The 72,089-nt window shown below is 40.3% G+C and overlaps 2 protein-coding genes across 2 annotated transcripts; both read right to left on the bottom strand.

The window, feature by feature from the left end:
* Nucleotides 1-31,966: 31,966 nt before the first annotated feature.
* Nucleotides 31,967-34,615, bottom strand: LOC135480374 (toll-like receptor 4). The gene has a single exon (XM_064760204.1). It carries the CDS (start codon nucleotides 34,613-34,615, stop codon nucleotides 31,967-31,969), a length of 2,649 nt encoding a protein of 882 aa, XP_064616274.1.
* Nucleotides 34,616-43,390: 8,775 nt separating this feature from the next.
* LOC135480245 (toll-like receptor 4) lies at nucleotides 43,391-61,993 on the bottom strand. The gene is made up of 2 exons (XM_064760026.1): nucleotides 61,579-61,993; nucleotides 43,391-47,597 (listed from the first exon to the last, which is right to left on the bottom strand). Exon 2 carries the CDS (start codon nucleotides 47,548-47,550, stop codon nucleotides 44,839-44,841), a length of 2,712 nt encoding a protein of 903 aa, XP_064616096.1. The 5' UTR covers nucleotides 47,551-47,597; nucleotides 61,579-61,993; the 3' UTR covers nucleotides 43,391-44,838.
* Between the last annotated feature and the right edge of the window lie 10,096 nt (nucleotides 61,994-72,089).

Genomic DNA, 72,089 nt, shown 5'->3' with positions numbered 1-72,089 from the left:
GTATGCACCTTATTCAAAGTATAAAGGTCAAAGATGCCTGGACTTCATGGAAATGCGTACACAGGGGACATTTAGCTACCTTATGCACCAGGAATGATGTGATAACCAAGATCGGAAATGATCACAGCTCCCCCCCCCCCCCCATCGTGCTGTCCACCCTGTCGCTGTAGGCAAGGTTATACAGAATATCAAGAAGCGAGCTTTAGAAGAAATCACATCAATACCATCCATCTATAATGACGAGGTTGTGAATCTACGTACAGATGAATACCTTGACGATGTTGAATATGTTACTCGTCATATGCCCACATTCCAGCTAATGAAAGATTCCTTGTACCGTCAGAGGCGTGAGCAGTGACTAGCCTTACCAAAGAGCAGATCCTCAACCCACCTAGAACAAGGATGGACAAGGACTCTGGTATTTCCCTTTGTCTATAATTTCCTTCCAGACAAGTCTAAAGCCACTTTTCAACGTCTCTTTCGTCTACTTCGTGTCACCCAGGCCGGTTTCAGATGGACTTGTAAAAGCCGTCCACAATGCGGTCTAAGAGGTATTTCCAAATACAGAGGTCAGAGGATGCTTCTTTCATTTTACTGTATTTGGAGACAGGTGCAGAATTTAGGACTCCAAAGCATCTACCAGACAGATACAGAGCTACACAATTTCGTATACGGCGAATCTGCGCACTGCCACTGGTACCAGAGAATCTTCTTGACGAAATTTGGATTGAGATTGCCAACCAACAACCAAATTCAGAAGCACCAATCAAGCTGGCCGACTATGTCACAGAAACCTGGATGGAAGGCCAGTTTCCACCATCTGTGTGGAACCATCATGACAACGACGGTGAAAGGACAAAAAAAAAAACCATTTGAAAGGATGGCATTCGAAGCTGGCCAGTAAGATGAAATCACCTGTGGAATACACAGATTCTGCTTCTTTTTTGTTACATTTGGAATTTTCATAGGGCTGTTAAATAAATTAAATAAAGTTAGAAATCTCAATATGTTTGTCCACTCTTATTTCTCTACACGTTTATCGAGCCTCCTATGGGCTAATCCCCTTAGGTGACCCAGGGAGGTAACTTAGGCATTTGCATTTCGGCTCACCAATTTTGCTAAGGAGAGGACACCCGCCACGCTCCCCACTTCCCCCACTCCCCTCGACCCCCACACCCCAATGAACCTGGTTGCCGTAATGTGACTGAAATATTCTTGAGTATGACGTAAAACTCCAGTCAAATAAATAAATATTTCTTGCCCTTATTGCTCAGAACTAAAAGTTATTCTTGTTACGTGTGCCCATTGTGTATCTCCACGATCACTGTTCGATTTGGTAAGCCTTATCAGTAGTTTTTTAGTCTTATTTAAATTTCATTTTTAAAAATAGCGATTCTGTTTTTTAAATTTCATTTTTACAAATAGCGATTCTGTTTCAAGCCTATAACCACATAAGTTAAATGAAGAGTATCGTCGAGAGGCATTAAAGCCCGTGTCGTGCACGCGGCCGTCGGTTATGCACGTTCCGACATGCATTATTTTATAAGACATTCAAGACGGGTCCGGGTTTGTAAGATGGCATTAAGACTCGATCTGTCATGTCGCACACATCACAGCGGCACAATTTGTATGAGGTGATTTCCATGTAGGTCAACAACTCTAAAGTCCGTGTCAAGACAACACACTGGCGCGTATCAATCACTCGCCTGATTTAGGCCTCTTAGCGCTCGTATACACAGGTATGTTTGCATTCTTCCCGAGGGCTAGCGTTTCTCTCCGACAATAACGGAATATGTTGATTTTACGACACTTAGGGTTAAGATTCATGTGACTCCATGTCGGGCTACTAAACCTGACGTTAAGCTGATGTGATTGGCAGAGCGGCCTCGTCCAGCTAAAACAAAATGACCAAATATTACACCTTTCTGTTAATCGTATCCTCAAAATATTATTCTGTTAATTTTAACAGAAAGTCTGTTGTCTGAGTGAAGCTAGACTGTATTGCAACAGATTATTCTGTTAAAAGTATCACACGTATAAAGATTCTAACAGACTAACAAGATATTATGTTATAATAACAGAATACATTCTAACATCTCTCAGATTGTTTGTTACAATTAACATTAACTCTTTGAGTTCATGAAATACCTCCACCCCCAAATGACCATCGCATTTATGTGAGCAGAAGGATTCCTAGCCGGTTCCATGTAGCAAGAATGACCGTGAATATAGTGAAATGATATGGCGTTAAACCATAATCATTTGTTTATTCATATGTAAATTCCACAATGAAATGTTACCGTTCGGTGCATGGTGAGACAATTACAATTAGTCTGGGTTAATGTAAACTTGATTCAAACTAGGTCATATTTACCAGCTTTGTGAAAACCGGTTAAACTGGAGAAACTGTTGGTTATAACCTGGATTATAGCCTAGGCTCTACATTCTCAGGTTTCTCCAATCGGAACATCTGCTGTATTAGCACTTTTAAGTGTGTGGCGGGACAAAAATGTATGGGTGTGTATGCAAACACACGTCTGTATCTGTTAGTACATATGTATATAGTGTCAGAGCAGCGTGTATGCAGATATGTGTGTATGGACATAGCCCCCAGGGAATGAATGTTTCTCTCCCACCATACCAACATGATATTGATTTATCAGCACTTATGCGTTAAGAGGGTTAAGATTCACATTGTATTAATATCACGCGAAAAAGTTGGTCACCGCATGCAGACTCTTGGTGAATTTTTTACTGGCAGAACAATCGCGTCTGTGGCACAGTTTATTGACTTTCTCTATCACCCTCGTCAAACTGCCCGGTAAACGTCTGGACAGACTTCATTGCTCCTGTATATTTCTCTAACCTTTCTGTTGCGATGGCATATACATATATATGCCTATACTTTGCTCATATGTGTCATATAGGTTTTAACTATGCCAACACGGGATGCTTACTTCGTATTTTCCCTTCCCATAAGTTCCTTAAAGGATAAGACAGCAACTGGCTATAACATATTTCAGTGGAAAGCAGGATTCTCAAGCTTTCTAAAAGTATCAAACTTTATATTTTTAATGAGATTTCAAAGAATAACATATAGAACAAAACGTCAGTACTGCACAAATGCCTGGTGTGATTCGAAGCAGACATCTTGCCAATTTTATCCAGTCAAACACGTTGATATCAGATTATGCGGCCTAAGCACTGACGTAGCCTATACCCATCCTTCCAAGAAGTGGCATATGATAACACAGATCTACTGTATACGACATCATGTTGAGATCGTTTACAACGACTTGGTTACGGATAGCAGAGGGGCCATTTCACACAGCGACGTGGGACAGGTCTGTATCATTTACCGGGCACCACAGACGTAAAATTAGTTGATTTACAAGCCGTGTAATATTTAAGGACGGTATAACAAATTATGTCAGAGAGGAGCATACCGTCTGGGCCCAAACCGCATTCATCTCCTCAGTAGACCCTAGACCTACTTAGACACGCTATTCAAATTATACAAATACAATTCTTGTCGTGCATTTTACCGTTTAGTCAGCGGTTTCTAAATAACAAATATCAGAGTCGGTGCAAAATTCATTAAGGATGCCGACGGTTTATGGGAGTGAGAAGACGGCATCTCACCGGATAATGCTTAAAATTAATTAAATCTAATGATACGTTTATTTTTCTGTAACTTCATGAGAATTGAAGAATTTAAATGTTGCTCCTTTGTCTAACTAGCATACAAGGGATGATTTTTTCCCCCTGTTTTCTGTGATAAAATACAGTAAAATTATTGAAACGCCGTGTTCAAGCCAGGTGCTTTCTCTGACGTCCGTGGTAACTAATCAGCTCTCGTCTTAGAAGCCACCATCCCAAAACTGAAGCATACAATCTAGCAACAGTGGAATGTCTAGATCAGCCTGTGGTGTTTAGATATATTTCCATTTGTTTCAGAATTGAGCATGAATCTACTTGTACAACAATCCCATTGTAATTTTGTAAATAATTAATAGGAGTTAAAATCACCAGGATAACCCTTCTGGAGGCTACGACCTGACCCAGGAATATCAGGGCCGTGCATCTGCAGCAAGGTTATTTAAACAGGGTCGCTGGAGTTCCATGTAAATGATATAGCAGGCTAACTGTATCAAGAGTTTAAACAGTGGAAGTATGCCCAATTTCCAAGAAAGCTATTTATCACTGGGACCTTCATGGCAGAACTCTACAAAGTTTATCTGCTATAGCCCACTGCTTTGACTATAATATGGAAAATAACTTTGACGTAAAAGAGCTAAAGAGTAGAGTCACCTTATTGTCGAGAATGGCGACGTGCTAAAGCTATATCCTACGAAGTTTCACTTTCTCTGTTGAAACAATCTAAAAAATATGTTTTATGCCGATTTAAGATACTTTGAATGAGTAGTCTTTCAGTGGACATTAACATTAGTCAGGTGTTGCCTTTCTCTTAAATTAGTGTAAGCACATAAAGCCAATAGCATAAATCAGCAGATCTGTGGCATAACATCAAAATTTAGTGGTAGCAGCAGAGTATCTCACAGTGATTTTACTGAATCGTAACAGTGCACTACAAAAGCGACTGATGTCTCTATAAAATGTGCCTGACGAACATCGCCACATGTGACGTAGATATCGGCACACCTCACTGAAGTGGCGGACGTAGCGACGGACGAACATAGCCACACGTGACGTAGAGATCGGCACACCCTACCGGAGTGCATGGCTGACATAAACCAAGGACGAACATCTCCACATTTGACGTAGACATCGGTACATGCGATGTAGACATCGGTAGACCGTACTGGATTGACCGACGTAAACCAAGGACTAACATCGCCACATGTGACGTAGAGATCGGCACACCTTACCAGAGTGGCCGACGTATAGCACGGGCGAACATTGCCACATGCGACCTAGAGATCGGCACACCTTACCGGAGTGGCCGACGTATAGCACGGCCGAACATTGCCACATGTGACGTAGAGATCGGCACACCTTACCGGAGTGGCCGACGTATAGCACGGGCGAACATTGCCATATGTGACGTAGAGATCGGCACACCTTACCAGAGTGGCCGACGTATAGCACGGGCGAACATTGCCACATGTGACGTAGAGATCGGCACACCTTACCGGAGTGGCCGACGTATAGCACGGGCCAGCATTAAATCAGCTAGATGAATGATTCTCTCTCCATGACAGACCGTTCGACCATAAAAACCTATCAAACCACTGCTCTGTGAAAAGGCAGCTAGTTTTCTGATACGGGTGAAAAGTGACGCAATCCGCTTTGGCCAACGAAAAATAATTATAAGAGAATAAATAGAATAAAAAAATAATTCGTACGAGTTAAATTTTCAACGAAATAAAAACTACTTCAGCATTACCTGGAGTCACTGATCGTCAACAAGTGAACCATAAATAGTCTTCGTACTGTTTCAGCAACAACGTGTTACTTACGATGGCACAGTCGTTTTTAATCTACGATCAGGATTATGTGAATTAGCCATCTGTGTCAAATTTTTCAGCTCTTCCAGTAGAAGTACATTTATTGTAGATGGAAGGTTAAACGCCTCTGCATGACTACAGCAAGTGAGTACTTAACAAGCTGGAGTCTGAGAATTTATTCGAATGACCTTCTTTAAGGGACGATGAACGCCGGCCTTAAACAAGCAGCCACCATTCGTGTATTGTTATTTATACCTGTGAGGGCAGCTGAATTTGGCAAGTCTAATTAAAACCGTTCACAGACAGGTGGATAGTATTTCAGGTCTAACATTCGGACACAGTGTCTATTTATATTTCGCCCAAGTACAGAACTCGATGCAATGTTACACGTTGGGACGCTGGGGCTACCGTGGCACACTGCTTAGCGTCCAAGCGCAGCGCAATAACCAGGAAGCCTTACGAAAATGCGGTCGCTGTGAGTTCAAGTCCAGCTCATGCTGGCTTTCTCTCCGGCTGTACGTGGGAAGATCGGTTAGCTATTTTCGGATGGTCGTTGGTTTCCCCAGGGCTCCTCGTGTTTCTTTCCCCCATAATGCTAGCCGCTGTTGTGTAAGTGAAATGTTCTTAACTGAAAACGGTGCAAAATGAAATTTTAAGTAAATGCCACCATAATGCTGGCCGATGTCGGACTTCTTTATGTCATAAATCGCAGAGGAATGTTTTCATTCTGTCGTTAAGTTGGTAGATAAATCTGGGGGTATTCTGTAAAACTCAAAGTCCAATTATAAAATGTCTGACATCTACATGTACGTTCGCGGAACTCGCCTAAAAGGACTGGGTTTGGTTAATTTGTTGTTGTTTTTTTATGAGAAATTTGCTGTAGTTGAATGCAGTTCGCCGAATGCCTGCGTTCGATGAAAATAGAACGCCGCCAGAAGGAAATAGGCATTCTCTTCACACCCGTAAAACTTTTGGGTGAGTTCATCCAAATCAACTTATATGAGGGCACAGGCTTAACTGATCCTTGCATTAAATGTGGCGCTCTCTAAACTAGCTATATATCACGGCGACAACTATAAGACAATCTTGAGCTTTGCCTCATGTAGGTTTGTTTGGGCTTGATGACTTGCGCGAACATGTACTTATAATGAGCATTAATCGATAAAATTGTTTCAGGTGTTCATTGGAATAATGTTCTGTATACTTTTAATTAAGAAAAGCGCATATATATCCAGTGTACAAATAATAACAAAGGCTGAGAAAGAGTATATAATGGGTTTTTTTTTCTGACATCACTTCCTGTCTCATCACCGTGAACCCATTGACCTTAACATTGTTCAACATTACTGTGAAAAATTTGATAGTGGTAATAGTGTTATAGAGATATAAAGCAAGCGTACAGAACGGCCCATGCGTTGTGAAATGTTTCAGAACCTGACAATTCTTCTATGAATCCCATACTTCTCTAAGCGCATGCTCCGCTCTCTGACATCTCTCACTTCACAGCAGTAACACCATTGGCAAGCTGTGTACCAAAACGCCACCAAGGTCACTGGGTCACGGTGATGAGGAAGGAAGTGATGTCAGAAAAAAGCAAAAACTCTATTTATCTCACATTTTGTTTTGACTAATACTTGACACATGCACCTTGATTTATCCTAAGGGTACATATGCAAACGTGATTCTAAGGGACATCACTTGTGGTTGTGATACATTAGTTCTGCAGCACTTTTTATTGTGTTGTATAATAAAATACTTTTGCGGCACTTATTTAACGAAAGTTTTTAGTGTGCAACATTGGTTTTATGGCAGTGTTGGTTGTGTTGCACTGGTATGATCATAATTTGGGGTTTTGCTACATATATGTTTGTTTTACGGAAGATTGAGTTCGTTCAAATTGGTTTTACCGCAATTTTGGTGTGTTACATTGTTTTATTTTCTTCTTCTTCTTCTTTTACGGCAGTTTATTCATTTATTTGATTGTTGTTTTACGCCACACTGAAGAATATTTCACTTATATGACGGCGGCCAACATTGGGAGATAAGCCGACAAAGTCCGGGGGAAACCCATGACCTCCCGCAGATCGCTGAGAGACCTTCCGCCGTACGGCCGGAGAGGAAGCCAACATGAGCTGGACTTGAACTCACAGTTTAAGATGTACTACACTGGTTTTACGGTAGGTTTGGTTGTGCTATGTTAGCACCTAAAAGAACAGAGAATGCAATGGTATTTAGTGGGTATACCAGATTTTTTTGCCATGTCACTTTGACATGTTTGACAGGTTTGTGGTGTTTTGATAGGATACAAAACAAAATTATCAAGGTCCTATGACACACAGTTAATTTATCGCTTGTTAATACAAATACAAATTCACAAGATAAATAGTGAGGAAAGCCAACGTCTGAACGTGCATCTCGCAACAGACATATTCACTTGTGTAGGCCCTCGCTTTGCAAAGGGCTTGGCAGCTCGCCAATATTGAACGAAACAAACTTGACAGGAAGAATATACAAGTCACATATACGAGAAACATGGTCGTTGGTACTGGGTGTGCCATTGCTGACAACGTGATCAAATGGTGTAAAAATATAACCTTTGCGACTTTCTTGAGATAAGGGATGCGAAGCAGACCAAAGACTTGTTGGTCCAAGGTCACTTTAGGAGAACGCTATATACTAGTGTGCATGCAACCACAGGTGTCATGTTTAGTGTCTGGCACATGATTAAACGGTCAGAAAGCAATATAATGTATCATGGTAGTTCTATTGCCAGGCCAAAAATGTGCGCAATATTGCAGCTTTGTTTACAATTCTGGCTGCCTTTTCTTTTAAACTGATATTCTTTAGGAAACGTGTGCACCTCTAGGCTGGTGTACCATTAGACGGAAATCTTCTGGGATAGCTCATCATTAACAGCATGGGACTGATGATGATGTATTTCAGTTACAAAGGATCTGAATGATGTATGTCGAAAAGCGTGGAAAGGTAAGCTGATGTTTATCAGCGATGTAGGTGAGTGTGAAGAACACGATAGACTGTAGGTGAGTGTAAAAATACGGCATATAACTGTACTGAGGAACACGACAGGCTGTAGGTGAGTGTAAAAATACGGCATATAACTGTACTGAGGAACAAGATAGGCTGTAGGTGAGTGTAAAAATACGGCATATAACTGTACTGAGGAACACGACAGGCTGTAGGTGAGTGTAAAAATACGGCATATAACTGTACTGAGGAACACGACAGGCTGTAGGTGAGTGTAAAAATACGGCATATAACTGTACTGAGGAACACGACAGGCTGTAGGTGAGTGTAAAAATACGGCATATAACTGTACTGAGGAACACGACAGGCTGTAGGTGAATGTAAAAATACGGCATATAACTGTACTGAAGAACAAGATAGGCTGTAGGTAAGTGTAAAAATACGGAATATAGCTGTACTGAAGAACACTACAGGCTGTAGGTGAGTGTAAAAATACGGCATATAACTGTACTGAAGAACACGATAGGCTGTAGGTGAGTGTAAAAATACGGCATATAGCTGTACTGAAGAGCACGATAGGCTGTAGGTGAGTGTAAAAGTACGGCATATAACTGTACTGAGGAAAACGATAGACTGTTCGAGACCGCGGACATCTGGGCACCGCACTCGTACACAGTAGATGCAAGCAGAAGACGAGGTGAAAGATAACATGGGATGGTACAGTAAAATGATTGGTTTATTTATTTAGTGTGTATTTACACCGTAGGCCTGCTCAAGAATATTTCACTTATACGATGGTGGTCAGCATTATGGTGGCAGGTAAACGAGGCAGAGCTTTGGAAAAACCCACGACCATCTGCAGTTTGTTAGCAGACCTTCCCATGTATGGTCGAGTGATCGTTAGAGGCAAATATTAAAATGTCATACGATGGTGGTCAGCATTATGGTGGGACGAAATCATTCAGAGTACAGTAAATGGGTTTAAATGACGGTGGTTGACACTATAAATGCGTGAGTGTGTGCTTCGGATTTAACGTCGTACTTAACAATTTTTCAGTCCTATGACGACGAAGGAATCCTTATAATGTATGAAATGTGCCTCCGTGTTGCAGGACGGATTCCCACCGCTCTTTTATCTAGTGCTGCTTCACTGAGACGGAGGCAAGTAAGCCGCCCCCCACGAGCCATTATACTGATACGGGTCAGCCAGTCGTTGCACCATCCCCTTCATGCTGAACGCCAAGCGAGGAAGCTACAATCTCCTCCTTTAGAGTCTTAAGTGTGACTCGACCCAGGATTGACCTTAGATCTACAGCTCCGGGTTTAATGACGGTTGTTGAGTTTATAACATAACGACACTTAGCCTACACGAAGCATGCAGCCATCAATGATCAAGGACCTCAGATACTTCCGATCGCAAAGTGCTGCAGACGAGCCTCTGTGGAACTTGATTTAAGCACGAGACCTCGTTGATGACTGATCAGTGTACACTTAATAATAAACAAATACACCCAGTACGAGATTTGAAGGAGAAGTTATTAATCATTAATAAACATCCAGATAAATACACATCTCACATCATAACCACAATGTGGACGGAGTTAAAATACTGACAGACTGAAGCAAAATCGAGTAATCTGGTAAAATTGCGTATGTCAAAATAACAGTAAATGTGTAAAGAAAAACCTAAATTCACAAGGGAAAAGGCGTGTGCTACAAATTACATACGAACATTTTCCTGGACTGACGTAACCAAGGCACGTTTGTAAAAATGACTAGTGGACGGAAAAAGAAAATTAAATGAAACAGCGTGTAAGACAACAAATACATTTTTCAGATATGGTTGAACATAACATACCTCTTCACAGATTTTCAGATATTTCAGACTTGGGCAATCGATCCATTATGCACATCGCTTTGTTCTGCAGAGAAAACATTTGTTTTACCAAATCGCAAGCATTATTAGAATGATCCAGAGAAACGATTTTGCTCTACGCACACGCAATACATTTATGTGCTTACAAAATTTCGCGTCGAATTATACACATAGTTAAGTACTTTCCACGCATATGCCGATAATGATACGTCAGAAAACGACCAAAATTTGATTCAAAAATAGACTTGCTCACAGAAAAACTACATATATGTTTTGATGTATTAGTCTGTGAAAGAAAACTGCGCAGGCTGTTTTGTGAACAGCCCACGGTATTGTCTATATCCTCTACAGTCTTATGAGACATTAAATGCCGCAACGGCCTTTTAAAATCAAAATATGTATACAAGGAAAATACCAAATTAAAGCACGTACTACCAATACTATATCAGCTTTAGATTTCCTCAATACAGATTAATCCACCAAGACTGGTTTCCTCACTGCAGAATATTCCGTTCAAACTGGTTTCCTTAATGTTAATTTTAAAGAACTTCAATTTATCACCCATAATAAGTGTCACTGATCCCACCAATTTCCATCTGATCACATACAGTAGGTGCAACTAATCCCATCGATGTCCAACTGATCACATACAGCAGGGACAACTGATCCCATCGATGTCCAACTGATCACATACAGCAGGGACAACTAATCCCATCGATGTCCAACTGATCACATACAGTAGGTGCAACTGATCCCATCGATGTCCAACTGATCACATACAGTAGGTGCAACTGATCCCACCGATGTCCAACTGATCACATACAGTAGGTGCAACTGATCCCACTGATGTCCAACTGATCATATACAGAAGGTTCAACTGATCGGACTCACTGTGGTCTCTTACAAAGTGATACAAAGTAAGACATTTTCGTGAATTAGAAAGTGAACTGACAACATTTCACTTATCACACAAAAGTATGGATTCCTTACAAGATTTCTGAGAACTTCCTCAATTGAGTGTTAAATGACAACATTTCACTTAATAACACTGAAAACCGTGGGAAATAATGAGATAGTTTCTGAGAATCTTTCAAGTCTTTTTTAGGTAAACATCAAATGCTAACTAAAAACAGTGGACTTATCATTCAAAACAATGGATCACCTGGTAGATTTGGGGGAATTTCTTGTTCCGGCCTACGAGCACAATTTACAAAGTAACACGGGAGTTCTTTGGTATCACAAAAGAGAATAACATCTTGGAAGTTGTTTCAAGGAAGTTTCACGCTATGCCTGTTCAGTTTGACAAAATCACTGTGCATTATTTTCTTCAGCTGTTCAACCGCTGCCTGATGGTTTTTCTGGGACATCATTTTTATCGAACACTTCTTGAATGCTAAGCTCTTTGTCCAGATCTGACCGCTCTTTCGAGCGAATATATCGGGCCTTTCTTGCTTGTTCATACGACTCTTCGAAAGAGGGTACCTGGTGTTTAGTTCGCAATGAACCGTCCGGGTTGTATTTATCAGCGTCAAATTTCGATCCTTTTAGAATTTCGTCCACCGCTTCACTTTTGGAGCTCCGTCGCGTCTTTGCGTTGCTTTGTTCCTTGTCCATTTTTGGGGCCGCGGGGTCCGTTACGATGGTGTCAGTCTCACCTACCACTCCGTCTGTCTGACTCGCGTCTTTGTTCAGATCCCCTTGTTCCACAAATTCTTTACTCTCTGTTCCAGTTTTCGTCAACGAACTAGTACCGGTTTCTCCAAGCCGACGGGCGACGTTTTCCTTAGCTGTGTTTACGTTCAGTCCGTTTAAAGCCGTCCTCTGATTCACACTCCCCGCTTTGTACTGCCTGCTCCAGTCAACGCCGCTCTGTTCACCTGGACCGCTAGGCTGATAGCTGACGCTCCCGGGGCCGAATTTACCGTTTTTACCTTTATTGTGGGTCAGGTACTCTTCTTCGACGAACTGCACCATATGACGACGATGATATATGACGGGGTCCGTTAAGGGAGTGTCTACAACCCCTTTCGAGGACTCTTCTCCTATTTCCTCAGTTTGGAGAACCTTAGGCGATTTTCCCTCGCGAGGATCAAATTTGATTAAAATCGGCTCGCCAGATTTCTTTGTTGGCTGTCCTACATACTCTGTAGGCGGAGCTATTTTACTTTCAGTTCTCGCTGAGGATCGCTGGAGCCCCGGAATGTCATAATAGCCCGTAAGCGTCGCCCGCCGACCGAGAATGCCCACAGCGGGCCGCCGCTCGACCGACTCCGCTTTTGTCAAGGGTGGGTTTAGCGACGTCGTAATTATCTCAGGCTTTGAGCAGCGTCGAACACCTTTTCTACGGCCGTGACTACGGATCAGATCCAACTCTTCCTGAATTCGTCGTCGTTCCTTGTCCATTGTTCTCAGGTGGAACGCTCGCTCGTACTCGATTCCACCTTTACCATCTATTTCGTTTGCCAGGCGGTTGTTCTCTATTTTGTTTTTCCACCGGGCACTTTCCTGAGACTGGAATTGGTGAACCAGGTACTTGTAATCCCCCATGTTGGCGACCTACGCCTCTATCATTCACTCAACACCTGCAGGAGATCGCAGAAAGACTTCGATATATAAACGTATTGAAAAATCGATACAGTTTCAAAGGCTTTAAGAAAAACTGCCGCACTCAAAAATATAATTTAAGTTTAACAGAAAGTCTGTTGTCTGAATGATGCTAGAATGTGTTCTGTAATCAGAGCTTAATATATTTTGTCATATTGTCTGTTGTCTGAGTGATGCTAGAATGTATTCTGTAATCAGAGCTTAACATATATTGTCATATTGTCTGTTGTCTGAATGATGCTAGCATGTTTTCTGTAATCAGAGCTTAACATATATTGTCATATTGTCTGTTGTCTGAATGATGCTAGAATGTATTCTGTAATCAGAGCTTAACATATATTGTCATATTGTCTGTTGTCTGAATGATGCTAGAATGTTTTCTGTAATCAGAGCTTAACATATATTGTCATATTGTCTGTTGTCTGAGTGATGCTAGAATGTTTTCTGTAATCAGAGCTTAACATATATTGTCGTATTGTCTGTTGTCTGAATGATGCTAGAATGTTATTTGTAATCAGAGCTTAACATATATTGTCATATTGTCTGTTGTCCGAATGATGCTACAATGTATTCTGTAATCAGAGCTTAACATATATTGTCATATTGTCTGTTGTCTGAATGATGCTAGAATGTTTTCTGTAATCAGAGCTTAACATATATTGTCATATTGTCTGTTGTCCGAATGATGCTAGAATGTTTTTTGTAATCAGAGCTTAACATATATTGTCATATTGTCTGTTGTCTGAATGATGCTAGAATGTATTCTGTAATCAGGGCTTAACATATATTGTCATATTGTCTGTTGTCTGAATGATGCTAGAATGTATTCTGTAATCAGAGCTTAACATATATTGTCATATTGTCTATTGTCTGAATGATGCTAGAATGTTTTTTGTAATCAGAGCTTAACATATATTGTCATATTGTCTGTTGTCTGAATGATGCTAGAATGTATTCTGTAATCAGAGCTTAACATATATTGTCATATTGTCTGTTGTCTGAATGATGCTAGAATGTATTCTGTAATCAGGGCTTAACATATATTGTCATATTGTCTGTTGTCTGAATGATGCTAGAATGTTTTCTGTAATCAGAGCTTAACATATATTGTCATATTCATCGTAATATCCTGTTAGTCTAACACATTATTTATCTTCAATTCTGAACACAACATGTATGCAGTTTTTAACAGAATAATCTGCTGCAATGGATTTTTTAATTTATTTATTTGACTGGTATTACGCCCTATTCAGGAATACTTCACCGATACGACAGCGGCCAGCAAAATGGTGGGAGGAAACCAGGCAGAGCCCGGGGGAAACCCACGACCATCCGCAGGTAGCTGGGAAACCTTTCCACGCACTGCCGAAAAGGAAGCCAGTCTGAGCTGGACTCAAAACGACTGCGTTGATGAGAGGCTCCTGGGTCAGTAAGCTAACCAACTGAGCCACGTAGCCCCCACTGCTGCAATGGTAGAGTAATCTTCTGGACAAACAGAATACATTCTAGAATCACTCAGGCAATTAATAGACTTTGTGATAAATTTCGCAGATTATTTGTGTGAGAGCACGTCTTCATTTGTTCTAATGGTTCGAACCAACCTGTCGCCAGCAAGGGGGTAACTTCAACAAAGTCGACTTGTAATCGTCCCTTTGGTATGCGTTATAATTAAAATGTAACCATATCTGTCTGCAACCAGCTAATTAAAGGCCATTTTATATCTTGAAACAGGGCAAGCAGAATTTCTGAGGATCGATGTTGAACACAAAACAATTAGACAGGTTATAATAAGTAAGGCCACATAATCTATTACAAAGTCTACGAAATGTAGATTTACGAAGTTTTGTGAAAACCATGTGAGCTCAAGTTTAAAGCGTTGTAACTCCGTTATCAGAAACCCGCAGGGAATCACCGTCCTTTGCCCAGTGGCTGAAACACCTTCAAACTAAACCTCAGTGGAACCAGCGAGGTTTTGAATCGAACCTGTGACCTTTTCTTATCAATGTAAAACCCAAATCAACTGGGTCAGTCAAGCTTATCAATATAGCCATGCTAGCATAAATGTTGGTCCGTCTCCTGGCTGAGGTCTGGTTTGACACCAGTGATATTTGCTGTAGGAGTTATTTCCCCTGTCTTTAAAACCCTGAAATTGGTGATTTCATCTTTTTGATATCGGATCTGTGGCAGTATTTTGTTAGAAACTCTCAAAGACAAACAGGAACGTTATGACTTTCTGATGTTGTTCTTTGGTTTGAAGATAACCGTTGGTTACAGTATGTTAAATCGATGAGAATATTCTATTTTGTTATTCAGGCATAAAATGTCAACCTGACACAGAATTTAGAGAAAACTGATGCAGGGCGCCACACGCAAAGGTTTAACTGGGGCAGACTCAGGCAAAAACTTGGCGTTTCCTTGAGTGTTTCCTCTTGCTTATCGTTAGGAAACAGGAAACAGGAAACAGGAAACTTATCTAACGAATATCTTAGAAACTTCCTTGTCAAGTACTGGCATATGATCGAAGTAAATAAATACTCTAAAGAAATACTTCCTCTTCGTCCTCAAATCGGCTACCCCAGAGGCAAAAACCTACGCGAAATCTTGTCAAATTCCAAATTATACCATTTGCTATCTTAATCTTTGTCATGGATTCCTGATGAGGCTAGGCGAGAGCATAACATGCCAAACATAGCCGAACAACTGACTCTATAGTCATCTACAGATGGAATCTCTCTCCTGTTCTATGACAAATACTCGTTTATATGTATAGCCGGTAAATTTAGTTTTATTAACTATTTATACAGTTTGTACATATGGACAGTGTCTAGTCGGAGTTTACCCCACTTGAACTTTGACTATCCTGCGGATGGTCGTATGTTTCCCACGGGCTCTGCCCGGCTTCCAGCTACAATAATGCTGGCCGCCGTAGTATAAGGGATATACTTTTAAATAGCCTACGACATACATGCCAATCAAATAGATAAATAAATAAATAAATAAATAAATAAATAAATAAATAAATTTTGGCTGTGACTAACTGGAACAATTTTCTCTGAATTGGGTACGGTATGTTAAACCGAAGAGAATATTCTATTTTTTTAAAAATCTGGCATAAAATGTTACATAATATATCATAACAATCTGTCAGTGTAAGCAACAGATTAACCTACAGTAAAGTCCGATGATGTTCAACGGAGGGCTTTCCATGACTCAAGCGTGTATAGCTGACGTACTTCATGTCCACAGCGGTTAGAATTACGTGTCATTCACAGTGTAAGAGATACTTTGATTTACGTTTAGTACCCCTGGCTATTTCCTGTAAATATACCGGTGAAACTTTTACAAAGAAAACATTTTAAATTATATTTCAACACATTACTAGTTTAAAGGATATCAGTTCATTTTAACACACATGACACATGAATGGGCAGGTTGCTTTGTTGGCTTATGATTAGTGTGTCCGCGTGGAAGTCGGGAGACTCGGGATCCAGCCCGGGTCGGATCAAACCAAAGGCTTCATAAATGGTACATGCTGCTGCCTCGCTTAACATATGTAGCACTGAGAGGATAGAGCAGGAAAGAAAACTGGATGGCCCGGTGTCAGTATAATGTGACTGGATGGGGTGTCAAGTCTGGTGTCTTCGGCACGATGCTTCTGTGGCGGCAGCACTTTGGCAGCATGAACTCACCCTGCCACAAGAAGATACAACATATGTACACACACCTAATAATTTATCGTCGTCATATGAATGAAAAATTATTATGTACAACGTTAAACCCCAAGCTTTCATTCATGAATTCATTCGTAGTTGGACAGTGGGTTATTACTGATAACCAGTCAGGAGTTTAGCAAATGAACAGTGTACCAATGTACGCATAAAATCTCACCGCAAAAGTGTACCAAATGAAACGTCATCCTCATCAAACAGCCTGTACGACACAAAACCTCGCCGTATATGCGTACCAAACAAAACGTCATCCTCATCATATAGCCTGTACAGCACAAAATATCACCGTTTAAGTGTACCAAATAAAACGTCATCCTCATCAAATAGCCTGCACGGCACAAAATATCACCATTTAAGTGTACCAAATGAAACGTCATCCTCATCAACAGCCTGTACGACACAAAACCTCGCCGTATATGCGTACCAAACAAAACGTCATCCTCATCATATAGCCTGTACAGCACAAAATATCACCGTTTAAGTGTACCAAATAAAACGTCATCCTCATCAAATAGCCTGCACGGCACAAAATATCACCATTTAAGTGTACCAAATAAAACGTCATCCTCATCAAATAGCCTGTACGGCACAAAATATCATCCTCACCAAATAGCCTGTACGGCACAAAACCTCGCTGTTTAAGTGTACCAAATAAAACGTCATCCTCACCAAATAGCCTGTACGGCACAAAACCTCGCTGTTTAAGTGTACCAAATAAAACGTCATCCTCATCAAATAGCTTGTACGGCACAAACCCTCGCCATATAAGTGTACCAAATGAAACGCCATCCTCACCAAATAGCCTGTACGGTGCAAAACCTCATCGTATAAGTGTACCAATTTAAACGTCATTCTCATCAAATAGCCTGTACGGCACAAAATAACACCGTTTAAGTGTACCAAAGAAAACGTCATCCTCATCAAATAGCCTGTACGGCACAAAACCTCGCCGTATAAGTGTACCAAATAAAATGTCATCCTCAGCAAATAGCCTATACGGCACAAAACCTCGCCGTATAAGTGTACCAAATAAAACGTCATCCTCATCAAATAGCCTGTGCGGCACAAAACCTCGCCGTATAAATGTAACAATTAAAACGTCATCCTCACCAAATAGCCTATACGGCACAAAACCTCGCCGTATAAATGTACCAATTAAAACGTCATCCTCACCAAATAGCCTGTATGGCACAAAGCTTCAAAGTATAAGAGTGCATTCTACAAAACGTATACTGTATTTCAGACATTGTTTGTGCTAATATCTGAAAATTATATCACTCTCTCAGCTTTTTTTTTCGGAAAAGTAGACATACTCATATGCTGTTCAATAGATGGACAAACAGTATGAGAAAAAACCCGGCATATTCATGTTAGAATCTACTGAAGAGTAAAGCAGATGTCTAAAGAATAGAAGAATGATGGTACTGTACAAAACAAAAAGTCATTTTTTACAGCATAACCGTACTATAAAAAGCCTCACCTTTGCCGTGTGTCAGTTTGTACTACATCTAAACAATTATAGCTGATGGGGAAGATCTACAAGCTTTTTAAATGTCATTAAGTCTTTCAGTTGGGAGAGATTCCATGCAGTGTGTCTTTATACCTTCGCGGTCTACCACATATTATACTCCATTTCTATTAGCCAGCGGTCTATATTCAGCCATTCAAAATACTTTTTCTAATTCATAATGTGCATAATATGCTAATGGAGTTTAAAATACTTTTTCTAATTTATAATGTTAAACTCCATAAGCAGTTTGTTTTTACAATAGGTGCACCAACTTGCGGTTAAAACAATCCAAGCAGTAACAAAGCCTACATTTCTGTCTCCGCCAAAAGACTACGCTGTGTTTTATAAAGCAAAATAAAATTCGTTACCTATCGCAGGCGGGTGCTTTGCACCGTGAAATAGCGTTCGTTGAAATGTCAGTCAGATAAGTCGAATGTAGCACATTTAAACCATGTTTGTTCAGATATTCTCGCATATTCTTTTCCAAGGCTCATATTGGGGTGGTATTCTACATGATCCATATGGCTTCCCACCAACACCTGTACAGGTTACACAGAGTTTAACCTTTAAGCCTCGCTTACTGTTCATATAGATCAAGGAACTTGACAGTGACTTTGTTGACAGTTTTTTAATATGTCAGAGTTGGAACTGTCAGAGAAAACCGTTGGCGTGAATATCACTGCGTTAATCCCATTCACGTTTTGTGCTCCTTGTAGAGCGTTTATTACCCAGTCAACGCCCGGAAAAATCTATACTCAGAGGACCTTAGCGTTTCTGACAAAGCTCTTCTATCAAACATTAAAGATCAGTATAGTTTGTGGTATCATGACAAATGCCTGCTGTTGGTCATACATTTCAAATGAGGCTGTTTGGCTACTGACGACATTTTCAACATATACACTGTAACAAATTATACTGTAATTTTACAGTGAAAAGTGCTGGCAATTTTGTGACCAGTTCTTTTCAATGCAGATTTACAAGATGTGCTGTTTAATATTTACACCCATATATACCATAGTAAATAACCAGTTAATACCATTGCAAATCAACAATATATATATATCTACCAAGAAAACCAGTGTAAATTTACAGCAAGGTACACTGTAAATGGTCAAACCGCAACAGTTTTACAGACGATGCTGTAAATACACATCGACCAGAGTAAAATTACACCACATAGGTGCAGGAATAAGGTGTAAAATAGTTACAACATGATTTACTGTAACAATATAGAGTGCTTCAGGCTGTAAATTTGCATTCAATTCTTACAGTGTATATCAACACACAGTTTTTGGCGTGGCAAGTGAGGTTATTTCCTAACGGGACGTATTTATAGTTATATACCATGCTCCTTATAATACATGTGACGTTCCCCGTACTCTTGCTTTGCATCACTGCCACTACTAGACAAGCTTGACCTTTGGAACCTGTGCCACACATGCAGACTACATGCACTTTAAGCTTAGTCTCATCAGTGATGTTCTCACGCAGACGTATGATTTATTTTATTCATTTATTTGATTGGTGTTTTATGCCGTACTCAAGAATATTTCACTAATACGACGGCGGCCAGCATTATGGTGGGTGGAAACCGGGCAGAGCCCTAGGGAAACCCACAACAATCCGCAGGCTGCTGGCAGACCTTCCCACGTACGGCCGGAGAGGAAGCCAGCATGAGCTGGACTTGAACTCACAGCGACCGCGCACGTATGATAACCATTTACCAATAATATTGTATTGAAGGCATGCGTATCAAGTAGAAATAGAAACAAAGTGTTCGTGGTTTCTGGTACAAAATGTGCGAGTGGAATAAAGAGAACGAAGAGAGCGCCACATGCGCTGTAAGGAGTATGACGTTATACCTCACTGTCACAGGCCATGCCAGAGACACCAGGTATAATGCTCCACACAACGTGACCACAGACAACCTCAAGACACTCATGCCTATCCTTCCTATGTCCAGCGCTAGGTGTGAAAGTTTTAAGCACCAATCAATTCTCGAATCTGCAGTTTCTGGTTGGATGGATGTGTGGATGGATGGATGGATGGATGGATGGACGCAAGCATGCATGGGGTTTTGTTGTGGTCAACAATTTTTAAGTCATATGACGAAGACGAGGTATTGGGTGTTTGTACATATGTTGTGTCTTCTTGTGGCGGGGCGAGTCCATGGCGCCAAAGTGCTGCTGCCTACTTCCTGGACCACCGAAGCGGTCCTGGGAAGCCTAAGGACATTCACAAGCATAACTGTATCGGGACGTATGCTTCACTTCTGAAACCTTCCACCCACGCGTCCATACCCACAGTCATTAAAAGAGGAATTCCCGTATCTAAAGTCTGTTGGTGACATTTTAGCTATGGGAAAATTCGGCGTCCGTTGCAGCTGGCCACATACTGGAGTGAATCAGATCTCAGATCTTAATGTATGGGAGAATTTCGTGTTAACGTATTGATCGGCGAATAATATACCTAGATTGTGGGAAGAAATTACTTGCAGTATCGATATCGTTAAATTAACACTGATTGATCGATCCAATTATTTGACTGTAATTATCGCATAATCTCCCGTGAGCCTGCGATCTACCGGTTTCTCTTACAGCTGCGACCGAAAAGTTTTTTTTTTTAAAAAATTCAAACTCTAGAAAATTTAAGAGTAATTTAAGAAGAGAAATTTGTAATGGACCCAAAATGAATGATGCGTGAACTCTAGTCCCATTGATCCTCTGCCGTATTGTGGCAATCGACATCTCGTGTAATGCGTTATATAAGCCATGGGATTTAGTTCCTATAAAATTTATGGATAAACGGGGTACACAAAGACTGGAGAAAAAAAACCTTACCAAAAATGGCATAAGCTGCTTTCTTGCCTAGAGTACTTTCACTCATTGTACAACGCTTGTTTTAGGGGGCTTTGTTTTCCAGGAAACGCGTGAATCACAGCTAATGATATCCTTGCCATAATAAATAAATAAATAAATATATCAATATAACAATCAATAAATCGAAAGATAAATCAATCAATAAATCTATCAATAAAAAAAAATATAAACAAATATAAATATTTTATACAAATATAAAAAAATATGGCACTAATATGAGTAAAGCGTATATTAAATGATAAATGCTCTCACCAATGTGGTCGCTGTGAGTTCAAATGCGGCTTATGCTGGCTTGCTCGGGTCGTACGCGGGAAAGTCGATCAGCAACCTACGGATGGTCGTGGTTTTCCTCGGGCTCTGGCCTCCACCGTATATGTGAAATATACTTAAGTACCACGTAAAACCATCAATCAAATAAGTCAGTGTTATTCTAATGACTCTTTGGTGGACAATCGTATAGGATTACCGGCATACCTGGTTGTGTGAATAGGGTAACAACAGCTCTTGTTTAACATAACGCCAGTTTACAGTGAGCGCGACAAGTGTCTTAGACTATAAATGGTTTAACACAATAGGGCGAGATACTTTTTAACTACTTATATCAACAGAATGCAATCGATATGTTCTATATAAGCACTATATACAAACGCCTACCCACAGTTCAAATTCTACTCCACCGTAATAATTTATACCCCTGTTGTTCTCTGGTATGTATTTTACTTGTGAGCTTCAAACAGAAAAGCTACTTGTTTTTGTTATGACTACAGTTGTACAAGAAAAAGCCTACACATAATGGAATGTATTAAAGTGCTGAGGTTTAATGACATTGAAAATCCAGCGGTTTTGGTAGAGATGTTTTAAAGATATGGCTAGTACAGTGTGTATAGCAAACTGTTGTGATAAAGACTCAACAGGCAAATTACAGTTCCCTTAATGCTTTCTCCAAACAGAACTATAACCAACTGTAATCAGCAAGCTCTCTGAGGCCGTTTTTTCTGGGTGTCGAGGGTTGGGCGGGGTGACAGCGAATTAGAGGGGTCGAGTGAGTTTAGGTGGGATGGGGTGTGTGATAGTTTTGCCACTAAGAATTCATCTCTCAAAAAGACTAATACATGGCGAGCCCGCAAATACACGGAAGCAAAATTTAAGATTATGAGCTACGAGCCTTTATTGTTTAACCGACAATTTTAATCTACCGGTATATATTAAATTTAAAGGCACACATAATGTTGAACACACTTTCGTATCAGCAGGATGTCTGCTGTAGATTATGACTTTTTCATCTCTGAAACTAATTCGATGAAAGGTACATTTAATTCCCTATGTTACAATGTACAGTAAATGTGACGACCACACAGCATTTTGAGTATTCTAGACCTGTGAAGTCTAATAAATTGCAGTTGACATCACTGCACTTTTCAAAACTAATTCTACTTAAGCCATGTGCTACTTTTATGCATTTACATAAACAGTTAGAATAAAACCAATGACCCAGAGGCCTCTCACCAATGCGGTCGCTGCGAGTTCAAGTCCATCTCATGCTATCTTTCTCTCTGGCAGTACATGAAAAGGTCTACCACCAACCCATACTGTTTAATGAGCTATTATACATGAAGAGTACTGGCAGACCAACCCATACTGTTTAATGAGCTATAATACATGAAGAGTACTGCCAGATAAACCCATACTGTTTAATGAGCTAAAATACATGAAGAGTACTGGCAGATCAACCCATATAATAAGCTATATAACAGGAAGAGTACAGGCAGATAAACCCATACTGTTTAATGAGCTATATAACAGGAAGAGTACTGGCAGATGAACCCATACTGTTTAATGAGCTATAATACATGAAGAGTACTGACAGATAAACCCATACTGTTTAATGAGCTATATAACAGGAAGAGTACAGGCAGATAAACCCATACTGTTTGATGAGCTATATAACAGGAAGAGTACTGGCAGATAAACCCATACTGTTTAATGAGCTATAATACATGAAGAGTATTGACAGATAAACCCATACTGTTTAATGAGCTATATAACAGGAAGAGTACAGGCAGATAAACCCATACTGTTTAATGAGCTAAAATACATGAAGAGTACTGGCAGATAAACCCATACTATTTAATGTGCTATATAACAGGAAGAGTACAGGCAGATAAACCCATACTGTTTAATGAGCTATATTACAGGAAGAGTACAGGCAGATAAACCCATACTGTTTAATGAGCTAAAATACATGAAGAGTACTGGCAGATAAACCCATACTATTTAATGTGCTATATAACAGGAAGAGTACAGGCAGATAAACCCATACTGTTTAATGAGCTATAATACATGAAGAGTACTGGCAGATAAACCCATACTGTTTAATGAGCTATAATACATGAAGAGTACTGGCAGATAAACCCATGCTGTTTAATAAGCTATATAACAGGAAGAGTACAGGCAGCTACACCCATACTGTTTAATGAGCTATATAACAGGAAGAGTACTGGCTGATAAACCCATACTGTTTAATGCGCTATAATACATGAAGAGTATTGACAGATAAACCCATACTGTTTAATGAGCTATATAACAGGAAGAGTACTGGCAGATCAACCCATACTGTTTAATGAGCTATAATACATGAAGAGTACTGACAGATAAACCCATACTGTTTGATGAGCTATATTACAGGAAGAGTACTGGCAGATGAACCCATACTGTTTCATGAGCTATATAACAGGAAGAGTACAGGCAGATCAACCCATCCTGTTTAATGAGCTATAATACATGAAGAGTACTGGCAGATCAACCCATACTGTTTAATGAGCTATATTACAGGAAGAGTACTGGTAGATGAACCCATACTGTTTAATGAGCTATAATACACGAAAAGTACTGGCAGATAAACCCATACTGTTCTAATGAGCTATATTACAGGAAGAGTACTGGCAGATAAACCCATACTGTTTGATGAGCTGTATTACAGGAAGAGTACTGGCAGATCAACCCATACTGTTTAATGAGCTATAATACACGAAAAGTACTGACAGATAAACCCATACTGTTTAATGAACTATATTACAGGAAGAGTACTGGCTGATAAACCCATACTGTTTTGATGAGCTATATTACAGGAAGAGTACTGGCAGATCAACCCATCCTGTTTAATGAGCTATAATACATGAAGAGTACTGGCTGATAAACCCATACTGTTTAATGAGCTATATTACAGGAAGAGTACTGGCAGATGAACGCATACTGTTTAATGAGCTATAATACACGAAGAGTATTGACAGATAAACCCATACTGTTTAATGAGCTATAATACATGAAGAGTACTGGCTGATAAACCCATACTGTTTAATGAGCTATATTACAGGAAGAGTACTGGCAGATGAACCCATACTGTTTAATGAGCTATATTACAGGAAGAGTACTGGCAGATGAACATGTTTTAGTCTAGATAACGAGGTCGGTTGTGACGTGACTTGTGTGTCAACAACTAATTTATATGGGAATTTATACATAGTCTCTTAAAACTAAAAAGGTATTTATTGCTTTAGCAGCATTTGATATTTAAGTTTTGCAGTGGTGAGCGGTTTTGGTGGCAATAATGAGTGGTGTTGTTGGCGGTGGTGAATGGTGTTGGTGGGAGTGGTGAGGAGGGTTATTAGTGGTTACGGTGAGTGGTGCTGTTGGTGGTTGTGGTGAGTGGTGTTGGTGGGGGTGGTGAGTGGTTTGTTGGTGGTGGTGAATGGTGTTGGTGGCAGTGGTGAGTGGCGTTGGCGGCAGTGGTGAGTGGTGTTGGTGGTTATGGTGAGTGGAGTTGGTGGCAGTGATGAGTGGTTTGGTGGTTATGGTGAGTGGTGTTGGTGGCAGTGGTGAATGGTGTTGGTGGTTATGGTGAGTGGTGATGGTGGGTAGTGATGAGTGGTTTGGTGGTTATGGTGAGTGGTTTGGTGGTTATGGTGAGTGGTGTTGGTGGTTATGGTGAGTTTTGTTGGTGGCAGTGGTGAGTGGTGTTGGTGCGATAGGATGGTGGGTGTCGATAAAATTGATACGTTAGTACTATCTAAAAGTCATTGAGCACAAAAAAAACAAAAGATTTGCACCAAATTCATTGTAACTAATTTCCAGGGGAACATTAATGTGTACTTTGCATACACCATCTTTATGTACATACACAGTCAGTGTGTACCAATTTGTGTACCTATGATACACATCTTGTTTACATCGCGGATTACACAAACACATGTGTACAAAACGGTACACATTTGCTTCTTGAGAGTAGTTTCTAAAAGTGATCAAAATTTAACACAAAATGATTAGAAAAAGATTAACATTGATTTCACCTTTGCGGTTTTCAGAGAGTAGATTTACCTACCTGTTTCAGGTGTCAGCGTGCAGGCAATAATTCCGGTCCAGGTAAGCGTATATTATTTTCTATGTATAACGGGATCTAGTATACAGAAGAGCTGAAGGCGCTGATGCTCTATGCCCGCTGGATGAGCTGTACTGTTATATGGGGTCTACAGTTCCCTAACAAATAGGTGCGCGCCACAGTTAGGTGTAACAGACTTCATCCACCCGTAAACCAGCTCCTACCGCTAGACCATAATTCTAAAATGACCAAGATCGCAAACAAAATCCCTGATAAAATTACGGGACGGTAGTCCAGCTGCTCTGCTGTAAATGTCAAGCTAGTCGCAGTTCAAAGTGGCCAGAACGTCAGAGTCTGGACAAATAATAAAACAGCCTAAGTATTACAAGTGTGTGGGGTTCTTTGCACCGTGAAGTCTCAAAATATGTGAGGTTCCGGCGTGGGGTCATCAGTTGTCGGTGAAAATGTGAGATGTACTACAATGTACTTTAGAGGGAGTTAAACAACGTTCAGGTAAAAGAGGTAATATTCTCCCTATCATGTATAAACGGATCGCTTGCTTTCCACTTGATATATTTAGTTTTATTCAGAGCATTATAATGACCCCCAGGAGATTAATTTCACTCATACCACGGCGGTCTATCTTATGGATAAAGCTAACCACCGTGTTTGGAATAAACCCACAACTCATGGCAAGTAACTTTCTCACCTTTGATTGATTGATTTATTTATTTGATTGGTGTTTTAGGCCGTACTCAAGAATATATTTCACTTATACGACGGCGGCCAGCATTATGGTTGGAAGAAACCGGCCGGAGTCCGGGGGAAACCCACAACCGTCCGCAGGTTGCCACAAGACCTTTCCACCTACGGCCGGAAAGGATACTAGCATGAGCTGGACTTAAACTCACCGCGACTGCATTCTCACCTTTGACTCACAGATTTTCAAGCCTTATGGATTATGACATGAAATCTTTTAAGATTGTGTTTTAGAGCATAACTTCTTGACAAAGGTCCCAAGCAGCAATAAATGTACCAAAATGAACATTTTTTACTGGACTTTATCATGTATAACAATACTAAAATTAATGTTTTATTCACACTACATACACACTCTCATGCTTTACATATGTTAAAATTGTAAAAGAAATGGAGGAAAATATCATTTGTGGACCCATATGATGCCATTAGCGATGGGCCAAATCGCCGCCCTACCGCCTTAGCGCCTTGGCTCCTCTGAGAACTTTAGAAGAGGTTAGGCCTAAACAACGGCCTACCCTGACGGCCGATGGCTAATCGATGGCCTATCAATTTGGGGTTTAAGGACGCGGCAAAACGATATTAAATTGCTTCCCTATCGACTGCTATTGTCTATGCACACCCTATATATTAAAATTAGATTAACATTTGCCGAGAAATCGCCAGACTTCGAAAAGTGGAATGGAGAGCACCGAAATCCCCCAACACCCAGCGCAAAACCAGTATTGTGAATATTGCTTTATCTGGTTGGCAACCAAAGAAGGAAACAAATCTACACCATTACCGCACATTATCGCTTGATGCGTTTGAAAGAAAGGAATAAAAATAGATGCATGCGTTTGAAAAGCAATGCTTTATAAGAGATTAATCATTTAAGAAATATATATAGTAAAACACAAGAACATACCACAAGCAGGAGTGGGGTATGACACGTTTGTTATGCGCAGAAATCATAAATATCCATCATAAGTATTAATGATAGGCAAATAAGTTAACAAAGAAATGAACAAATATGTAAAAACGAGATGGACATCTTTTCAGAAGTATCATATAGGATTTCCATTTTAATAGTAGAATTTTAGCGGTTGTTGCTGAAGGCATTTGTTGTCAGTAGTCGCAATGTGTACAGGCAATGCATGAAACTAGCATATAATAATACTACTTGAGGCGGTGACTGTCGGAACCCCCACACTAAACCCGCCATTTTTCCAACACGAATTCGGTCCACCTTGGTGCTATCAATAATCTTCATTCGACAAAACCCATTAACTGGGTCTGCCAGTGACGGGACTTCTGTCGTCTATTGAGAGCATCAACGATCGTAGTCGCTGTATAGTGACCAAACAATACAACCCAGTACATGTACGTTCTTTGGTCCACCAGTAGGGAGAGTGCCTGGTCACAGACGATAACATAAGACACCGTCAACAAGAATGTCGTCAACACCAAAAACTTGACCCCGAAGTGTTCTGAAAAATCGAGGTCAAAATTTACGTATTAAAATTAAGTTTTGACGTAGGAGGTCAAGCCCTTAGCCAAATTTGTGTGCTTGCAATTACAAAAAAAGGCCGACAGTGGACGTTGTTGTCATGAAAAGACCATTTGTCGCCTGATTATGTCTATAGTAAAGAACAAATCCAGCGTGAGGGTATTGCCCATTAAAGTCTAAAAACTATAAAGTTCACATGAGCCCTGACATACTAATCCCTTGCACGCAATTGATATTGCCGTGCAAACAAAAAATCAAATCAAACTTGCATGTCAGTCGAAGGTCAGTGTGACTAGAATATAGTCCAGTGGCCTCTCTCTGTACTGTCGTGTCACAAAACAGATTTGCAACAGCCCTCTAACTAATTAGACCGGAAACGATAGCTTCATCGGGTGGTAGTTGTAGGGTCATTCCGAGGTCGGGCCGCACCTAAGACCTTAAAAGAGGAAGTTGTAACTTCCTCGCTTGGCGTTCAGCATGCAGGGGATAGTGCAACGACTGTTTGACACCTATCAGTATAATGGCTCCGGCGGGGCGGCTAACTTGCCTTTGGTAAGGCGTCTGACTGAAGGAGCACCAGATAAAAGAGCGGTGGAAATCCGTCCTGCAACAAGAAGGCAAACATGTACTCTAGGGATTCCTTCGTCGTCATGTGACTAAAAAATTTTTAATTACGACGTTAAACCCCAAACACTTACCCACTCACTCACTCATTCTAACTAATTAATGTTACCCAGGTAAAATCTGTGAAATCTGCTTTCTGTCTTTTTTTCTCGTGTTACAATGGCATCGGCTTTACAGTTTATACATTATCAGTAGTGTACCGTATTCGGAACAGGAAGTTACAAGTTCAAATCTGGTTCAGATCCCAGGTGACCGAAACTATCGCGACGAATATGTCTAACCCAACTCAAGCGATTACAGTAACAGATACTATGTACAGGAACAGTTGTTTGAAATCTTGGAGTCAAAACAGACATTCGTCTACTATTCGAATTCGTCTACTCAAGCAAAACAGACATTTGTTTACTACATGACAAGCAAAACAGACATTCGTATGCTACGCGCCAAGCAAAACAGGCATTCGTATGCTACGCGCCAAGCAAAACAGACAATCGTATGCTACGTGTCAAGCAAAACGGACGTTTGTATGCTACGTGTCAATCAAAATGAACCTTCCATGAGATATAGACCAACGACTCCAGTAAGAATCGAACTCAGGACTTAAGGCATTAAGTACTAATGTAAACCTAGAAGGCGGAATTGTACTGTTGCGGAAAAATAAAATGTTTTGATTTGAACCGCTATTTGTATTTTCGTCACGGCAGTTTATTGAATATTCAACGCTTCAACGACACCTCATCAAATGAAAAAACTCTCTTCGGAGACAGATTGGTTAAAACGTCTGCCTCGAAGTCGGAAGATCCCTGGGCCAAACCCGGATCAGGTCATACCAAATGACATTGAATATATATATATATATATATATATATATATATATATATATATATATATATATATATATATATATATATATATATATATATATATATATATATATATATATATATATATATATATATATATATATATATATATATATATATATATATATATACACACACGCATAATGTGCACATATATGTGCATCTACACACTCCTGATCGTCATATGACTGAACTGTAACTGTTAAGTACGACATTACACCCAAAGCACGCATACATCCTAGTAAAAAAGCCTCCAAACACTATTTAAACAAGTTAACACATTAAAAGTGCATACAGTAGGACTGAGGTATTTTGCTGACACAGATACTTTGGAAGCTTGGTGATAACAGGCATCAAATCTGGGGAACCGATACGGTTTTGTCCCAGTTGAGCTCCGCTTTCTTCTTCCTGGAGGTCTTGTTTGTAGAGGGCTTGCAGTCACTCACAGAATCAGTGTTTCGTCTAGTGGGGCTGATTACACACATGTGGCTGAGCACTTGTTGACGACGGAAAATATAGTTCTTTGTTAGAATGATTTAAAAGATTTCTGAAAGACTAATACCATACATGGAACGGAAGTAAAATATCTGATGTGTGTATTGTTGATCGCAAAGAGGCAATCAAGTCCATGCGGAATTTGTTATAGTTATTATCTGTTAAAGAAAATTGACACTCAGACGTTGACACCCCTTGCAACAACAACAACAACAACAACAACTTGATGTTACAATATGAATTTAATGTACAGAAGTGGTAAAAAAGAGAAGCATGATACAGTACAAGTTAGATTTTGACTGTATGACTATGGCGAATTTGTATTGTGTACGAAACCATATAGGAAAATCACCCACAGAGCAAACGCACGAAGGAAAAAAATGATTCATTTGGAAGGTCTTTCTCACAGAAAAATAATCCCGCAATAACTTCCCCTTTGCACCATTACACTTTATTAAAATTTTTGGATAACCAAACACAGTGTAACTTTTCTTTTCTGACTCTGTGACCACAATATACCTTAATGGAATTCATTCCACTCTGTTAATTTATGTTTGTAACAATACATAATCTGAACGACCACCTAGGTGAATTCATATAGGCCTGTTAAATTTTGTGAATTGAATAAAAGTTGAGGCAAAATGTATGTGAATAGCTTATACGTGTGTCAGTAAACATATGGTTACGAGTTTTTTTTAAGTTTGAACAGTAATCTTTTGGTGCTCACTTTACTTGTGTGAAAAAATATCATGGGTGTTTATTAGGCAGCAACAGTAAAGCAGACTATTGTAGGATTGATTTGGGATGATTATTTTGTTTGTTTGATTGGTGTTATGCCGTACTCAAAAATATTTCACTTATAAGACGGCAGCCAGCATTATGGTGGGAGCAAACCTGGCAGAGCCCGAGGGAAACCCACGACTATCCGCAGGTTGCTGGCAGACCTTCCCACGTACGACCGGAGAGGAAGCCAGCATCGGCAGGACTAACCAACTGAGCCACGGAGGCCCTGATCTGGGATGAAGATAGATGTCTATCTCAGTCTCATAGGATTAGTGTCCAACAGTGACACTCTTCTGTACAAATCTCCAGATGGCAATCTGGTCAGCAACTGAGCAAGTTTGTATAGACAATCAGTGATGTAGGCTAATCTTATAATCTTCGTAAACACACCAGTCAGATTAAAAAAAATACGCCAGCCATTCGGGTTACCTTTTAAAAAAAACGGTAGCTGCGGCTCGGCCTATATGTCCGGAAGTAACATAGAGTGAAAGGTCTGCAGCATGGTGATGCCCGATTAGTTCCACGTGCCTTATTGTATAACCGACTAGGTCATCGTCAAGGTCTGCGTTGCAATAGCGAGGGAAATATATTGGAGATAAATATTGGATTCTTTTTTGATTACGTTATCAGTTTATTTTTATTTTTTAAACTGGAATGGTTTAAACAGATTTTATTCCTCCCCAATGCTATATCGTAGAGCTCAATAGGTCGTCTCAGCACCAAAGTCTTCATAGGGATGTTAGCTGGACTATAAATGGTGTTTATATCACACCAATTCTTTAATTAACAAATAATTCGAGTTTCTAACTATTGACCACTCTCATATATTACATGCACGTGTTATATATTTGGGATGCCAACCTCATATCTTTTGATTACATTATTAGTTTATTTTTACATTTCAGAAATCCTACTGGAACGATGTCGGTCGCTAAATCGACCTCATATTTTTTGATTACTTTATTAGTTTATTTTTACTATTCGGAAATCCCACTGGAACAGTGTCGGTCGCTAAGTCGACCTCATATTTTTAATAGAAAACAACAACAATGGGTGTTCTGGCAATTAAGGTGGATCCTAATTGCGTCTAAGTCAAGCACACAAAATCTCCCAAAAAGCAAGGATCCTAATTGCGTCTAAGTCAAGCACACAAAATCTCCCAAAAAGCAAGGATCCTAATTGCGTCTAAGTCAAGCACACAAAATCTCCCAAAAAGCAAGGATACTAATTACGACAAAGCCAAGTACAAAAAAACACCAAAAAGCGAGGATCTTAATTACGACAAAGCTAAGTACAAAAAAACACCAAAAAGCGAGGATCTTAATTATGACAAAGTCAAGTACAAAAAAACACACAAAAAGCAAGGATCCTAATTACGAAAAAGTCAAGAAAACAAAAAAAAAACACTCAAAAAGCAAGGATCCTAAGTACGAAAAAGTCAAGAAAACAAAAACACCCAAAAAGCCAGGATCCTAATTACGACAAAGTCAATCAAACAAATACAAACCTAGTATGAAGAGTCAGCCTCCTACTCTGCCTGAATTGCAGAAACAAGTCTTTCCCAGAAAAGTGCCTCCCCATACACGTTGTTTGTCAATTCGATGTACGTCTGGTTGCGGATAATGTCTATCATTTCAGCGGAAAGTTGACTGGTCGGTATTTTCTCTGTCAGAACCATCACCAGTACGTCTCTGCCGCTATGAATTCCCTCCATCCGAGCCATGTTCATCTCGTACACACACCATTTGCTCTTCAGGAACTTTGGAGAGAGGAAGATCACGGTTTTCCTGCTGTTCTGTATGGCGTGTAGAATGTTATCAGTAACATAGAGTCCAGGTATGAAATCTCTCTTGTCTATACAGAGCTTTAAGCCAGCGTCCCTTTCCAGACGGGGAATAACTTGTTCACGGATGAAGGTTCGATCCGAGTCTTCATAAGACACAAAGGCGTCGTAACCGAAGGGATTCTCTTCGGCGGTGTCCAGCCTTTGGTAACCCGTTCTCTTTCGCCAGTTGGTAGCCATGTAGAACAGATAACGGAGTTTCCAGCGATGTCTGCGAACAATTCCAACTAGCACCACTGTCAGGAACAAAGCCAGACATGCGCATAATCCACCAATCAGAACTGTGTAAGATCGACAGTGTCCCTGAAGATGGTTCAGAATGGATGTGCCATCTGCCAAAGACAGTACTGTGCCATTTGCCAGAGTACAGGAAGTGGAATTTAAATTGCGGATGTGAACTTTCGTTTGTGTTAACCACTCGATAAAATACTCCGTGTCACAGATGCACTGAAGTTGGTTCCCCTGGATGTCTACTTGGATGTTAGAGAAATGCTGGATAGTATCAAGGTCCCTGCACAACGATCTAGGGAGCGTTTTTAGTTTGTTGTTGGACAGATCTAGATCGGTGAGTTTTACCAGACTGGAAATTGTCCCTGTCCAGTTCGAGAGGTAATTTTTGGACAAGTTCAGATAAGTGAGACTTGTTAGTCTTGCGAACAAGTTGGGCCCAACAGATTCAAGCTGATTGTCGTTCATGTCTAGGCGAATAAGTTTGGTGAGATTATAAAACGTGTTGTCGCTAAAGTCTTTTCCGAACCTGTTTTCTCCAATGAACAATGTTTCTAGGTTGGTTCCATAGGAAAAAAACGTCTCTGAAACGTTGTAGCAATTATTGCCTGTTAGGTCAAGATGTCGTAGATTGTTCAAACCTTTGACGGGACCAATCCATGTGTCCAAAAGATTGTAAGCTAAATACAAATGACTGAGGCTTGAGTTTGTAAATTCGAGAAGTGGAATGGTAAATCGCAGTTTGTAAGTATTGCTGCAGTTCACCATCCACAGATATGGTGGGACATTAAATGGGATGTGTCCATTTTGTCTTACCGCATGATCGTGAAGAATTGTCCTCACCTGACTATTGCTTATTTGTGATGACGTGTAGTTGAAGACTTTATAGCGATTGAAAGCAGATCGGCTACCACGCCCTAAATTCGGCTGTATTATCTCCTGGTAGCTAGCGTCAATCTCTGTGGCATTTCTAAACCGCAGAAGGCGCAGGACCTGTCTGTTGTTTGACTGTATGTTATTCCACGAAATGCGAATTGTTTGGAGTGATAACGGTAAAAGCAGAAGTACGCCGTCTTCCACCTGGCCGATGGTGTTGTTGTCTACGTGCAGTTCCTCCAAATTCGTGTTCTTAAGATACTGTACGTCTTCCTTCGTTACAACGGAATAGAACGGCGGCTGATGAACCCGTCGCATCACGATTTTCCGGATTGTAGTGTTCTGGAGGCCATAGAAGCTCATCCCCACTCCTTTAATCTCCAGGTTCTTATTGTAGCTGTAGTCAATAGTGTCGATGTTTGCCAAATGTGTGAAAGCCTCTTTGTGGATCCACCGCAGATCACAGTGGCTTAGCAATAAATTCTTCAATGTAAGATTATTGAAATTGACAAATGTATTTCTAGATATGAACCTAAATGAAGGTGTCCAAGAAAGGTCTAATGTTTGAAGTGACGTCATGTTGCGAACGCCTTCTCCAAATGTCTTGTTCGACAACCCACTGATTAGAAGCGTCTCCAGTGAGGAGAGTTTAGCTAAGGCAACATCAGGGTATTGAATGTCCGAGCCTTTAACGTACGAATCAGACTTCAAATTTAACGAAACAAGACTGTAAAGATGATCGAATACGTCGTCAGGAAACGTTTGATTGGACAGTTTTAATGGATTTCCGTCCAGACGAAGAGTTTTCAGTTGATGTAATCCGTTGAACGTACCTGAGACAATATGGGATATGAGGTTGTACGAGAGGTCCAGTGTTTGCAGAGAAGAAAACTTTGCAAATGAACCCACTGCAATATTTTCCATCCTGTTGTTGTCTAGAATCAACTCGATGACATTTTCTGGGATATTTTTAGGCACTGATTTTAGATTTCTGTGCGAGCAGTTCACTGAAACTTTGTCATCCAGCAAAACGCTACAGGAGCATGGAAATGTACGCGTCAAATTACATAGCGTCTCTGAAGTGGTGACTCCAGGCTTTAAGTCGGAACGCTTGGTTTTCATGATCTGAGCTAGACCTGTGGTATTGTAGTACAATTCTTTGTTTTTTCCTCGACTACGTGCAATGCTCCCGGATACATTGTCCGAATTGTGGGCTAGTACGGTTACCATTGTTGAGGTGAATTCCAGCAGGAAGAACGCCAAATAAAGGTTTATTGCCAGCTTTGGTCTTTGATTCATTTTCATTTCGTTTAATCGTGACGAAATACCCAATTTCTCTTATTAAACCAGCCTACAATATAAAAATAATATGTTTTAAGACTACGACTACAAAATTGACTTCAAAGGACAAGTAATCTGTACTTATCTGTGGAAGGGATGGAAACGCGGATGCGGAGGAGGAGCGGAGGGGGAGGAAGAGCGGAAGGAGACAAAGAGCGGGAGAGCGGAAGGAGAGGAAGAGCGGAAGGGTAGGAAGAGTGGAGGGTAGGAAGAGCAGAGGGTAGGAAGAGCGCAAAGGGGAGAAAGAGCGGAGGATAGGGAGAGCGGAAGGAGAGGAAGAGCGGAAGGAGAGGAAGAGCGGGAGAGCGGAAGAGCGGGAGAGCGGAAGGAGAGGAAGAGCAGAGGGCAGGAATAGCAGAGCGTAGGAAGAGCGGGAGGAGACGAAGAGCGGGAGAGCGGAAGGAGAGGAAGAGCGGAAGGGTAGGAAGAGTGGAGGGTAGGAAGAGCAGAGGGTAGGAAGAGCGCAAAGGGGAGAAAGAGCGGAGGATAGGGAGAGCGGAAGGAGAGGAAGAGCGGAAGGAGAGGAAGAGCGGGAGAGCGGAAGAGCGGGAGAGCGGAAGGAGAGGAAGAGCAGAGGGCAGGAATAGCAGAGCGTAGGAAGAGCGGGAGGAGACGAAGAGCGGGAGAGCGGAAGGAGAGGAAGAGCGGAAGGAGACGAAGAACGGGAGAGCGGAAGAGATAATGGTCTGAAATACTGAAGTGCAGGATAGTGGGCTTACACCTTCACCTCAAGATCACTTTAGTGTTTGAACATCAGTCGTAGATTGAAAATTATTCGTGCATATATTGTATACTTCGTGATGACGGACAGGAGACATCAACATTTATAACTGACAATAAACATGCGATGCAGTATGCAAGTTAAAGCGCAACATTATAACTACATTAATGTACAAAAAATGGTCGACAAACAGTGGCAAGCTTCGTAACGGTAGTACATTAGTTTCAGTCAGTAGGTCAAAGCTTTTTCTTCGAGCTTGCTTGACAGCATAATACTGGGAAATGTACTTCTGTTTCTAATGTTTTTACAATGAACAAACAAGTAGGAAATAATATTCATCTTCAACAACATTACAAGTACCATACTTTCTTTTGGCAAGAGAAAGTTAGGCTAGTGTCACTTCCCAGTTCGCTTGATAATCTTTGCGAAGAAGTTCGTAACATGGCTACTGGCACCTTAAACTTCTGTACTGTAATAAAGTTTAAGTATATAAAGTAAATATATCATTTACACAATGCTTTACATATTTACGTCAACTACTGACTGGGTGTAATATGGCATAGCTAAGCCCAGGAAAATCTAGAAAATAAAGTAACTTTGATACCAAGTTGACCTTGTTTTGTGATAACAATTCAGTTACACAGTTTAAGCATGTTTTCTATACATATACATGAATGTACATATACTATACATGAATAATTTTTATAAACCAGTATTTAACAAATGGCTAAAACTCTCATTGCCGACATTGTAACGTGGACAGCTTTCCCATAAATAAGATCATTACGTGGTGGTTATCACACAAACTAGACGTTTACAAATACCGAGATAGACCTGTTCTAGGTCTGGTACGTTTGAAAAAAAACCTATATTTCAGCTGTATAATTCATTATTGGGACGGGGAGTTTATCAAAATCCGTACCATAGGACTAACTTGCACAGCATTGAATTTTTACAGATATTGGTATACACTAAAAACGGCCTTTCTGAATTGACCCGGTAGCGTTTCTTGTATTATTAAAAGGATAGTGAACCAAATTTACTTACATCTCATTATCATAATAGAAACTGAGTTTTTAAATAATGTTTCTTCTTTTCGTAACTACCCTTATTTTGAACTTGTTGATACACTTTACACTTAGGCTTCGTGATATGCAGTCATCTTTTAGTACATCTGCTGAAGTTCAACATAACTTTCTGCCATATTACCATTTAAAATCTTTCATAGTTATTCCTTTTATGTCATTATTGTAAAACTCATGTTCAGGATCATTTATGTACACTGAAATACAAACGAGGACGTTCACCTTGTCTTACAACCGTACAGCAAACATATTTTTGACCGATTTGACTGTTGTATTTAACTCTGGAACGGACGGATTTGTACATGGGAACAATAATATTTAAACCTTTTCCCCCGTAGTCCCAGTTTTAATAATTTGTACCATAAATTATCTTGAACAATGTAGAAGAATGCCATTTTAAAATCCATAAAGTCACAGAACAACATTTAACCAGAGTTCAGTAAATGAGAAATAATGGTATTCGGAGCAAATATGTTACCAACAGTACTCGTACATTTTCCAAAATCCCACCTGTGCTTTTACATGCACGTGATTTGCACGTATTTACAGAGTTGAAAACTTCAGTAATCATTCTGGCAGACATGTTGAAATCTGTATCACATTAATCACCCTTTAACAGTTTCCAGTAGTCTTTCGTGCCAGTGGGCCAAAGATTTTGTAGCTTTAGTTCTTCTGATAATATTAAAGTCCATATGACATGTCCTAACTAGATTTTTACACTGCGTTCGAGCGAGTATCATTTTTTCTCGGTTTTCTTGAAGGGTCTATAAGCGCGATCATATATTGCACATTTGTTTTAAATTTTCACATTCATCCGTATACCACAGCGCAGATTTGGTGGCTTTATATGATCGGCTGGTTCTTTATGGTCTCAGGAAACCGTAGCCAGGGTATTACAGCATACAGATAAATTAGACAATTAGGTATTTAGACAATGGTCAATTTTGTCCTTGTTGGTCTTTCCGTATGTTACTTTTGTGTGAATTTCATTTAGTGTAGCATTGGTGATCTGAAGATTGTTGACATACTCCGTTGAAAAAATAGGACTCCACACAAATTATGGTTCTGTGACCGGTTGATCGACCTATATATAAGACTGATTATATGCAGATCTTGTTTTACATATCTCTCAAAAAAAAAAACTGATTACAGAGCGATCTAATCGAATGCTCGTGGACTTTCCGTAAACACCGGAAAACCTAAATAAATAGCAACATATAAGCCTCCACCAAACGTTATGATTATCAGCAATGTGATACAACATATTAGCCTCTACCAAACGTTATAATGGTCAGTATTGTAATACAACATTTAAGCCTTCAGGCAACGTTATCATTACCAGGGATGCGATACAACAAACCAGCCTTCACCACACGTTATGATTATCAGTAATGTGACACAAGACACTAGCCTCTACCAAACGTAATAATTATCAGTAATGTGATACCAGTAATGTGAACATATGGGTCTCTACCAAAACGTTTTGATTACCAGGAATCTGACACAACATATACTCCTCTACAAAACGTTATGATTATCAGCAATGAGACACAACATATAAGCCTCCGCCAAACGTTATCAGTAATGTGACACAGCGTATTAACCTTCTCCAAACGTAACATTATTAGGCTCCACCAAACGTTATTATTATAGGCAATGTGATACAACATATCACCCTCTACTAAACGTAATGATTATCAATAATGATAATGGCAAGATATCAGCATTTACCAAACGTTATGACTACCAGGAATGTGACATAACATATCGGTCTCTACCAAACGTGATGATTACCAGGAATGTGACACAAAGTATTCACCTCCACCAAACGTAATGATTACCAGTAATGTTACACAAAATATAAACCCCTACCAAACGTAATAATTATAAGTAATATGACAAAGTATATCAGCCCCTATTAGACGTTATGATCGTCAGTATTGTGACACAGTATGTCAGCCCTTACCCAGACGTTATGATCATCAGTAATGTGACACAGTATATCAGCCCCTACCAGACGTTATGATCATCAGTAATGTGACACAGTATATCAGCCCCTACCAGACGTTATGATTGTCAGTAATGTGACACAGTATGTCAGCCCTTACCCAGACGCTATGATCATCAGTAATGTGACACAGTATATCAGCCCCTACCAGACGCTATGATTATCAGTAATGTAACACAGTATGTCAGCCCTTACCAGACGTTATGATCATCAGTAATGTGACACAACAAATCGGCCTCCACCAAACGATATTATTACCAGGAATGTGTCACAAGCTTTTGGCCTCTACCAAACGTGATGATTATCAGTAATATGACACAGCCTATCAGCCTCAACCAAACGTGATGATTATCAGTAACGTGACAAAACCTGTCGGCTTTTACCAAACGTAATGATTATCAGTAATGTGACATAACATATAAACATCTATTAAACGTTATAATTATTAGTAATGTATCACAAGATATCAGCCTCCACCAAACGTTATTATATTTTTGCGCTCTCTTTTGTATTAACTTTTATATCTAAAAGAAATTTTTCGGGATCCGTGGCTCAGTTGGTTTGCGCGCTAGCGCAGCATGATGACCCGGAGCCTCTCACCAATGCGGTCGCTGTGAGTTTTAGTCCAGCTCATGCTGGCTTCCTCTCCGGCCGTATGTGCTTAGATCTGGCAGCAACCTGCGGATGGCCGGGCTCTGTCCGGTTTCCTCCCACCATTATGCTAGCCGAATTCGTATAAGTGAAATATTCTTGAGTACGGCGTAAAACACCAATCATATAAATAAATAAATAAATAAATAAATAAATAAATAAATTTTTAATTAAATAAGTGTGTCATGACTGCTTTATTTCACTTTTAACCCTTTTTCACCTGAGCCGATCCACCTCTCACCAACTGGAATCCAGCTCTGGTTTGTTCGGGTGAGTATTAAAGTGTGCGACTTTCAAGTTACCTGGAGTCGTGGGTTTTCTCTCACCGCAATGCTGATTTCCGTCATATAGGTAAAATATTCTAAATCCCGCCTTTTGTAAACCAGTCAGATAATTTAATAAAGGTACTTGGAAAACAACCAAGGTTTAATGAGGACACTTCTGTATCCCAACTTACAAACCTTGGAGACTTTTTATCAAAAAAATCTAAAGTAAACAAATGAAATGTTAAAAGAAAAGTCAAAGGAACAAATAACGGTTTAATCCTACCAACTTTGTCCAGTACTGCTGCCTTCCGTTCCTAGTTCCTACTGATACGGGTGTGGTCGTCGTGGTAATCGAGCATAAAAACTGTCTGCAGATATATAGTTTTTTTACATTGACTACTGCCCCCTACCCGGGCAACTGTACCATCCACCTGGTAGCTACTGCAAATTTCCTGTTTGTTAGGAATTTGTTAGGCATTTTACAGAATCCTACTTTATAAATGACACATATGTTAGCAGAACACACAGTAAGCGTGAGACTACTGCATGTGGTAAGTGTGCCCTAACGAAGGTAAACAAGTGAATTTCCGGCTTTATATTGTGCCATATTGATTTATTTCAAGGTCTCCTAAATCGAGTGTTTGTTTGCCTTGTACGTGATTGTTTTACCGAAATCCTTATCAGCTGAGTGGTAGGTGCACCTGTAAAACAGGTATAATGTAACTGAGAGGATTTGATTCAGTTGATTTGATTGCTATTTATTATGGTTGGCGAGAACCGAGCAAAGCCGCAACCATTCGCAGGTCGCTGCGAGACCGGAGAGTCTGGAAGAGAGGTTAGGAGAAGAGTTAAGTTTCCAGGAATGAAGACAACAAAGGTTGAGATACGATCGAGAGATAAAATACAAGGCTAACTTCAGTGGAAATGTACTTCTAAGCCTCGTTCTTCGTTCTAATCTCGCACTTTTTTCAAAAATCCCGGCCAAATCCATTTCCACTTTCATAACTCTTCCTGTGTTTGAGTTCCAAGTTCCTCTTCCCATAATTCGTTGCGGACTACTTGCCGCTATCTAATGGCGATCTACTGGTCTATAACCACAACAACAAGTCAAGATTTGTAAGGTGTAAAGAAAGTTTTATGTCAGCATGTTTAGGCTTGTTCATTGTATTATTCAAGTAGTTGTGAAGGCGACAAAATCGATATAGACAATGTACGGGTTGCTTTAAATCAATTCACAGCGGTGAGGGAAAGCCAGCAAAGCAGTACAGAACAGATTCCTCCAAGTGCACTATGGGTAGAGATAGGATAAGCATAACCATACGGACGAAGGATGTGCCTGTAAGCTATAACTATGCCTATCTCCACGGCTGACGAAAGAGAAAATCAACGATTAACTAACATCAATGATTTGACGACCTCTGGAATGAGTCAACGTGAAGATTCACACGCCTTCTATGCTCGACGTATCTGTCGTGTAGTTCCAACTCTGCACCACGAAAATGTAATGATGTGGTGAAATAGGAAAGGTTAACCCTGCCGTTATACTTTGTGGACTAAGTTTGATTATGGCATTCGATTATGTGCAAAGAGCTCGATTTCCCACATTCCACGGATGTACCTGATTGAAAATTACTTGTGTGGGTAACAGAATTATTCATACAAGCATTTAGGTACCCTCTTAGTTACACGTAAAAACCGTGTTTTAACGAATTTATTACCCAGGACCCGGTTGTTCAAAAGTGAATCAGCTAATACTGGTAATACGCTGTATTGTATATTTGAAAATTTATCCTAACTCAGTAGCCGACGCAGTTCTACAAATTGAAAATATGGCACCAGCTTTAGCTCATTTTTAATACTCATTTACACAATTTTTTCGCCTAATTACAAAATTGAAGACTTGGCTTAAAGTTAAAGTTTTAACACAGCTTTGAAAAACCTGGCCCTTAAGTCCAGTCAATTTTGGCGAGAAGATTGGCCATTGAATGGGTACATCGCATTAGTGATTCATTAGACTAGCCGTTGTATTGGTGAATCGCATTAGCAACCCAGTAGATTGACCGTTGAATGGGTGCATGGCATTAGTGTTGCAGAAGACCGGCTGGTGCACGGGTGCATCGCATTAGTGGTCCAGACGATTGGCCGTTACATGAGGGCATCGCATTAGTGGCCCAGAAGATTGGCCGTTGTATGTGTGCATCGCATTAGTGGTCCAGAAGATTGACCGTTGTAACAAGGCATTGGATTAGTGGTCCTATGGGTTAGCAGGTTCATATGACGCTCGATACATACATCGGAAATGTACATATCTTATATCAAACATATCTCCATGACTGTTGCTGACCAACGAAATCGGAGTATTTTGCCTGATTAAAACCACTGACTTAGTGATCAAATGTCTACACAACAAACACGACATCTGCGAATCATCCTCTTGATCTATGAGATGTCAGTTCTGTATACCTCGATCATCACATCAGCTCCAAAAACTTGAACTTGGAAAGGTATGTGAAAAACAACACTCACGTAGCTTTTCACCAGGTACCTGATCATACTCCTGACATAAACCCACACCTCTGAATCATAAAACCACACCTCTGAATCAGTCCTCATTCTTCAGGGCCTGATTACAGAGACCGACACATTTTCCCCATGAACAAATTCAGGGTTGTTTGTTGAGCTTCACTGTGTAAAGATCTTTGCATTTGATTAAGAGTACTCCCTTCTTTGTGACAAGTTCTTAGCGTGTCTTAACACACAGTACGCATCAGCTCTTTCCTATAAATTCTACACGTAGGTTGAGAGAACGTGTCAGCGTCTTTCACGTGGGTTGACTGTACGTGGCAGTGTCAATTCTATAGACTTTACACGTGAGTTCTCCACAAGCGACAGCCTGATTAAGTGTATAACGGGTATCAGGGGTATTCTCTAATCCACTGATTAAATTAAAAAACTGGTGAGTCACGTCGCTACTCATAAAAATAGACGAAGTCTTACAGGGTTTTTTTTAGATATCTTCCACACATCTTCTAACAGCATATCAAATTTCAGCCATTCCCTCATAATTTGAGTAAAGTCCAAGGTTTGGTATCTGTGTAGCATTTACACTTCTAATAGAATTACGAAAACAAAGTTAAGAGAAACAATACGCCATTTGACAACAATTTTCCACATTCCAACCTTAATATTTATAATAAAAGACGTACAACATCGAGAGTAACACCAGAGCAGTGTCGACAGTTGACCTGACACCCTTCCTATCTCCGGTGAGTCTAGTGACCTACGGTGAAAATACGGCCTGTTGTCAGCTTACTTGTGTGAGTTTTATTCTAACGGTTCAAATAAGACAAAAATAGTAGCAAGGTGCATTTGGCAGAAACATATACAAAACAAATGCAGTTATATGTATGAAAATTCCACTTTATCCGACGTCACTGGTCGAGATTTATTCAAAAAGGCACTCTAATTTCTTCAACTCTAAAAGTGATATAAGTTAAATATTCTTGAGCACAGTGTTGAACTCCAGTTAAATAAACATATAAATAAAGCGCAGTTATTTATTTAGAGAAAGTATTTGTAGAAGTCATTTATGAACGTGGTAAAAATGATATGACATATAAATTATTTCTCACCCAGAAAAGAATTTCCATTGGCGTGAAATTTAGTGTAATTTTAATTTTTAGAGAAAGTAGATATATACTGCGGTTCTGTGTCGAATGTTGTGATACCCAGGACTTAAACAATCTTGGCTTTGCCTCGCTAAGCACTCAGTATGTGATGAATATAGGCCAGGTATTGGTCGGCTCGGTGTCAGTATAATGTGACGGGCGGGGCGGGCGGGACTGGGCTTGGCGCATTGACTGGTGTTTTTAGCATGGCGTTCCAGTGAGGCAGCACTTTGAATATGTCTTTTTTGGGAACCCGTTTCCTCAAACCATAGTGCTGGCCGCCGTCGTATAAGTGAAATACTCTTGAGTACGACGTAATAAATAAATAAATATACTACACGGAGACATTGTGGTGATATGACCGAAATAATGTTGAGTGCGGCGTTATACCAGAATCAGTCAGACAAACAGAGACCGAAACTGTTTCCAATTCGACCCACATAGGAACACAGTTATAGTCAAATACTGACAATACACTGTGTACTTTTGTGTTTTAGACAAACGTACCTGGTAATCACAGGTAAATTTATTACACATTACAGCGATTTACATTTTGACTTGTTTTCACCAGCGGTAAACTCTTTCTACTCCCCATAAAATATTTGCGTATTCGGATTCAGCGCACAAAGCTGTCTCCAGACTCAAAATCAGATTATTCCCCTTTACCATGAGATGGTATAATTATAATTTCACATAACTTCATAACAATGTATACCATATGACATTACATAACATATATAACTTCATAACAATGTATACCATATGACATTACATAACATATATCATTTCATAACAATGTATACCATATGACATTACATAACATAACATATATAATTCCATAACAATGGCTCTAAGTCTTTGGCAGAAGTTTGGCAAAATGCTTTAAAATTTAACAAATTCCAATACGCTCGCTAAATCACCCAAAAAATTACAAGAATTCAAACAGAATCAACCAGAATTGAGAATTTTACAAGTGACATACACAATCAATATATACGATAAGATTCAAGGTGCATCTGTTAGCTCTATCTGAGATTTGGCCTTAACAACAATAGCAATTAATAATAAGAAAGAAAGAATAACTAATATTGACAACAACAACAGGTATTCTATAGGCAAGTGAGGTGAATCCTTAATTACGACAAAGTCAAGTAAACAAAAACACCCAAATAGCGTGGTACCGTAATTACGACATATTCAATGAAACAAAAAGACCTGTAAGGCGTGGATTTCTATTTACGACAAATTCAAGTGAGCAAAAGCAAACAAATGGCGTGGAGCCATAATTACGACGAAGTCAAGTAAACAAAAATAAACAAGTGACAAGCATCCCTATTGAGGACAAATTCAAGCAAACCAAAAACACCGAGATGGGATGAAAATTTACATCTGACCACACACGTGGAGCACAGCTAGGTCGTTTGACATCGTTAACTGAAGAGTTCGGTTTTAACAATTTATCCCAGTGCACAACAGTATGGAAATGAGTGCTGCACCACTACAAGAGTAGCGTAAAGGAACAGCAGCAGAAGAATTAAGTTGTTTTAAACCAATCATATTTCAAAATTCTGTACATACAATGCGTCTGACTGTGTATTATTTTTACTGTGTACAGTTCTGAAACGCGCAAGCCTGAGAAAAGACGCCGTCGGAGAACAAGATCGTGCGCTTGGCATTATGGGTTCATTTTTATAAATATACAGACAAGCACTCCTACTCTGCCTGAATTGCAGAAACAAGTCTTTCCCAGAAAAGTGCCTCCCCATACACGTTGTTCGTCATCTCGATGTACGTCTGGTTGTGGATTACGTCCACGATCTCAGCGGAAAGTTGACTGGTCGGTATTTTCTCTGTCAGAACCATCACCAGTACGTCTCTGCCGCTATGAATTCCCTCCATCCGAGCCATGTTCATCTCGTACACACACCATTTGCTTTTTAGGAACTTTTGAGAGAGGAAGATCACGGTTTTCCGGCTGTTCTGTATGGCGTGTAGAATGTTATCAGTAACATAGAGTCCAGCTATGAAATCTCTCTTATCTATACAGAGCTTTAAGCCAGCGTCCCTTTCCAGACGGGGAATAACCTGTTCACGGATGAAGGTTCGATCCGAGTCTTCATAAGACACAAAGGCGTCGTAACCGAAGGGATTCTCTTCGGCGGTGTCCAGTCTTTGGTAACCCGTTCTCTTTCGCCAGTTCGTTGCCATGTACCACAGGTATCGGAGTTTCCAGTGATGTCTGCGAACAAGTGCAACCAGTGCCACTATCAGAAACAAAGCCAAACATGCGCATAATCCACCAATTAGAACTGTGTAAGATCGACAGTGTCCCTGAAGATGGTTCAGAATGGATGTGCTATCTGTCAAAGACAGTACCGTGCCATTTGCCAGAGTACAGGAAGTGGAGTTTAAATTGCGGATGTAAACTTTGGTTTGTGTTAACCACTCGATAAAATACTCCGTGTCACAGATGCACTGAAGTTGGTTCCCCTGGATGTCAATTTGGATGTTAGAGAATTGCTGGATAGTATCAAGATCCCTGCACAACGATCTGGGAAGCGTTTTTAGTTTGTTGTCGGACAGATCTAGATCGGTGAGTTTTACTAGACCGGAAATATTCCCCGTCCAGTTCGAAAGGTAATTTTTGGACAAGTTCAGGTAAGTGAGACTTGTTAGCCTTGCGAACAAGTTGGGCCCAACAGATTCAAGTTGATTGTCGTTCATGTCTAGGCGAATTAGTTTGGTGAGATTATAAAACGTGTTGTCGCTAAAGTCCTTTCCGAACCTGTTTTCTCCAATAAGCAAAGTTTCCAGATTTATCCCATAAGCAAAAAACCTTTCTGAAACTTTGTAGCAACTGTTGCCTGTTAGGTCAAGGTATCGTACACTGTCCAAACCTTTGACGGGACCTATCCATTTGTCCAAGAGATTGTAAGCTAAATACACATGAGTGAGGCTTGAGTTTGTAAACTCGAGATATGGAATGGTATATCGCAGTTTGTAAGTATTGCTGCAGTTCACCATCCACAGATTTGGAGGCAGAACGAATCGAATTTCTGCATTTTTTCTTACGGCTTGACTGTTTTTGGGATCAACAGGGGATGAAGTGTTGTTAAAGCGATCATAACGACTTAAAGTAGAAATGCTACTCAGCTTTACCCTCGCCTGAAATACCTCCTGGTAGCTAGCATCAATCTCTGTGCCATTTCTAAACCGCAGAAGGCGCAGGACCTGTCTGTTGTTTGACTGAATGTTATTCCACGAAATGCGAATTATTTGGATTGATAATGGCAATAGCAGAAGTACACCGTCTTCCACCTGGCCGATAGTGTTATTGTCTACGTGCAGTTCCTCCAGATTCGTGTTCTTAAGATACTGTATGTCTTCCTTCGTTACAACGGAAAAGAACGGCGGCTGATGGACCCGTCGCATCACGATTTTCCGGATTGTAGAATTCTGGAGACCATAGAAGCTCATCCCCACTCCTTTAATCTCCAGGTTCTTATTGTAGCTGTAGTCAATAGTGTCGATGTTTGGTAAATGTGTGAAAGCATCTTTGTGGATCCACCGCAGATCACAGTGGTTTAGCAATAAATTCTTCAATGTAAGATTATTGAAATTGACAAATGTATTTCTAGATATGAACCTAAATGAAGGTGTCCAAGAAAGGTCTAATGTTTGAAGTGACGTCATGTTGCGAAAGCCTGCTCCAAATGTTTTATTCGACAACCCACTGATTAGAAGCGTCTCCAGTGAAGAAAGTTTACCCAAGGCAACATCAGGGTATTGAATCTCCGGTTCTTCAACGGAAAAGTTAGACTTCAAATTTAATGACAGAAGATTGTCAAGACGATCGAATACGTCCTCAGCAAACGTTTTGTTCGACATTTTGAGCGGGTTTCCATCCAGAAGCAGTGTTTTTAATTGGTGAAGTCCGTTAAAGCTTCCTGAGCCGAGATGAGATATACCATTGTAAGAGAGGTCAAGTGTCTGCAGAGAAGAAAATTTCGCAAAAACAGAAGCTAGAATTGTTCGTATCTTGTTGTAGCTGAGAATCAACTCGGTGACCTTTTCTGGTATGTTTGGAGGCACAGATGTTAAATTTTTGTGCGCACAGGTCACTGTAACTTTCCCATCCAGCGATACGCTACAAGAGCATGGAAAGGTAGCAGTCAAATTACACAATGTCTCAGGAAGGGTGACTCCTATCTTCGAGTCCACATGCTTGATTTTTCTAACCTGCGCTGCGCTGGTATTGCTGTGCAGTGCTTTGATTTTTCTCTGAAGGCTTTCATTCCTGACTGGTACATTGCCTGGATTGTGGGCTTGCACGTTTACCATCATTGACCTTAATACGGACATGAAGAAGGCTGAATAAATGAAAACTGCCAGTGATGTAAATTTTGTTCTTGCATTCATTTTCATTTCATTCCAGCCTAACCAAAACACCGAATTTCTCTTCTGAAGTCTCTCTGCAACATAGAAAAAATAGTTTTGTTTCAAGACTAAGACTGTGCAATTGACTTAAATGGACGACAAGGCTTTAGTTATCTGTTCAAAAATGAGAATATTTATAATGGCGGTGGAATGCTGAAAAATAGACGAAAGGGAAGAAGAGCGGAAGAGGTAATTCTCTCGGATGCTGATGTGATGTTTTATAGGCCTGCTACTTGTACCCCAGATTTCACTGATACGACGATTCAGCATACTGGGGGGAATGGTGGAGGATGGTGGTTACAGATGGTGTCAACGGGAAATCCAAAAAGAAACAAAACGCCTCTTGCCCACGGATGCAGCAACCTTTGGAAATGTCTTTTAATTCTCTACAGTCCTTTGTTTAGTTCGTGATTTTCGTGTAGCGATTTAAGTTCTCTAATGTCTAATTAAGGTCGTCGTCATATGACTGAAAAATTGTTGAGTACGACGTTAAACCCCAAGCCCTCACTCTAATTAGGGCTGGTTTTTATAGTTCTAAGCTGTGATTCCGTCTTTGTCAGAGTTTAAGAGTTTGTCAGAAGTTTAATTGTTGACTAAGCGTTTTGAATTGATAAGATAGTAAACAGCAAAACTAATTTTAAAATTTTAACCATGATTCTTTCTAAATCAATTTACATGTATATTCTGACAGCGCATTTGAATGTATAGAAATCATTAAGAAGTAAAATTAAAACAACATCTACAGTTCCAGACTAAGGTATACATATACAGTATAGGCTCAAATATTTGCTCCTCGTAATGTGTTAATTGGACACAAATTGGACTGACATAAATTATCTTTTGTACCGATTGCAAGCAAACGATGTCACGTGAGACGGTAAGGTCTGTAAGTTTGTATTGAAGAAGCCTAAGTCAGTTTCGAATGTCTAGGTGTTGAACCGCATTGCTTGATGCCCGCAAGCGTTGTCACTGAGTCCGGGTCAGTGGTGGAATTATAAATGATTTGCCATGTGTGCAACCTTGTGCAGTGTATCATACACGGTGGTCAGTGACATGGGCTTGAGAGGAGTGACCAGACTGTGGGCACGCACCTACTGCAAACCTACATATCTGAGACTAGATTGTCTTGCTGATGCTCTCGCCGACTATACCCAACCTTGCTTGCCGGTGACTGCTCGTGCAGTCATACACTTGGGCAATTCTTGCGTACACTGTTAAATATCATTTAAGACCATTTTTCTGTTTTACGGATACAAATAGCATGCACATTTACATTTCTTTCAGTGTATGTTTTTTCCCGTTCTTTTCCGTCAACCAAAATGTAAATTTCAGTGTAGTAGTTTCACAATACACTTCAATAAAAGTTAGATTTCGCTGTTCACTACGTGATTTACCAGCAAATCATGATAAAGTTAAAAATGATGTAACATGCCGGTACTCCGGTTAATTTCCTTAACCGTTATCAACGTGTTCATTAAGATCAAACTAACCCTAACGCTCGCATTTTGTAAGGCAGGAATAATAAAACAGGAAGAGTTTACCATTCCGAAAATCACAAACTTTGTAAATCATTAATCAGATCTGCTTATATTTACTTCTGCTCAATATTTGAGAAATGTGCATACTATTATACATATGCTTGCTGGGTATATGAAAAAGTAGAATAAGTATCCTATAGATATGGCGCATGTTTGACAGGATATAGTTGCCACTTGAACTTGATGTGAGAGTCGATGATAAATTACTGTAACTATTGCGAAAAACAGGATATACTGTGTTTTGCTAACAACAAAAGCAACTGTTGCCTTAATACTTTTTAAAAATATATTTTGAAACGATAAAGAAGATATATCATTTCTTTTATAATAGTTTTGGAATGAGCATTTGGGGTCTTTCTTCAAATTTTGGACATAAAAGTGTCTGTTCCTCCTTTACTGATCCTGGTCAACACTTCTGTTAAGAACTACAAATACATCATACATAAAGTAGACATCATGCATGCTGATTGAGAGGTCAACTCAACTATGATTCTCTAACTCAAAAATGGAATTTAACTAAAATATCTTGTTTACACCGTGAGTAACAAAAAGTGAGGAAATATTGGTACGGGAAAAGTACAAGCATTCTTAATATGATTTAATACGTGATAACTGTGTGTGTGTGTTGTGCGCTGTTATGTCTGTTGTTAAGATTTGTCTTACAGAAAAATTAATTAATTAATTTTGCCCGTATTTGTATAAACAAATGTAGTGTGAACCCAGCGAAGTTTGCGCAGATACTCTTGAGTCATTCTAGAAACTCCATCAAAACCATACGATCTTACAAAAGCGCTGATAATAGCCAGATGAATAATTGTGCGGAAAATAGAGCCATACTATCTGGATAGATAGTAATATTATGTCGATTCATTTAAACCTACATGTATATGTACTTTGCAAAGGTCCTAACTATATAGGTGTTTTTATTATTTGAATATATTTTTTTTTCCCGTCTAAATCCAGGTAGATTTCGGTGTAATATGTGGAGTTGTGTTACTTGTTATTGGAATTATATCAGGCGGATAGGTATTAAACATTTGTCAGCATGAAGGTTATTTGAAATGCCTGAAGTGGAATATAGCTAGAAACAGAATTCGAAATTTTTGGTTATATTTATCGTGAGAATATGTACAAATTATTGGAAATAAATAAACTTTTAGATGACAGTTTTAGACACATCGTAATTAAAAAGACTTCTGTAAATTTATTTATTTATTTTATTTGACTGCTGTTTTCCTCCATACTCAAGAATATTTCACTTATACGACGGGAGTGAAAGGAAACCCACGACAATCCGCAGGTTGCTGACAGACCTTCCTATGTTCAGTTACGTACAGCGTTTATATATAAAAAGATACATGTGCATCTACAAATGTATAAGTATTTAGATCATGTATATACATATATATGCGCATGTTGATATTTAAAAACTATATATATACATGTAAATATACCATGTTGTAGGAATGTTTAATTGTTCTGAACAATTACACTCCCACGTTGTTCTGAACAATTACACTCCAAAGTTGTTCTGAACAATTACACTCCCAAGTTGTTCTGAACAATTACACTCCCACGTTGTTCTGAACAATTACACTCCCAAATAAAAACCAAATGTCTCAAAATAAACTATTTGTATCACACACGAAAAGCAATGTATGTTTAGTGAGATTAGGCTACTATGTCATTGATAATATATAAACTTATTTTGATGCATTTACTTCTAAACAGCTGGTACAAAATGACAGTTCGAAATGTGGTTTTCGAAAACAAAGCTTGTATTTGTTTAGTCGTTACGTTGAAATATAAAAGCTTAGGGTTCACTTAAGGTTTTTAACACTGAACTGCCCAGAACGAGTACGTTTGAAGCAAAGCGAAATACATCACAAAAGTCTGTCTCTAACGGTCAGGGAGAGTATCCCTTATAATAAACATCCTTAAACCTTATCTTTGCCGACAAAAAACAGTCGATCTGATTTTGATGAGACAGTGCATACGTATGGAAGCCGATATAGGACATCTCACTACCTCGACCTAATACAGGGCGAGACAGCGAGGTTACAAGGTAGCGAAGAGAGGTAACGAGGTAGCGAAGCGAGGTAAGGAAGTACCGAGATAGCGATGCGAGGCAGCGATGTGAGGCACCCAGGTAGTCGTGTGAGGCAGCGATGTATCGATGCGAGGCAGTGAGGCAGCGAAGCAGCTAGGTAGCGATGCGAGGCAGCGAGATAAACATAATCTCTTTATCTCGCATCGTTTTCTTGCAACCTCGCTGCCTCGCAAATCTCCCTTTACAAACGTCGAGGTAGGGAGACAGGGAGGTATCGATGCGAGGCAGCAAGGTAGCGAGGTAGCGATGCGAGGCAGCAAGATGTCCTCTATCGGTTTCCGTACATACAAGTATCAAGGAAAAGATTAAATAAGTATATACAAAAAACGATCAATAAACAGATAAATAACTATTAATTTTTACTCTTTAAGCTATGCTTTGATTGAAGTGAAATCCTTAACTGTCGAGTTAAATCATCCAATAAAATGACACTGCCTGGGAAAATAATGTACGAGCTTTTAAACCACTAGATCAGTCAGGAATGTATTAGAATGTATTTTAAGCTTGATTTTCGTTACTGAAATCAGGAAAAACAGAATAATTGATATGTTTGCGGAACTTATAAATATTTATAAATACATAATACCAACATATCTTACATAATATCTAAAGAATTGAGTTGAACTATGAATTTCTGCGTTTTATCATTTGATGATATTATTTTGGATAATGTCACCTTAAAATTCACCTTAAGAAACAATGTTTTTATTCCCTTATGAAGAAATATGTGTAAAAATAATATGGTTGGAGGCCGATTTCCTGAAGCGTTCAAAAGGTTTTTGAGGTTGTTACTGCTACTGGAAATGTTGTTTTCAGTGGACACTGACATCATTTTCAGTAACAGTAACAACCTCAAAGACCTTTTGAACGCTTCGGGAAAATGACCTCCAATCACCCGCCAACCCCCGCCAAGGCTGTATTTATGAAATTAAATGCTCATGTAATCAACATTACCTCGGAGACACTTCTAGGCCGTTACCACTTGGAATCAAGGAGCAACCAGAAACTCAGTAAAATTCCAGGACTATAAATCTGCCATGTCAGAGCATATAAAGTTAAATGTCCGTCATACGATTGACTGGTCACGTGTCAGACCCTTGAAAACTAATATAACCAACACCACTACAAGAAAGCTGATGGAAGCCATTGACATACGCCGATCAAAGTCACATACTAACTGAGATAATGGATTCCTAATGCCCCCTGCCTACAGTGATCTCATCTCAGCAGACAGACCCTAGACTACCACCCCATCCTGACTGACACGTGTGCCGGTAGTTGTCTAAGGCTATTGTTCAACTGACGTATGTTTCGTTTTTTGTATGTTTCATCTATTGGCCAATTGCTCAATCAACAATGCCATCCTCCCTTGTGAATCTTGTCAATCCGTTGTATGTTTCCTCTTTGTCTATATCTTGAAATCAACAACTTAGCCTCTCTTTAAATACCCATTGCTGTTACCAGTTGATCGTTATGCCCGATAATTGTATTAGTACCTATACCGAATCATCGGTCACTGAATAAATAGAAGTTGTTATCCATATATTCGATTTCTTATCGAACTCAGCTTCTAAATGCCATTGACAGATGTCAGGAACCAATGGGGCGACACAGAATTTCCTGGATAAATGCATTTTAGTTGATTTGGCGTGTTGTTTCAAAAATGAAAGCTTTTTTTGTTTCAAAAATCAAATAAGGCCGGCAGCCTGCGGATGGTCGTGGGTTTCCTCCGGGCTGTGCCCGGTTTCGTCTCACCATAATGCTAGCTGCTGTCGTATAAGTGAAGTGTTCTTGACTAAGGCGTAAAACACTACTCAAATAAATAGATCAATAAATCAATAAATCAACATATCGAACACACTTTATTCGACGATAACAAAAATTAGGGAAGTTTTTCTACAAAGTAGCACATTCTAAATAGATGTTTTTTAGAGGATATCACTGTGTTGTTTTGATGCCCTGAAATGAGTAATGTTAAAATATACCTTACTCGAAATATTAAATGAAAAAATACAAACTGAACGTAAATCCGGATTAAAACTTTAAATAAACCTCAAACATTAGAACAGCGGCTTTTGTTTGTTTGTTTGTTTGGATACGTTTGAAGTTGCAGCGTGTTCAACACAAGCGGTGTTGGAATGATAAAAGTCTTCACATACCTTTCATGCAATATTTACTCAAGTTCTTCCCAGAGCTCTATCTTTTGCCCTACGTCCTTATCTATATCGTATATGTCGGAGTATTTGACACTGTATCCAAAATCGTGTTAAATAACACTTTTTGGGCATAATCGTGGATAAGGCAGATATATTTTCAGAGGCTAATTTCTGTTAAAACTACAGGCTATAATTATCACATAATAACGAATAATTCCGGGAACAGTCAGAACTCAGTATGCGTATTATCATCATTATTTGCGAATTAGTAATCACGCCGAAACTAAACCGCTTGTGCATATATTTTTTTTATTCCATGAAGTTAATGCTCGTGAACCACTCCTTACTCCAGAGCTTGGCAGAGAACAAACACGGTTTTTGTCGCACATTGCAGTATTTCCCCTAAATTAGATGAGTTTATTTGTGAATATTAGTGCACGTGGTAAACCCTCACGCGCATGATGGTTGGATCCTAAACCCATCACACGTGAATGGTACACCCATCTTGGCTGTATGATCGGCGTGTGATGGGAACAGCTTGCTGGGATATTACACCCTTCCTAAGAGGATGTTCCGACCCACATCCGGGCCAGATATATCGTTATGACCGAGTAGTACTGTATATTATGTGTCCATCGATATGGATACGTTGATAGTAGTAGTGTAAAACCGTCAAAATTTATTACTTCAACCTGGAAATAAATGCAAATTCGAACGCCGAGGTGTCTCTGCTAGAATCTAACGATGCTTTCGACAAGGTCCACGCTTACCAAATAAATGACGCGTCTTATGGACACTCCAGCTATATGATTTCGCAGACTGAAACGGACAAAATGCCTAAGACATACAAGAACAGTGCTCTTGTAGGGAATGCGCGGATGTGTAATGTGCAGTTTGTGGCTTTAATCCTTGGATTTTGAGCATGCTATGTCGAACACCGGGTATGTGGATTTGGAACAAGTGTGATCCTTCAGCTTTCGGTTATTCCCTGAAGCATGTTTTGACCATTTAACTGCATAGGCCTTATAATGTCTAAACTAAAGCTATGTTCGATCCTGTCCCGGAAATGAACTTTACGATCCTATTCCAAGTTATAGCCACGCCCCCTAAGTGCATACATACAACAATTAGTAGTCGAACTGTACACACATGCAAGCTATGAAGCTGTAAATAAATAAATTACACGTTTCCTCTATAGAGAATATTGGCAAATAGGAACATGAGGTAACATTTCCGTTCTGAAATGCTATCTATCAGACACGTATGATGGTTGTGGAAGTAAATTGGGTATGTGAATGTGAAATGTTTCTACCTGAGGGTTAAGTTCATTTATTTATTTGATTGGTGTTTCGAACTCAAGAATATTTCACTTATACGACGGCGATTAGCATTATTGTGAGAGGAAACCAGGAAACAAGGGAAACCCACGACCATCCGCAGGTTGCTGGCAGACTTTCCCCACGTACGGCCGGAGAGGAAGCCAGCATGAGCTGAACTCACAGCGACCGCATTGGTGAGAGGCTCCTGGATCATTACGTTGCACTAACGCTCTAACCGACTGATCCACGGAGGCCCCGGTTAAGTTCATGGAAATTATCGTGTGAGTACATCTTCCAACTACGTTGCTCATAATTTAATGATCAGAAATAGAATCTTAGGTTATTGAATCTTACCGAAATGTTAAGACATGGTTATAAAGAACCCACATGCTAATTATCATTAAATAAGCTACATTTAAATATATATCATTTACAGTTTGTAACGATCTTCTGTGTGAAATACTGCATTCATACATCTATAAATTAGGTAAATTTATGTAAACACAGAAGTACAGCCACATGACCATAATACAAGAAATACTATTATATAAAATACATTTACCACCTTTAGGGAACTACATTAGAGTCAGCGTATATGAATGATATTGCATACAATGGCGTGTGGATTGGGTGGGGGGGGGGGGGGGTCAATACAACAGTCTGTTAATATTATGAGAAACTGTATTTACTACTGACATTCACAGAACGAAATATCTATATTACCTTACCGGAAAAGTAGGCTACCAGTGTAAATGCATGAGCATTTGACGGTTTTTGTGAGGTTTAACATAACAATGTCATCTCTAGCAATTTGTGGCCTATCCCAGGGGAACTACATACTTAAATGCTGACAATGTTGATGATTTAAAATATTGGAAATGTTACAAAGAAGCATTCAACATACACATTCAATTTCTTGTAGTGTAAGGCAGGAAGGCCTACATTTCCGGGTAAGCTAATATAGGTACAGATGCTTTAGTCGAAATCCTTTTTCCGACATATATACATGTAACCCAACGAAGGAACACAAATGTGATTCACATGTACCTTATACACACTTTGATACAAGCTTAAACATGGCAGCTCGTTTTTGTTTTTTTTGTTTTGTTTTTTATTTTTACAGCAATTTAGGTAATATATACACTCATTTCGATGCAATATTTGTAGTACGTTTTATTAAAGTCAGTTAAATTCAACGCGAGCGATGTGTTTTAAAAACACTTTCAAACAACTGGATTATAAATATATACCATACTGAATGTGTTAAAATTCAGCAAATCAATAAGGGGCTGTTGCAGTCTCTCACAATACATTTTGTCGGGGAGTGGTAGAAGGTCATCTGTTCACGAGCGAGGACTTCGCGGAAATAATCTGCCAAGCTCTGGAGTAAGCAGTGGTTCACGAGCCAAGATTTTGCGGAAATAATCTGCCAAGCTCTGAAGAAAGCAGTGGTTCACTAGCCAGGGCTTCGAGGAAATAATCTGCCAAACTCTGGAGAAAGCAGTGGTTCAAGAGCGAGAACTTCGCGGAAATAATCTGCCAAGTTCTAGAGTAAGCAGTGGATAACAAGCGACCACTTCACGGAAAAAATCTGCCAAGCTCTGGAGAAAGCAGTGGTTCACTAACGAGGGATTCGCGGAAATAATCTGCCAAGCCCTGGAGTAAGCAGTGGTTCACTAACGAGGGCTTCGCGGAAATAATCTGCCAAGCTCTGGAGAAAGCAGTGGTTCGCGAGCGAGAACTTCGCGGAAATAATCTGTCAAGCTCTGGAGAAAGCAGTAGTTCACGAGCGAGCACTTTACGGAAATAATCTGCCAAGCTCTGGAGTAAGCAGTGGTTCACGAGCGAAGACTTCGCGGAAATAATCTGCCAAGCTCTGGAGTAACCAGTAGTTCACTAGCGAGGGCTTCGCGGGAATATTCTGCCAAGCTCTGGAGTAAGCAGTTGTTCACGAGCGAGAACATCGCAGAAATAATCTGTCAAGCTCTGGCGAAAGCAGTGGATCACAAGCGAGCACTTCAATGAAATAATCTGCATTGAAGTTCTGGAGAAAGCGGTGCTTTACGAGCGAGAACTTCGCGGAAATAATCTCTCAAGCTCTGGATTAAGCAGCAGTTCAAGAGCGAGGACATTGCGGAAATAATCTGCCAAGCTCTGGAGTAAGCAGTGGTTCACGAGCGAGAACTTTGAGGAAATAATCAGCCAAGCTCTGGAGTAAGCAGTGGTTCACGAGCGAAGACTTCGCAGAAATAATCTGCCAAGCTCTGGAGTAAGTAGTGGTTCACGAACGAGCACCTCACGGAAATGATCTGCCAAGCTCTGGAGTAAGCAGTGGTTCACGAGCGAGCACTTCACGAAAATAATCTGCCAAGCTCTGGAGTAAGCATTATTTCAAGAGAGAAGACTTTGCAGAAAAGATCTGCCAAGCTCTGGAGTAAGCGGTGGTTCACAAGCGAAGACTTCGCGGAAATAATCTGTCAAGCTCTGGAAAAAGAAGTGGTTGACGAGCGAGGACTTCGCGGAAATAATCTGCCAAGCTCTGGAGAAAGCAGTGGTTCACTAGCTAGCACTTCGCAAAAATAATCTGTCAAGCTCTGGAGTAAGCAGTGGTTCAGGAGCGATGACTTCGCGGAAATAATCTGCCAAGCTCTGGAGAAAGCAGTGGCTCACGAGCTAGCATTTCGAGGAAATATCCTGTCAAGCTCTGGAGTAATCAGTGGTTCACGAGCGAGTATTTCGCGGAAATAATCTGTCAAGCTCTGGAGAAAGCAGTGGTTCACGAGCGATGACTGCAGAAATAATCTGCCAAGCTCTGGAGTAAGCAGTGGTTCAAGAGCGAGCACTTCGCGGAAATAATCTGCCAAGCTCGGGAGTAAGCAGTGGTTCACGAGCGATGACTTTGCGGAAATAATCTGCCAAGCTCTGTAGTAAGCAGTGGTTCACGAGTGAGGACTTCGCGGAAATAATCTGCCAAGCTCTGTAGTAAGCAGTTGTTCACGAGCTAGTACTTCGCAAAAATAATCTGCCAAGCTCTGGAGAAAGCAGTGGTTCACGAGCGAAGACTTTGCAGAAATAATCTGCCAAGCTCTGGAGTAAGCAGTGGTTCACGATGGAGCACTTCACGGAAATAATCTGCCAAGCTCTGGAGTAAGCAGTTGTTCACGAGCGAGCACTTTACGGAAATAATCTGCCAAGCTCTTGAGAAAGCAGTGGTTCACGAGCAAGGGCCTGGCGGAAATAATCTGCCAAGCTCTGGAGTAAGTAGTGATTCACGAGCGAGCTCCTCACGGAAATAATCTGCCAAGCTCTGGAGTAAGCAGTGGTTCACGAGCGAGCACTTCATAGAAATAATCTGCCAATCTCTGGAGTAAGCAGTGGTTCACGAGCAAGGACTTCAAGGAAATAATCTGCCAAGCTCTGGAGTAAGCAGTGGTTCACGAGCGAGCACTTCACGAAAATTATCTGCCAAGCTCTGGACTAAGCAGTGGTTCACGAGCGAAGACTTTGCGGAAATAATCTGCCAAGCTCTAGAGTAAACGGTGGTTCACGAGCCAAGACTTCGCGGAAATAATCTATCAAGCTGTGGAGAAAGAAGTCGTTCATGAGCTAGGACTTCGCGGAAATAATCTGCCAAGCTCTGGAGAAAGCAGTTGTTCACGAGCGAGGGCTTCGCGGATATAATCTTTCAAGCTCTGCAGAAAGCAGTCGTTCACGAGCTAGCACTTCGCGGAAATAATCTGTCAAGCTCTGGAGTAAGCAGTTGTTCACGAGCTAGTACTTCGCAAAAATAATCTGCCAAGCTCTGGACTAAGCAGTGGTTTACGAGCGAAGACTTCCCCGAATTAATCTGCCAAGCTCTGGATTAAGCAGTGGTTCACGAGCTAGCACTTCGCAAAAATAATCTGCCAAGCTCTGGAGTAAGCAGTGGTTCAGGAGCGATGACTTTGCGGAAATAATCTGCCAAGCTCTGGAGAAAGCAGTGGTTCACGAGCGATGACTTTGCGGAAATAATCTGTCAAGCTCTGGAGAAAGCAGTGGTTCACGAGCGATGACTTTGCGGAAATAATCTGCCAAGCTCTGTAGTAAGCAGTGGTTCACGAGCGAGAACTTCGCGGAAATAATCTGCCAAGCTCTGGAGTAAGCAGTGGTTCACGAGCTAGCACTTCGCAAAAATAATCTGCCAAGCTCTGGAGAAAGCAGTGGTTCACCAGCGAAGGCTTTGCGGAAATAATCTGCCAAGCTCTGGAGTAAGCAGTGGTTTCCGAGGGAGCACTTCACGAAAATAATCTGCCAAGCTCTTGAGAAAGCAGTGGTTCACGAGCAAGGGCCTGGCTGAAATAATCTGCCAAGGCGTGGAGTAAGTAGTGATTCACGAGCGAGCACCTGACGGAAATAATCTGTCAAGCTCTGGAGTAAGCAGTGGTTTACGAACGAGCACTTCATAGAAATAATCTGCCAATCTCTGGAGTAAGCAGTGGTTCACGAGCAAGGACTTCAAGGAAATTATCTGCCAAGCTCTGGAGTAAGCAGTGGTTCACGAGCGAGCACTTCACGAAAATTATTTGCCAAGCTCTGGACTAAGCAGTGGTTCACGAGCGAAGATTTCGCGGAAATAATCTGCCAAGCTCTGGAGTAAGCAGTTGTTCACGAGCGAGGGCTTCGCGGAAATAATCTTTCAAGCTCTGCAGAAAGCAGTTGTTCACGAGCTAGCACCTCGCGGAAATAATCTGTCAAGCTCTGGAGTAAGCAGTTGTTCACGAGCTAGTACTTCGCAAAAATAATCTGCGAAGCTCTTGACTAAGCAGTGGTTTACGAGCGAAGACTTCCCCGAATTAATCTGCCAAGCTCTGGATTAAGCAGTGGTTCACGAGCGAGGACTTCGCGGAAATAATCTGCCAAGCTCTGGAGTAAGCAGTTGTTCACGAGCTAGCACTTGGCAAAAATAATCTGCCAAGCTCTGGAGAAAGCAGTGGTTCACGAGCGAAGACTTCAGTGGTTCACGAGCGAAGACCTTGCGGAAATAATCTGCCAAGCCCTGGAGTAAGCAGTGGTTTACGAGCGAGCACTTAACGGAAATAATCTGCCAAGCTCTGGAGTAAGCAGTGGTTCACGAGCGAGAACTGTACGGAAATAATCTGCCAAGCTCTTGAGAAAGCAGTGGTTTACGAGCAAGGGCTTCGCAAAAATAATCTGCCAAGCTCTGGAGTAAGCAGTGGTTCACGAGGGAGCACTTCACGGAAATAATCTGCCAAGGTCCGAAATAAGCGATAAATTTGTCTCCCCTAAAGAACAGTCTACGTTCAGGACCGAATAAGAAAATATAGCCTTAGATGCACTCGCCGGTGTAAATCGTTGGCAAATCGCCATAAATTACAATACGTATGTATCTGCATTTTCCCAAAGCGAAGTTTTTACTACTGACTATTTATCCATGTGTACTTTTCGACATAAAAAATATGTGGTCTTTAAAACAAGGTGAGTTAAGATACTGTAATTATGCGTAGTCTAACAAAAATAATGCACATTTATTATGCACTGATACGGAGTTAGGTTGCGGTCAGAGCGAGTGAGTGAGTGCTTGGGGTTTAACGTCGTGCTTAACAATTTTTCAGTTATATGACGACGAAGGAATCCTTAGGGTGTATGTAATGTGCCTCCTTGTCGCAGGACGGATTTCCACCGATCTTTTATCTAGGGCTGCTTCACTGAGACGACTTACCGAAGGCAAGTAAGCCGCACCACTCTAGCCATTCTACTGATACGGGTCAACCCGTCGTTGCACTATCCCCTTCATGTTGAACGCCTGCTGAAGTAACAACTTCCTCTTTTAAAATCTTTGGTGTGACTCGACCCAGGAGGTGCGGTACGAAGATTATTTAATAGTTTAATATTTTAAAATGTAATAGTTTATGTAATCATATGGCCGCGTATAAACTGCCACCAAATTTTATGCTCGGTGCTCTATATGTATGTACTGTTCATTTTTGTTCTAAATTAAAAATAAATTTACTTAATAAAAAAGAAAAGTTGATGTCAAACTTATGTACATTCTGAGAGAAATAAAACGATTGCTGGGAGCTGATGTACTTTATACACTGAGTTATGAGTGTAAAAACTGTGTGTAACGGACTGACAAGGCATGGAGCTGTCTGCATTTAGCGCACTGCCTACATACTTATATACGCTATGCACACCCTTGGAGGAAGGGAGTATCACACCACGTTGTCCCAATTTCCCAGGGCCTGTCCCTGGCGCATGCCGTACCCCACTGGGTATTCAGAGAGCCCAGCTAAGCCAGAGTGCTGGTAGTTTCATGATAACTTGATAACCATCACCCAGTTATCCATTTCGTTATTTTTGCTCTGTTTCCTTCCGCTTCTACTTGCCGTTTTATAGTGTTTCGTTTGTTTCGTTTTCGTTTCAGTTTACCGTTCCAGTTTAACAAAATCCGTACTGTACCCTACACCCCTAGCCTGTACATCCATTGAGCATTTAAACACTAATGGGAGATTTAAATTTATTTTTGTATTTTAATTGTTTTATTTAACATAACTACATGTTTTTGTTTTTTTTACAAACTCTATGTAGATAACTGTAATCTGTACCATTTTGGCCAAATACTTAGAAGTCTTCACTACACGTTATGATTATCAGGGGTACGACAAGAAAACCTCCACCCCAGACCTGGTCTACTTTTATATGCCGGTACGTGAAAACTTATGGAGTACTTCGCTAAACACCATTAAATTATAAACAAATCAAATGAACTAATGGAGGTGCCCCGACCAGCTTTGTTCAGTGGTGCTTTCCTCCTTGTCTGTTCCATGGTAGGGTCTCTCGTTTGGTTACGCATGTATGAAAACTGTCTGTATATAAATAAATATTTACGCTACCTGTTCAATCTATACCAGGTGGTTTCTGGGCACAGCGATCGTCGTACTCTGTCGGACACTGACACATGCAGCTTGTGGCTTCTTTCTTCCCCCTGTGCGTTGGTTAGGGTACTGTTTATCATTTTACAGAGTTATACTTAATAAATGACGCATCTGTTTACATATTACTCGGGCAGTACATGGTATAAGTGCAGGCGTCAAGCAATTTCCGGCTTCCTCAGTATATACGTATGTTGCTGCACATCGCTGGTTCACCGACACATACTGTAACGAGAGTCACATAAAACAATGGTCTTAAAGTGTGGGGCGGCGCAGGTCCAACATAACAGCCAAACTCTGGAGAATTAGCGCTGATCAACAGATCAACGTGTGGTTGACCGTCGGTTTTCATATGAGTGACGCAAAATTCCTAACCTGATCCCGCACTAAATCGCAGTAAACCTTATTTAAAAACAGAACACGGACATGATAAAAAGAATCCCTTCCAGTCAAACTTTTACTTAATACAGACACTCTTCGGATGGGGAACAGTACAATGTGACCGGGCCGGGCGTCATCACTTGTGTCCCCAGCATGGCGTTCAAGTGAAGCAACACTATAAAGACGTCTGCATTGGTGACCGCCTGCTATATATCTTTTCACTTACGGGAAAGTCTTAAAACTCCCGATAAAACAATGGCATATCCGGGTTCAGCACACAAAGACAGCCCCTAAACTACTGGAAAAAAGACAAACGAAGCAAAAAAAAAAAGCTGTCGTATTGGAGTAAGTTTTTTTAGCCGTTAAACATATTGGGGTTTTCTACAATAGTTATAAGATTACCACACAAGATAGGATATAATTCGGGATCAAGTTAGAGAATAAACCTGATTTTTCACAATAACCAGACAAACGCTGACATTTAATTATTCGGATCGAAACTATTGCAGCCAATATGCCTCAACCAATCAATGAGTAATATTTCACAATGTCCACATACTGGAACAGTTGTCTAGAATCAGGAGTAAAAAAAAATCGTTTACCAAGTGTCTAGCAATATGAACCTTCCATGAGTTCTCAAAGACCATCGAGAGTTGTAACTTTTGTGAGATTCGACTTCACGAATTTAGGAGTTCTATATTGATGATATCCCAGAAAGGAAAACGTTAACTGTGCTCTTCGTCGCTGCAATTTACTGATCATCCTCAAGAGGTTGAGTAACTGTGTCCTCTGCAGACACAATGAAATAGCAAGTTTTAATCTGGATATCTGAGTGAGCTCCAGTCAGCCATGAGAACACGGAAATTAATTGTCTCAAAATACCCAAACGTCATCTCAAAACCCCAGGGAGGAGGCATCATGAAACTGGATCCAAGAGCCTATAGTATTAACACGTCAAATGTTCTCTCAAAACATCAGGCAGGAGGCATCGTGAAACGCGATCCAATGTCTATGGTATTATACATGTCAAGTGTTATCTCAAAACCCAAGGGAGGAGCAATCATGAAACGCGATCCAAGGGTCTGTGGTAATAAACACGTCAACTGTTATCTCAAAACCCCAGGGAGGAGGCATCATGAAACTCAATCCAAGTCTATGGTATTATACACGTCAACTGTTATCTCAAAACCCCAGGGAGGAGGCATCATGAAACTTGATCCCAGGGTCTGTGGTAATAAACACGTCAACTGTTATCTCAAAACCCCAGGGAGGAGCAATCATGAAACTCGATCCCAGGGTCTGTGGTATTAAACACCTCAATTGTTGTCTCAAAACCCCAGGGAGGAGGCATCATGAAACTCGATCCAAGGGTCTATGGTATTATACACGTCAACTATTATCTCAAAACCCCAGGGAGGAGGTATTATGAAACGCAATCCAAGGGTCTATAGTACTGTACAAGTCACATCTTGTGTTTCATTGGTGAGTTCCGGACAGCTTATTTAATGAAAAGGTAGTTCTGTATTCAATCTATCTGTCATTGTTAACTCTGTACATATCATGCCAAAACGAAGATTTCTGAATTGGTGGCTGACGATAAAAAACATCTATGTGTTGCTATTATATTTCACTTCTGCTGTGGCAGATTTTTAAAACCAGTCCTATGAACTCTAGAGATTAAGACCACAGACTTTACCCTGCTCTCTGTTTATCGTCTGTTAATCTTTGGTTAATCTCACGACTCCGAACCAAATCCCTTACGTTTTGGTATCGTATAGGCCGACATTTACGTCGTGTATTTGGAGATACCGCTACAGATTTACGGGATGACTGTCAAAACTCTAATCAGTCACTTGATGCAGTTATTCGATCTCTAACACCAAATATATTTCTAGTCTGAAATGCTCCAATATAACCTTTGTTATAACCCAGTTCCTTGACTTCGAACACTGTAAACACTGAAATCCATTTATTAACATATATACAGTTAAATCGTCAAATATTCCATCAGAATCAGCAGTTCTGCTTGTGAGAGGACGTTTCAAGGGGAATAACTCCGGTTTGTTTTCACAAGTGTAGAAGGTTAACAGTTTTCAGCTGTTTAAAAATATTGCGACATGTAACACAGTTTAACACAGAAGAAATAACTCATAAGCTCACATAGACCCAGTCCCTTCGGTATAAATGACAAATGCTCCCTGTGTAATACACTGAAGATTGCTGGTCTCCCACCATCACAAGAAAAGAAACGGGAGTACACTAGCGGGTGTACCCTAGCGGGTGTACACCAGCTCCACAGTCAGTCAAAATCAGCCCCTCTTGGGAAAATCGGCGATTCCTGGCAAAGATATGCGTTGATTCCTTTGGGATGTTCATTGATGTAATGTAGTGAAAGGCATTTTGTGGTAGGACATACAGAGCGACACATGGTGGGAGATAGCTGATTGCAGACAGAGATGGTATGGACAAATACCTCCATTCCAACTTCCATTTTTCGGAAATGTAACACGAATGTAATTCTGTGTATTTTAGAGTGTAGAGTCTTTTTTTGCTGCCAGCCTGCCATCTTTGGTGTACAGTTGCATGCTTGATATCAAACGGATGGAAATTCTCTAGGCTTTGGGCAGGAATGAGTTTTAATGATGAAAGTTTGAAATTCTGGGCGAGATGACACAAGGAGACATGAGAATGACGTCCCCTTGGGGTTGCTAGGCACCCCTCCCAGCTGCCGGCATAGAAAGGTCCAGATTTTGACGGTCAACCTATGTCAAGATTTTTATGGCTTCTTCCTCACAGACTGGGCCAGGTATGCACCAAATCTTATTGGCCACGGAATGTTTGGGACTGAGCTACAGCGCCCAACGTTAACATTGTCGCTTTTGGAAAATTAATGGGGTCTGTGGCCGTATGAGGAGGGAAGAGGTTTTTTGGAACTGGGATTTGGCCGTAGGCTGACGGGGCTGATCGGCCCGTTTATCCCCGTTAGCACTGACAACAACTTGGATTTGGCCGTAGGCTGAGGGGGCTGATCGGCCCGTTTATCCCCATCAGCTCTGACAACAACTGGGATTTGGCCGTAGGCTGAGGGGGCTGATCGGCCCGTTTATCGCCGTCAGCACTGCCAACAACTGCGATTTGGCCGTAGGCTGAGGGGGCTGATCGGCCCGTTTATCCCCGTCAGCACTGACAACAACTGCGATTTGGCCGTAGGCTGACCGGGCTGACCGGCCCGTTTATCCCCGTCAGCACTAACAGCAACTGCGATTTGGTCATCTGCTAACCTTTATAGCTGATCTGTATGCTTTAACATCACACAGACCTTCAGCAGAAGGATCAAGCCAGCTTTCACTAATACCTATTTCATAAAAGTTCGTTCGAAGATTAGCTACTGAGCTTATGATTTCAGTGAAGTGCATTTGATCTGCGCGGGTTGAAGTGGATGACCAAAGGTGGACTATGGCGTTCATCTGACAGTGTAGAAGGATCAGAGTTAAAAGTATTTTCTGAGAAGTAATACAAGCTAGTTGTTACGTTAATTTTGCCAGTGTATAATTTCCTCGGGCGTATCGTCTGTGGTACAATGGCTATTTTCTAAAGCGTTAAGTTCTATAGGGTTAGCTGATACACTTTTGAATTCATCAAAATGTTGTGCTTGATTGTTTTTACAGTTGATTGTTGCGGTACCCGTACCAAGAAAGGCAATTGTTTGAAATCGAATTTTACCAGCCAATAATACACCCGATGAAAATATTTACTATGCAACGTATATTTGGTAATGAATATAAATATGGAAAGAGATGTTGCAAAAAAACTATATGATCGGCAGTGGGATGTACAATATTTAAAATTAATATTTATATTATTAAATGACAAAAGATACAGAAATAATTACAGGTAGCCACACACATCTCACCATGGTTGAAAATTCTCGTACCTGGCATAGGATAGTACTGAACAGAGGCTAGGTCTTACAGAACATTTCTTATATATTATCGACTTGCTTGACATGTTACTATATATTGTACAATCATAACTTAACTAAGAATCATTTCCCTATAAAAAAAATTCCAAATGTCAAAAAAGACAAATTTTTGCAAAATCAATATATATATATATATAGATGGAATCAAACATTTGACCATTTAATGTTTTATATACGATTATTGAACTGACTTAATTTAAAATTAGATAACCTGTTTACTAGAAATAAATTTTTGTATAAAAATTTACAGAAAAGCATCGAGTATTCAAAGTTTAGAAAGGTAATTATTGCAGGAAGATAATATCTACTGCCAGAATGTCACATAATGTATCGAGTAGGCCATGTGTTATATATTTACACTATGACAAATTCATTCTAAAAATTTTGATTACACTAATACTTTTACATATCAACACTGAGCTTGTGTGTTAAATTTCAAAGAATTTTAAATATCAACAACTATTTTTGCATGTACTCTAGTATTTTACTAACCTAATAGAGCAGTCGTTAACATTTTCTCTCATCTTTTATCTGCTCTTTACCTTAGCTATTATTTATTTCATTATTTCATTATTTATCTATTTATTTTATTGACGTTTAACGCCGTGCTCAAAATTATTTTACTTGTACGACGGGGGTCAGCATTATGAAGGGAGGGAGTGAGTAATTGGGGTTGGACGTCGTACTTTTTTCAGTCACCTGACGGCGAAGGAGTACTTCGACTGCTTGTAATGTACATGCTTGCTGCAGGACCGAATTCCCACCACTCTTTTATCTAGTGCTGCTTCACTGAGACGACCTTCCCGCTGCCAGTAAGCAGCACCACACGATTGGATGACTGATACGTTGCACTATCCCCTTAATGCTGATCTTCAAGGAAGGAAGCTACAACTTCCTCATTTAAAGTTTTAGGTGTGCCCCGAGCAGGGTTTGAACCCGTTAGACACCCAGTACTCTCCAAATTTTCCTTCTTTTAAATCGTTCCTAAACATCTCCGTCAATTTTACTTGATTTTTAATGTTTTTATCATCGCACCACAAGCCACTGTGGTATCTTGGTTTAAACATGTTTCGGTGACGATATCGATGTATATCCTGACATGGCGATAAGCCATAATCATTCATTCATTCAAAAAGGAATAAAATTCAATGCTGAAGTGTAAACGGAAGCACATATTAAGTTCTTTTTCGATTTTTTCCTTGCTCTTTTTTATTTTTGCTTGTATTTAAATGCCTTTGTGTCATGGTCAACAGGTAAAAAAGACATTTAAAGGAACCTGTTTTCATCATACATGCCAAGCATTATAAGCCGACTTTCATTGCTTCGGGACTGAGAGGTGCCGTATGTGTGCATAAGATTATCCTAATCCCAGTCCGATTCAGCAGGTGTTCACCTTATAATACCCTGTTAGCTAAGGTCTGTGGGGTACGTTAGCCATAGGTAAAGCCCTGATTAATTGCACAACAACCTGGGACACATTCTGCTGTTATTGCCTGCCCAAATAAACACAGGAGAAAAGTTCACATAAGAACAGCATTGAATCTTTAAGGCGTGGCTACTATTGCGCAGTCTTTAGAACTAACGGTTGTGTCCGAGGCCAAATGCACAGGTGAGTAACGATTTAGTTACGTCACACAGGGCAGATTTGGCAATCTAGTTTGTTTGATCCGATAACCTTAGCCTTTGAACTCAGAGCCATATGTGTATGAACGGGACACGCGGGGACAGGGGCCATGTTTATTCATTTTCACGGCGCAATTTCACGTGCAATCCACAGAAAAAAAAACGGCACCTAAGCTGGAACTGCCGGCTCCCTTTCCAAATTCCCCGATACTCGGTATGTTACCTTTGGACTCACGGGTGGCATAAGTAAGTAAATATGTATATTTAAGGATATCGTGTGAACTCAAATGCCCACAAAGATTTTATGTTGTTCTTTGTTGAAAATTTCTTCCTCAAATTTGCACTTTTTGCAGACAGAGCATTTAATCAGGTTTGTTTTTAGATCTATCCATGCACAGTATCGCATGAAAAGGAAGCCATTAACTTGTGCTTTAAATGTGAGGTTATAGGACCTGTACTGATGCCACGGAAGGTGTCAATAGGCATTTCAGCTTTAACCTGAATCAACTGTTCTGATGTTGTTCTTGTTTTTCTCGTATTATTGGCGCTGTTTGGATGAAAAAAAAATTAACAGGCGCTATATCATTGGAGATTTCATGCTCTGTTTCTTGTATTTTCTCGTGTATCATGCATGTTATACAAACAATAGTGTTGTCATTCATGTGTTCATTTCGCTTTTGGTCACAGGTTATACCTATGGCCCTGGCTGAGCTGTTGCTAAATCAGAAATCATGACAGAGTATGAAAAAAGTCAAGGACAAAAACGAAGTTTCAAAGTGATATTGGAGGAGTCGGGTTTTCGTACAAGTAATTGAGAACACTTGGGTTTTTAACGTTGAATTGTGCTTCTGTAACGGGTTTGCCAAGATGAGCGGCTGGGCAGAGAAGGAGCGCAAACGACACGAGGACCTACTGCGAGGTCAAGGTAAACACGAGGCGTTGTTGTTGCAATGTAGGCTGCGCGAACACCGAAATCCCCTCCAGGAAAGTCTGGAGATGAAGTATATGGACAGAGAAAAAAAGAAGATCGAAGCTGAACTCATCAAAATTCGGCACACCATTCACCACGAGAGGCGAAATCCACGAGCTTTGAGTTTGTCGACGAGAAGTCTTACGATGGAGGCGATTGCTCCGAGCAGGCGGCATTCCTTCTCCATTAAACCTGATCTATTTACACAAGGCTCTGGCACCTCTCCCAGACGTCTCATCAACACCCGGCTTTCGCTGGACCCTTCGCTTTTGGCGACAGCCGATACGTCACTTCCGGGTAAAAGGTCAGACTTCGATCACGTCCAGAGAGACTCCATGGTGACTGATCAGCCAGCTATTTCTGAGCTTGCGGAAATCAACGATGAATCACAAGAAAAGCCGAAACAAGGCGATGTTGTCGATGCGAAAGCAGATAACCCAAAACTTTCAGCGAATGTAGAAGGAGTTCCCAAAACTGATGACGTTCAGGTTGTACCCGTTATTGTAGAGGCGCCAGATGTCGAAGCCGATCCAAATTCCATAACAGTCCCAGATGTCGCAACCAATCCAAATGTCGCAGCAGCTTCAAGCGATAGTACTCTACAGGTACCATCCGGTGAAGGTCTTGTGCGAAAGGAAGCGAGCCAAGCCCGTCGAAACATACCAGTGCCAAGAATGTGTCGACGGAACCCGACATTTGTTCAAGGGAGACAACCTACTTTTATAAACCGATCTAACACGTATATTAAAAAGCGACGAGAATTGAACAATACTACAGATATATTATCCTGTGCCAACTATAAGGAAATGAGACAGGGGATTGCAAACGAGACTCTTAAAAAGCTAGGACTTCTGTAGCATACGAAATGCATAAAGATGTCGTCGTATTTGAGAAATAACAAGGATATATAGTCACCAGTTCACCAGGATACAATCAGGCCAAGGAAGTTTAAGTGAGACGCTGAGAATGTTAGATCTTAGTGAGACTTTGAAAATATTCGAGAAAATCAGGTAATGAAGGAGAGCAAGGATGCATTGCCACTTGCTACATATACGACGTTCCCAGAATGCATCGGACCGGTTTTAGTCACACGAAAATGAGACAAGGTCTCGTAAATGAACTTTTGAAAAAGTTGGAAGTTTTTGTGACTCTGGAAGCGGTTCTCAAGTCCGTCAGAAAGCAACAGTAAGGCTGATATATTTAGCGCTATTTAGCGCGCGCAAATTTTAGGCACAAATTAGCAATGGGTAAAAGACGAAACTATAAGAGTATGAACTTCAGAATGCCACCGAAATCAAACGATTATAAGCGATGAAAAATAACATGGAGGCTGTTGTCATTTGTTGATGAATGGAGATTAAAACAGATTAAGTAACCTTTCTTGGTTTCGACCAATCGGAAATACTCTCAAACTGGTCTGATTCGTCCTATCGACTCGTCTCAGCTGACCAATGGAGTAAAACTAGAAGAACTGTGTTGTATGAGCCGCCTTCAGACGATGCTATTGATCGAACACTTCAGGTCTAAATCTAAGTCATTTGACTTCTAGTGACATCCTTCGAAATTTCAGTTGTCAAAAGAGTTATCCTTTTTGCTATTTACGGAACTTTCAGATTTCCGACCTAATTTTTATTGTTTTACCACCGACCTGTATAGACCAGTAACAAATCAGTAATGCAATTGTCAAGCTTGGGAAGACACTGGCTTACACATATCGGATCTCGCAAAATATGGTCTTGTATTTATAAACGTGAATTACACTCTCTGGTATTTTATCTCATAAAAGTGTACATTATCTCATAACAGTGTACATTATCTCATAACGATGTACATTATCTCATAACAGTGTTGGCGACTGGAGGCTGTCATACATGGCATACACGAAAGTAGTATTAAACATCTGTCACAAGCTGTACAGAAAAATATACGTTGTTCGATGATACGATGACGTGGAAGTTTCAATTCGGTTGTCACCTTTAGTCTCAAGTCTTTTAGAATTGTGTATATGTAACATATGACGTCTGACCGAAGATACTTGTAATAAATCACGTATTGTGTATTCCTTGGGGATCCTAACTAGTGTCTCTTGTTTCTATCCACTGTCATTTAACATCTGTCACAAGCTGTGTAGAAAAATATTCGTTGCTCGATGATAAGATGACTTGGAAGTTTCAAGGGTTTTTGTCATCAAATACGACGTCTGGCCAAAGACACTTATATATATCACGTACTGTGTTTAATCAATATTCCATGGGGATCCTAACCGGTGTCTCTTGTTTCTGTTCACTGTCATTTAACTTGAGCAGTTAAATTGAATTATTTATTTATTTGATTGTTGTTTATTCAAGAGTTTTTACTCATGCAATGGCTGTAAACATTATGGATAGACTGTTTCTTTCAACTCGTCGGCTATATTCAGCTTTCTGTAAAATCAGCCATACTCTCTCTCAAATTGCCTTTAGTCAATGGCACATAACACCATAAGCTCTACACAATCATGTGTTGGAGGTCTATTTTATTGTAAAGAAAAAAAAATGCATTTCGAACACTTTTTCTAATGTTAAACTGTAAACCCACGACGACCACGAATGAGCTTCAGACATGCACTCAGCTTCAAACATGCACTCAGCTTCAGACATGCACTCAGCTTTATACGACGCACTTGCATTGTTAGCTAAACAGCGTAAAACTGTTACTCTCCGATCGTGTTAAGAGCGGTGCCAGCTGCTTGGTGTCGGTCGTCTGTTTTGTCCTTGATCAATGAGCTAGGTGGCTTTTCTCACCTCTGCATTTATAGTCCCATGAGGTCCGTCAGGTACCTGGCGAGATGAATTGATTCACATTAGCTGGGATAATGTCAGTATCTTCCTCACTTAAAAGACACAAAACCATGAACGTTGAATGTAAAAGGAGATGTATGCAGACTACTGATTGGGCCACGGGAGTATCATTTTCCAATGGTCCGATTTGATTGGTGGGTTTCACCGAAATAAACGTTATTTGCATTACACAACATTGGTGACAGTCCTACATTTAATATATTTCAATTACACAGGAAAACAATAATTGCAGCTGTCTGTCTTGATGGATTAGTTTTTCTTGATCTTTCATTTGTTTGAAGCTTTTCCCGTTGATATTCTGTAAATTTGTGTTTTGGGTATTTCTGCGAAATTCTTAAGCATATATTTATATTTTTTATTTTGAAACTCCGTGAATACGTCTCTGCTGAAGATACTTTTGACTTAGCACGATGAACAACCGCTATCAACTAACGAAAGTGTCTCCAACCATCTATGTGCAAATTATATACGCGGGTGTGTGGGGAACAAGGGCATGTAACTCCGTCAACCCATTTTTTGGTTGTATCCTCAGTCTGAAGGTTTATCTTCCCTTGTTGTGACGGGATTAGTTATTTATTTACTGTTCTTCCTTTAACACCATACTCAATGATTTTTTTTCGCCGATTTCCACTGCGGTTTTAACGATGAAACTCGAGGGATAATAAAGCCGTTTACA

The sequence above is a fragment of the Liolophura sinensis genome, chromosome 13, assembly GCF_032854445.1.
Source record: "Liolophura sinensis isolate JHLJ2023 chromosome 13, CUHK_Ljap_v2, whole genome shotgun sequence".
In the NCBI taxonomy this organism is placed as follows: Eukaryota; Metazoa; Mollusca; class Polyplacophora; order Chitonida; family Chitonidae; genus Liolophura; species Liolophura sinensis.
This window is presented reverse-complemented; position numbering and strand designations above follow the sequence as displayed.

What these genes read in the sequence shown, in the direction of transcription:
- LOC135480245 (XM_064760026.1), bottom strand. Translation starts at nt 47,550, where the DNA reads ATGAAAATGAATGCAAGAACAAAATTTACATCACTGGCAGTTTTCATT.
- LOC135480374 (XM_064760204.1), bottom strand. Translation starts at nt 34,615, where the DNA reads ATGGTAACCGTACTAGCCCACAATTCGGACAATGTATCCGGGAGCATT.